Source organism: Ovis aries, chromosome 7 (genome assembly GCF_016772045.2).
Source record: "Ovis aries strain OAR_USU_Benz2616 breed Rambouillet chromosome 7, ARS-UI_Ramb_v3.0, whole genome shotgun sequence".
Lineage (NCBI taxonomy): Eukaryota > Metazoa > Chordata > Mammalia > Artiodactyla > Bovidae > Ovis > Ovis aries.
This window is the reverse complement of record NC_056060.1, coordinates 10,868,453-10,929,400: the sequence shown is the minus strand read 5'-3', so window position 1 is coordinate 10,929,400 and position 60,948 is coordinate 10,868,453. Positions and strand designations below refer to the sequence as shown.

At 43.8% G+C, this 60,948-nt stretch overlaps 1 protein-coding gene across 9 annotated transcripts; it reads left to right on the top strand.

Moving 5' to 3' along the window:
* The first annotated feature begins 325 nt into the window (after positions 1-325).
* MTX3 (metaxin 3) lies at positions 326-25,530 on the top strand. 9 transcript variants are annotated; one of them, XM_012180714.5, is made up of 10 exons: positions 326-428; positions 940-1,009; positions 1,397-1,473; positions 2,619-2,711; positions 3,230-3,412; positions 3,644-3,720; positions 4,227-4,384; positions 4,919-5,015; positions 5,833-5,921; positions 9,210-9,322. In XM_012180714.5, the coding sequence occupies exons 1-9, from the start codon at positions 348-350 to the stop codon at positions 5,897-5,899; spliced, it is 903 nt and encodes a 300-aa protein (XP_012036104.2). In that variant the 5' UTR covers positions 326-347; the 3' UTR covers positions 5,900-5,921; positions 9,210-9,322. The 9 variants fall into 9 exon arrangements, 8 of the variants coding, with proteins under 8 accessions (XP_012036104.2, XP_004010261.2, XP_060274511.1 ...); XR_006060292.2 differs by lacking the exons at positions 4,919-5,015; positions 5,833-5,921; positions 9,210-9,322 and adding exons at positions 20,271-20,362; positions 22,710-25,530; XM_004010212.6 differs by lacking the exon at positions 4,919-5,015 and having other exon boundaries at positions 9,210-15,916.
* Positions 25,531-60,948: the final 35,418 nt, after the last annotated feature.

Sequence of the window (60,948 nt, the reverse complement as noted above, 5' to 3'; positions counted from 1 at the left end):
TCTGAACCCCATGGGCTGTATAGCCTGCCAGACTCCTCTGTCCATGGGATTCTCCAGGCAAGAATACTGGATTAGGTTGCCATTTCCTTCTCCAGGGGACACATTAGGCGTGCAATAAGCATCTGGGGACTTACTACTGGCAGGCTATCTGACTTACTGCCCAGGACTTTCAACCCCTAAGCCAAGCCGATTCTAAGCATGCGATTAACCCCTCCAGGGGTCCTTCCCGCACCTCTCCGGGTCCCCAGAGATCTCTTCTCTCTTTCTCGCCCCGCCCCCGTGATTCCACCTGCCGGAAAGTAGGTGGCAAAAGCACTTCCGGGATAACAAAGGTCGGCCCCGGCAAGATGGCGGCCCCCTTGGAACTCAGTTGCTGGGGAGGCGGCTGGGGGCTCCCGTCGGTGCACAGCGACTCCCTGGTGGTGATGGTGAGGCCTTCTCCCTGGCGCGGGCGCGGGCAAGAAGGGGCGGGGCCAGAGGCGCGAGGCTGGCTGGCCGGGTCCCGGCGCCTAAAGGTGGTTCCCGCGCGGCGCACCGGCCCGGGCCGGCCGGGACTCTGCTTGCTGCAGCAATCTGGGCTCCCTCGCGTCCGAGAAGTTACAGCCTAGCCTGTGTCCCCGCCGACGGGGAAGTCATGGCTTCACCGCTTGGCTCCGAGTGTTTTCAATCATGCAAAGCTGTCTGGGCGGTGGAATGAAAGCCCAAAGCAGGGGGCGCGCGCTCCCTGCTCTGTATCCCTTGAATGTTGGGGTGGGGGTGAAATAAACCCCCAAAGCCCTGGTAGCTGGCGTGCGCAACGGCGGCTAGAAGTCTGGGGAGGGATGCAGCCCCGGAGTCTGATGTTTCTACCTTTCGGGGGACCCAGATTTGAAGTCAAGCTGCTCTGCAGGTTTCCTTTAGTACTCAGTCTAAAATGTTCTATTGCAAACTCTCTTTCAGGCTTACGCCAAATTTTCTGGTGCACCCCTGAAAGTCAATGTCATAGATAACACCTGGAGAGGTTCAAGAGGTACACTGTAAACTTTTAAACGCTCCTTTCTGCCCCTTCCCCCCTCTCATTTAAAGCTAGGAGGCATGTAGCCATGGAGTACCTTGGGGTTTTAGTTCTCACCATGACCTTGATTGTATGTTGCTTATGTTTTGATCATTCTGAGTAATACTTAAAAGGACAAGACAAATAAATGGAAATTATGAGAAATGAAATGCTCTCCAAAACTCTGTGTGTGTGTGTGTGTGTGTGTGTGTGTGTGTGTGTGTGTGTAAAACTGCAAAAACCTAAAATATCTTACTCATTTTTTCCTCCTCCAAATGTGATTGGTATAGTTTTAAGGGTACTGGGATCTCGTCAAAGGATATTGAAATGCTTCCTTGTGTGTAAAATGTGTTTTGATTATAGGAGATGTACCAGTTTTGACAACTGAAGACAATACTATTTCTCAGCCAGCAAAAATACTAAACTTTTTAAGAAAACAGGTGGGTGTCCTTTTTGAATAAGTAGATTCTCTATCCCTGCATGTTACTTAAAAAAAAGAAAAACATTAAAAATATTTGTTTAGAATTCTTTTTTGGAGACACATGCATGCATGCATGCTTCAGTTGAGTCCAACTCTTTGTGACCCCGTGGACTGTAGCCCACCAGGTTCCTCTGTCCATGGGGATTCTCCAGGCAAGAATATCAGAGTGGGTTGCCATTCCCTTGTCCAGAGGATCTTCCCTGCCCAGGGATTGAACCCCGGGTCTCCTGCATTGCAGGCAGATTCTTTACCACCTAACCACCTTGGAGATACATAGGGTTTGATTAAAAATAAATAACTGAGAGTCACCACTCTAAATTATGAGTTGTACTGTGACTCAAAAGCCATATAGTGAGTTACAGTCAACTTACATGATCATGCACTTTGCTTGGCTTTTATTGAAGTTTAGGTATAAGTAGATTCAATTTAGCTGTCTTCATTATTACACTTATTGATATGATTATAAATTTAGTTCCGTAACTGCTACACATTTTGTTCTTGGTATGAGGTCTGAGTTCCTATCAACTAGCAACTAGTTTTTAAAAGTACTTAAACTAATAGTTGCAGTGAAATGTTTCATGAAATAATGCATCCAAAATATCTGAACATGCCAAGGTTTATATATTTAAAATGTTTAAACATGTAGCAATTTATATAAACGTGAAAGTTATCATCAGTTTTGCCAATAGATAAGGAAGTGCTATGTCAACAAAATTTAGAACTTTTCTAAATGGGGAAGTTTTCTCTTTTCATGGGGAACACAACTAATTAGAACTTTTCCTTGTTATAAATTAACAAAAATAATAATAGCTTCTATTAAGTTTGTACTACATGCCACGCACTAAACTAAGGTCATTAACAATCATTGAAATAATAGTTAATTAAAAAAAAAAAAACTAACATTTATGGACCTTACTGTGTACATGAGGCTATGCTCAGAACTTTATTTGCATTAAGTAGAAATTGTTACTGAATTTGTATCTCTCTTTTCCTTTTTAATATGTTTGCCATTTTTGAAGAAGAATAGGAGTCCTAGTTTATTTAGCTTCACTGTTTTGGGATGTTCTTGACTTATGAGGTTTTGGGTTTTATATTTTTTAACAGAAATACAATGCTGATTATGAACTTTCAGCAAAACAAGGGGCAGATACGCTAGCTTACATTGCTCTCCTTGAAGAGAAGCTTCTTCCTGCAGTGGTGAGCATTGGTGAATATTACAGTATTTTAGTGACTTACTGAGAATGTACTTAGTCTGTTCAGAAGAACAATAATGGAAGAGGCTTAAGAGAAGAAATTTCATTTATGTATTATTTTCGATTGTTTCACGTAACTGTGAAACTGGGTTGAATCTGTTAGACATTCAACTAGTATAGCAACCAACAAAGTGAAAGACAGTGTCATTTTGGAAATAAAAATTCTCTGTGAAAGACAGAGTTTGTTGCTCCATGTATAGATTTGGGCCAACTGTAATTCATTTAGAAAATATTCATTAAGCGCCTAGTATGTTCCAGGCCTTATTCTGGATGCTTGGAATAGAGCAAAACAAAACTCACATGTTTAAAAATCTTGGTTTATCCTTGAATCATCCTAGCTGGAAAATGGGTATGAAGTTAACTTCACTCAGAAATATTAATGAAAAAGTTTTACATCTACTGAATGATCTTCTTTTAATAAAAGAATATCCTTGTAGTGTTTTTTTTCTCCTCCTTTTGCAGCTTCACACATTCTGGGTTGAGAGTGACAATTACTTTACTGTGACAAAGCCATGGTTTGCTTCACGAATGCCTTTTCCGTTGAGTTTGATCCTGCCTGGAAGAATGTCTAAAGGAGCACTGACTAGGATTCTCCTAACCAGGGGAGAGCCTCCCCTCTACCACCTTCGAGAAGTAGAAGCTCAGGTATGGTTGGAATTACCTTCAGAGCAAGGGCTCTCTGGAGGAGGGACAAGAGAGAGCAGGGATGAAACTATTGGGTTGGTCAAAAAATTTGTTCAGGTTTTTCTGTAAGATAAGATGGTACAGAAAAACCTAAGCAAACTTTTTGGCCTGCCCAGTACTTATCAATGCCAGCCTGAAAAGGAGTTCTTGAGCATCTTTCCTACTTTTGAGATGTAATTTCATCCTTATTAGATATACAGAGATGCGAAGGAGTGCCTAAATCTTCTGTCAAACAGATTGGGAACATCTCAGTTTTTCTTTGGAGATATGTGAGTACATTCCCTTATAAAACCATTTTAATGTTTTGTTTGCGTATATCCATTGAGCAGTTACTTAAAGCAAGTTCCCTTGCCTGGTCCTTTTACCCCATCCCCAATGAGTTTGCCACTTAAAAAAATACTTAGTGGATTTTTTTACTATAGGAAACTTTCTGCTGGGGTGATCTAACATTGAGTTCATATGTTGCATATGTGACTTTGAAACTTTTAAGACTGTTCGTACCCAGTCTCTAGTCTCTATATGATGCCTGTGAGTAAATCTTTTAATTTACAACTTAAATTTTCTTCTAAATAAAGTGGGTAAGAGTATTTTAAAAAACTACTAATGAGTAAAACCCTAGTTGCTTCATTTTTATAAGCCCAAATGGGTAGTAAACCTTTTTGAAGACTATATTGTATACTGCAGAATTGATAAATGTATTTGAGGAAAAGTTTTTAGCATAATCCCAGATTAATATTTTCTTAGTGCTTTTTAAAAATCCTTAATTTATTTTCAGGCCTTCCACTTTGGATGCCTATGTGTTTGGCTTTCTCGCACCTCTTTATAAAGTACGTTTTCCTAAAGTTCAGTTACAAGAACATTTGAAGCAGCTCTCCAACCTGTGTCGCTTTTGTGATGACATCCTAAACAGTTATTTTAGGGTTAGTCTTGGAGGTAAGTTTGTTCTTCTTCAGCTAATCTTTGTTTGCATAGAATGTTTGCATATTCTCCTAAGGATGTATACACCAAATCCATTACTTATTTAAAACGTGTGTATATTATCTTTAAACCTTGGTTTGCTGCTGCTGCTGCTGCTAAGTCACTTCAGTAGTGTCCGACTCTGTGCGACCCCATAGATGGCAGCCCACCAGGCGCCCCCATCCCTGGGATTCTCCAGGCAAGAACACTGGAGTGGGTTGCCATTTCCTTCTCCAAAATCCTGGTTTATAAAACTTCAGAAAGTGGCACTTTTTCCAACTTTATTTTTTTCCCCATGTGTTAGTTCTTCTTTCAATAGAGAAATATCTATTTGCCTTTTGTCTGTTCTCCTGGATTTTATACAGTTCTCACTTCTTGTTCTTTAAATATTGCCCCTTTGAAGTGGGTACTTTTCTTCTAAAAGTTAACCACAGGTATTTATTATGTCCCTACTGAACGATAGCCTTTATCCTAATGCAAATGGGCAATTACTTTAAATGTTGCTTCTAGCATTTTCCTGCGTGAACAGAAATGAGCAGCAGATTGATTTTGGTGAGGTACACTCCCATGATTCCACTACTTGCAAACTGATTGCACCAGACTGGAGGTATAGTAAATAGAGGGCACCTGTCACTTAGGCGCTGCTTCTTTGGGAGCATGGGGCCTTGTGCTTAAGTGATTGGGACACTAAGTTTGTGTGGGGAGAGTTGGCAGAAATTGTCCTTTTAAGAAACAGAAGTCATCAGGACCATCGGCTTAGGAACAGTTTACTTTTTTATATAGTGGGTTATGTGTTTTGTATATAATACACTTGTATGTAACAAGGGAGGGGTTAGTAGTTTGGAAGTCATGAAACTGAGTAATTTTCAACGTTGTTACTTGGGAGCAGTGGTTAGCAAACCTGACCACAGAACAAATACAAAATCTTAAGTCCTGTACCAGATTCACTGAATTAGAATGGAATCCATTCCTGGAATAGATCCCAGAAAACTGTATTTTCTTAAAGTCCGTTCAAGGACTTTGGAGGTGTGGATACTTGTTTGGCCCTTAGAAAGCTCTTCAAATGCAGTAGTTGTAACTAACGGCCTATTTGAAATGGGTGGGGAAAAGGTACAAGTCAAATTTGAGAAGGCAGTGAGGACTGCTGTGCTCTTATTAACGACCTTGGCTGTCTGCCTAACACTTGGCTAACTGGCTCTCCTTAAGGACACATTTAGTCCTTTGGCTTAGGGTTTGGTTTTGGAGTATTACCGTATGTCTTAAGTTTGCCTTTGAACCGAGAATGGTTTTTCCCTTTGCCTTTTTGGGGAGGTGGGTGGGGGATGGAGCACTTAGCGGGTGGATGGACTCAGTATTCTTTGAATCTAAACAGCTTGTAAGGCTTTCAAAATTTCCTCTTTCTGATTTCTGTCCTGGCTTCTTAGGCATCTCTCCTGCTGGACAAGAAACGGTAGATGCAAATCTGCAGAAACTGACACAACTTGTAAATAAGGAATCCAACTTGATTGAAAAGGTCAAGTTTACTTCAGTCGTTACTTTGTACTAGTTCAGCATTTTCCTTTCTGCAGTTAATATTGTAATTTGGGTTATGCATTACCTTTACCCTTTTCCTTATTTTTTTTAAGTTTATTTTTTTCAGAAAGTTGTTTAAATATACATTTACTAAAGCAATACAAAATACAGTGTTTTGAAGCCAGTAATGGACTGATTGTTTGGGGGAAAGATCTGATAATAGCACTGGGTTTACTTTTGCCACACAATTAGCAGTGCTTTTCAAGTTAGGAGACTTTGGCTTTAAAAAAAAGGGGGGGCGGCTGGGGAGAGAGAAAGAAACAGAAAAACACTTCTTGCTTGCTTGTCTGCTCCTTTCTGTCTCTCAGGGTTAATGTTTCTTGATCATAAGCTCCTGTGCTTATTCTTTCTTACTAATAGCACTATGGTGCTTTTTCTTTCTTTCACATAAATGTTTTTATTTTTTTCTCCTTCCTATCCTCTGTTCTAAATGTTGTTTACAGTTTTTGGCTAGTGTGGATATTTGCCACTTAGGGACTATGCATTTGTTGAGAGAAATATTGAGGAATTGGGCAGGGGAGGGAACCAACAATGGAAATTACAAGGGTGATTCTAGGTGGAAAAAAAGAGAGTTATACAGTTTTTTCCTCAAGTGTTTGATAAACTTGCTTTTTTTCGTATACAAATGGGTAATGCTTCATTCTTTCACAAACTAAGGGGTCATTATGGCCTAATAACACTGGCTAGAGGTTTGCGGGATTGAGTAACAGGCACTGTATCATATGGGCTGTATATGAGTTATCTCATTTAATCTCAAACAGCAACCCTGTGTATGCAGACTCTCTGTTATCCCCATTTTACAGATGAGATAACTGAAGCTTCAAGGGTAGCTTATAACATCATCTGCCTGAGGTCATTCAGCTGGCAAGAAGTAGAGAGAGAATCTGAACCCTAGTAATTGGATTCCAGCATGGGCTTTGTAGTTAGTCAGCTACGTAACTCATGAATGAAATTATGTAACCATTACTGCTGGTGGTAATAGCCAGGTTTACAACTGCCACTCTCTGGAATGACCATTTTATTTCTTTTTATGGTATATTCTTGGGCTTCCCTTGTGGCTCAGCTGGTAAAGAATCCACCTGCAATGTGGGAGACATAGGTTCAATCCCTTTGTTGGGAAGGTCCCCTGGAGAAGGGAAAGGCTACCCACTCTAGTATTCTGGCCTGGAGAATTCCATGGACTGTGTAGTCCATGGGGTCGTGAAGAGTCGGACACAACTGAGAGACTTTCACTTCACTTCACTTCATGATCCCCTGAAGAAGAGAATAGCTACCCAAGGATAGCTTGGATTCTTGCCTGGAGGATCCCATGAACAGAGAAGCCTGATGGGCTACAGTCCACACCGCTGCAAAGAATTAGACACAACTGAGCAACTAGCACTTAACTCCTTACTTATGTACCTCTTGTTAAAGTTTGGGTAAGCTGAATGAAAGCCAAGTTTGTCTTAATTCTTAGCCCAGTGCAGTAAATCTCATGAGAGGAAATACCCCAAGAGTTAAGTGTGGATAATGGAAAAATTATTCAGACTATTGTAGGTACTTTTCTGCTGGATGAAGACTATCCAGTGTAGTTTTCATTTCCATCTGTGGCAAATTCATTTCAGACCCACATTTGCAGAAAGTGAAACCAAGGGGCCCCGCCACCACTTCTGTGCCGTTCACTTCAGCATCATCACTATATGAGAGTCTCCTAACCCTGTGTCAGCGCCTCTCCCCATGCCACTTCCCATCTGCCCTTCAGTACGGATCACCGTGTGCTACAAGACAGTAGAACAGCAGATTCTCTTGACCACCACTGTTCACCATTTAGACAAAAAATCTAGAGCTTTAAAAAAAGAAAGAGCTATGTTTGAGGAACTTAGTTCTTGCAAGGAAAAAAAGAACTGATTCAAATAGTTCACTGGGAATACTCTTATCCATTGGAAAACTGAGTTAATCTTCTCTTCTTTTCCTTTGATTATAAACCCCATGTACCTCTGCTGAAACATTTCCTCTGTGCTTTATAAAAGCATCTTGAAAGGAGAGAGTTTTGCGCTACGCATGTTAAAACTCTAAAAAAAGCCTGTCTACCAGCTAGGTGGTAAGACGCTGTATTCTGTTGGTTTTGGGTCATCGATGGCAGCTGCTTTCAATACTTTTATGAAGTATCTTAACACCAGGACCTTGCACTATGGTTTTGGGGTGCCCTGGTTAAAGGTAGTTTTCTAGGGTCTGACTCAGATCTAAATAACCCCTCTTCTGATGTTTTCAGGGATGCGAATGTACTCCTGAAACTCTTGGACATTTTCTAAATGTGCTCCATGTTACTTTGTTTCTCTGGAGCAGACTTAGAACTGATCCATTGTTTGCAGTGCCTCTGGATGAGGTCTAAAGTATTTATCCTTCTGTCTCTTTTCCTAGCCTTCCTTGGTCTAAATACTCAGAGCCTAAAAGAGGTGATCTTTTTGAGTGGAGTACAGGTCATTTTTATTGCGACATTGAGGTATAGTTGAAAGAACAACAGTGTTAGAATAAGACCAGGGTTCACATTTCAGCTCTAATGCTAGCTTTGCTAATGCAAATCTGATAACCTTTCTGAGCTTCCTTTTGCTAATCTGTAAAATAGAGAATGATTGTCTTTTTTTCTTTATAATTGTCTTGGGAAGCTCAAATGAGAACATGCTTTGTAACGTGGAAAGTAGTCTAACAGAAATGTTGCTTTTACACTTAATATTAGAAGGTTTCTTAAACCAAGTTGTACTGTGGTTGAATTCAATAAACTGTTCATTTTGTGGCATTATTGTAATTTTGTGAAGACATCAGGATGAGCCATACTGCTTTTATACATATACTAAGTGAAAGTGAAAGTCACTCAGTCGTGTCTGATTCTTTGCAACCCCATGGACTATACAGTCCATGGAATTCTCCAGGCCAGAATACTGGAGTGGGTAGCCTTTCCCTGCTCCAGGGATCGTCCCAACCCAGGGATCAAACCCAGGTCTCCCACATTGCAGGCGGATTATTTACCAGCTGAGCCACAAGGGAAACTCCATACATGTACTAAGTCAGGTAGTATTTAGGTATGTTGTTTAGAATTCTTTAGAGATTATTTGCAAGAAAAGATTTCTCTAGCAGTGCTCGAAACATAAGGTTCTGTCCTCTTCTAGGCTATAGTTCGGATGGGGACGCCACAGTCCATATTAGTGTTACCATAGCTATTAGTCAGATGTACCTTTTGTACTTTACACAGATGGATGACAATCTTCGCCAAAGCCCTCAGCTTCCTCCTCGGAAACTGCCAACACTTAAATTGACTCCAGCAGAAGAAGAAAGTAATTCCTTACAACGGCTATCACCCTGACAGTCATCATGCTTTGTGTCCAGAGTCATGTAATTGTTGCAGCAGTCTCTTACACTAAGTGTGTGAAGGGCAAAAAGAAAATGCTAAAAATAGATAGAAGGAAGACTCTAAACCAAAAGAAACTGTCTATGACAGCAATTTTTTTTCGTTAGGAAGCTTCTGTTTTAGCTTGGCAATGCACTTTAAATAACATCAGCGTGAATGCTAAATGAACTTGGGTGGGGGGGGAGAGAAAATACATTGTACTGTATATAAAAACCAGCCTTAACCTTGGCAGATTTTTGCCTTTGGTTCACATGTTGCTGGCCCAAAGCTCCACTTCTGTTCTGAATGTGCACACTTAATTTATTCAAGTTAATTTATTAATTTAGTATCCTTAGACCAGTCTGAATATTTAATATGTGGCTCTTTGTCTAAGGCCTTTTCTCTTCTGTTTAGAAATCTGATGCCTATTTTAGACACCAGGAAAAATATATTATTCTAGTATTCTGTTTAATAGAAAACCTGTATTTAGTGTTAAAAAACAACATGGAATGTGTTTCTTAATTATCTCACAAGTCTAACCTTTGGGGGAGTTAGTACCATATATATAAATATTAAAGGTGGTAACATAATATTTGTCTGACTATATGCACTTCAATATAACAGTATTTGCTGATGTGTTCAGTATAGGTTAGCAAGGGCTGTTTTAATTTATTGAAGCTTTACTGCTGCTGCTGCTGCTGCTAAGTTGCATCAGTCGTGTCCGACTCTGTGCAGCCCCATAGACGGCAGCCCACCAGGCTCCCCCGTCCCTGGGATTCTCCAGGCAAGAACACTGGAGTGGGTTGCCATTTCCTTCTCCAATGCATGAAAGTGAAAAGTGGAAGTGAAGTCACTCAGTGGTGTCTGACTCTTTGCAACCCCATGGACTGTAGCCCACCAGGCTCCTCCATCAGTGGGATTTTCCAGGCAAGAGTAATTGAAGCTTTAGGCCTGTGTATTTGTAGTACATCTTTAACACTAGTCATCTCTTTCTTGGATTGATTTCAGGAGAGCTGAATGTTAGCACCACTTTTATGTTAGGCTGTAAAGTCTTACGACACTTGCTCAGTTGTTAGACCCTACTCAGGAGGAGCCCGCCGCCACAGAACTGGAAGCACCTACTATGCATCTGGTCCAAGTTCACCATGCTTGGCTCAGACCAGCGTTCTTTCCTGAGAAACATACCACGTAGTCAGAAGCTTTATGACAACTAATTATTTTCCATAGAGCTTAACTACAGTTGAAGAATTCTTTGGAATAATCGGAAATAGCATATTTTAAGGAACATTTTCCATTTATTGGTTGCTGAACTGTTAAAAGATTTGCTGTGTGGGTAATTTTACTTAGAATCTTGCTTATTTTAGTGGCTGAGGTGCTTCTGCCGTCTTAAAACCACTTCTGGGTTTTTTTAAAATATAGGACCATGTTTTTGATTAGTGTCTTAAAAGATTACTATGGTGCTCAGCAAATCTTATCTCATCCTGCTGAAACCCCCATGTTAGGAAAACAGCTTTGGAGTCAGTAGACTCGTCTAATTTGAGCTGAGTGGAGCTCAGCAGTGCTTGACCTGCATCCTCTCAATTTGATATGTATTAGGTAGCTATTTATATAGTAGTCTTTAAGTCATCATAAATATTTTTTCTTGAAAGTGTTAATGAGAAACAAGGTAATCTTCAAGGTCTTGGTTGTCTGTTTGGCTACACTGAGAGAAAGTCACTCCTCTGTTTCACATTACTTCTGCAACAGGTGCGAGAGTGGGGGCGTGGGGGTGGGGGTGTCTGGGGGTGTGTGCGTGTTTTATATTATTAGTCTTCTGTTAGATTCCAGCAGTCGGAAATCTGTAGAGAGGGGGTGTGTGTGTGTGTGTGTGTGTGGTGTTCTGTGTTAGTCTTCTGTTGGATTCCAGCAGTCGGAAATCTGTATGAATATTCTATGTTGGAAATCATGACTGTAGGACTTTACTATCCTCTGGGATTAATGTATACTGGAGAAGGGTGGTTAGCATACTAATCAGACATCTGTTTGTGCTTTAGTGGTTAGTCATTTTCAATTACGATTTCTATTAAAGCTTTCAAAAAGCATTTGAAGGGACTTACAATTGTTAAACATGTGTAAAATAGGTCAGTTAAAATTGGGTTTTGGAAAAATAAAAAATTTGTAGGAGATAGAACTATACTAACCCAACCCTAACTATACTAACTCTAAAATTGAATGGTAAATTTAATTCCCAAGTTTCCCTGTGGACAAAATCAAAGAATAATACGGGGTTATGTAAAGTTTTCTGTCAATACAGTGACTAATGTCCATGAGTAAGAAAAATATGTTTACATTTTTATAAGAATGTGGGGTATTGTGTTATGACACAAAGATGCAGCCAGTACGCATACTGTAGTGTTTGATGTGTTGAAAGTTGAATCAAAAGGTGTCATTCTGGAATAGCAAGTTTTGTCCTTTTTTTAGTAGAAAAGATGACTGTAAATATGATTTTATTTCCTTTCAGTCATTCCTGCTTTGAACTGCCTTTAGCTGTGTGCCGTATAGGCCATGATACTTCCAGACTATCTTTGCTAAGAGGCGAAGTATGAGTTAGATAAGTGAGAATTTATGTGCTGGGTTACTTAGTTTTGCTTTTTTGGTAAAAGCTAATGAGATGCTAGGAAGCTATCACTGAGCACAAACCACTCCAGGCATCAGCTGCACACATAGGAAACTCTTGGAAAGGAACAGCTTTCAGGACTCGACAGAGAGCTTATGATCAACCTGTCAGAATATGCTTTGGATAAAGTTTGAGTTTGCTGAGATAAATGATCCACAATCTTAAACACTGTGGTAGAGGATAATATGGTAAAAAGGATGGTGTTGGTGTTTATGGCACTATAGAATGAGAATATTGGTCAGATAATTCCCATAAGATAAAAATCTTTCATCCGCAAACCGTCATCAGTTGTCCATAAGGCTGACCGTTCTTATAACACCAAAGAAACTGCAAAAGACCTTTAAGGATAGTCATTCCTACACAATATTTTTTTCCCCTAAAAGTTTGGCACTGGCAAAGGAATCAAATTTCAATCTAGATATGTTTATTTTTTGAGTGCTAGAGATTTTACATTAAATCCAAAGAATTTTGATTTCCATTTGTAATTTCTGTTCATTTAATATGGCAAGATACATTAACTTAGAAGAATGGGAAGGCTTATTTCAGTCAGAGCTGACTTACAGTTCTCAGAAGTCTACAAAAATGGAAAAAAGTAGACATCAAAAGAGGCAGAAATTGGTAACAGTGATAGCATCTCATAAAACCAATTTTTAAAGGTAGTATCATGTGATAAAAGTGGCATTTAAAGTCAGTAGTGTGTTTTCTTAGAGCCTCTTCCAGGAATAGTCATTTACCAGGTTATTAGAGTTTTTCATCAACTGTTTATTTTTCATAAGCTGTCAAAAATTGTATCCCTCTAAAACCAAAATACAAATGCTTACATGTGAAGACAAGAAGCTGAGGGATGGCTCTCTCTGTACTATTTTTGCAACTTCTTTTTGTGAGTCTGTAATTATTTCAGAATAAAAGGGTTTTAAAAGTAAATTCAATAGAGTGAATTTATCTTTAGATAAACTGATTTACAATTTAATGCTTCAGACATAGTATTCAGGATTCAGTTCCAGATGAATAAATGCATAATATAAATCTATTTCATTCCAAGTTTAAAGACAAAAACAAACTCAACTTTATAACATGATTATCTAAAGATTTGGTTTGCCTTATCAGCAAAGGAAAAAAAGCTAAAACCAAGAACCCCTTTTCCTAAGATATAAAAAATTCTATGATCTTTATGTTTATAATTATATCTTTTCTCCCTATGGTACCTGGGTTTACCTGGGTTTAAAATATTTTGAAAAAAGCTCCTCCATGTCTCCATGTGGTAATCCTTCTTTATTTTGCAGGTGTCCTCTCACTAACAGTAGGACCATGCTTTGATGGACAAAGTGTACTGTGTGTCTGTGTTTTTTGTATTAGGCTTACAGGGGTTTAGTGATTGACTTTGTCTTGGTTTAGTTATTTATCTAATCGAAATCCTGAGCAGAGCCACATAGCATATTTGAGTTGTAATGATGGTATTCTGTATATGTTGTTGGTACTTGAGTTATTTTTTGCCTTTTCTCTAGTTCAGCTCTGTGTAATTTGTATTTACTTTTCAATGTTTTCATATTTCCTAAGAAAGTACTAGATTATTAAGAAATTTGTTAATTACATGAACCAAAGTTCAGTAATCCTAGTCTCAAAGGTTTAACTGAAGCATAATTAAATCTTCAAAATGTTGATTTTCATAGAGACATAGAGTGATTTGCTTTTTTTTTTTAAGCGTTTGTAAAATTATTTATCCCAAAATTCATGTTGGGATATAGTTTCTTTAAAGCCCAGATTACCTGCCCTAGACTTAAAATTATTGTGATTGAGGTGGAGAGGTATTCTCAGAATCAGAAAGCATACAAAAATTTTTTGTCCTGATAAAGAGGCCAATGATTACTGATGAGAACTAACATTCTTGAACAGTGATATAAGAAATGGTTACTTTGAATTGGATGTTTATAAATAGAGAGTGAAATGTTATAACAAAAGACTGTTCAAAGCAAAACAAAATAGTTCCTTTAAAAAATTGCAGGAAAATAAGTGTTTTTATATCCTCATTATTCTTAATTTGAAATTATATTGTAAGATTAAAAAAAAAACACTATATTTTAGTTCTTTGGAAAAGCAGTTCAAGATATATTTTGGCAGAATATATGGTTATTATATGAATCGAGAGGTCTTTGGCCAAATAGGTTTGGGAAATTCTGGGTTAGACAAAGTGAAGTTACTGTAGGCGTCTCAGAATCTTTGATATGTTATTGGTGGTTTCAAACTCCAATGAGGACCTGTATTTTACACACCATTTTCCTATTTTTATGTGGAATTGTTTTTTAAAGTAAGTGTCATGTGGGACTTGTGTTCTGAGAAATACACTTAGGGAAATGCTGCCCTGCGAGTGTTTCTGCTTGTTTGTACTCATTACAAAGGCTTCCAGCTGTTGGCTGCCCCTCTAGTGAGTGCTGGGGAAATGGGAAGAGAAGGTTAGTACTCCCTTGGACTATAGAGTTGACTGGGAAGTGGCTTTGGGTTTCAATAGGTTGCTGTTTAGGCACCTGTGAGGCCTGTGGTCAGTCCAGTCACTTTCTCTGGAATCCCAGTTAGCTTGGAACAGCTGCACAGGGGTGTGAACTGGTGGTTTCAGAGAACCAGCCACTTCTTAGGCATCTAAAAGACAGAGGGAACCAACTTGGGAATCCAGAACAAATTTCCAAACTGATTTTGGCTGTGCTTTAAAAGCACCAAAAAGGCAGTGAGTATTTATAGCGTTAAAGTCACATATGAGCTGGTTATTTTATGCATATATATATGCATACACGCATAGTGTCATAGAAAGTTTTCATTTGCTTCAGTGACAGAAGCAAAGAAAGTTTAATATTTTCAAGTTCTGTTACTGAAGACATTGTCTAGACAAAGATTGCATGTTTGTGTATGCTTTTTCTAGGATGAGTGTTTACAGCTTTTATTCTGAGCAGTTTCTATATCTTTCCCCTCCCCCCAGTTTAAGCCTCACGAGACCTTCTTAGAGGACCAAATATGTTTGATTTCATCTCAGAGTACAAAGTCCTTCTCCGCATTGTAAGGAGGCTCTTTGTTTTCTGCAGTGTATATGGTTGCATATTTGGAACTCCATGCTTTGGATATGAATTTGATGGAAAGCCTGCCATTGGATTTGAGTTGTGGTGTAATGGTGAACATCGATTCATGTGCAAAGCAGTTGGATCTTTGTTCTGATTCTTTAGATTTCCTCATGCAAATTCAGAAAAATGCCTTTTAATCATTGAGTTTACATATCCAAGATCCTTGGAAGTCTAGAAAAAATGACTTGCCAGAGTTTGCATCAGTCCTGAGTAAGTCATGCAGAGTAGAGAAGGCTGTGTGCCGGCCATCCACTCTTTGGCCTGTTGGCTGCCTGTCTTGCAGGGCTGGCGTCTCTATTTCTTGGAGAAGGATCGGTGTACTCAAGCTTTTATGTTAACTGCGTAAAGATGAGCTTTATTCTTCTTCTGACTTGGTGTTTTATTTTGTAAAATAGGAAATAATGTCTTCTCATTTTTCTGCTCACTCTGAAGTGGAAATTTGAAGTGTTTGTAATATAACTTCAGCTTTCTGAAAGACTGATAGCAAAGAAGACAAGAAATTTATGTATACTTATATTGGTTTTGTTCCACCAAGCTTATCTTTGAATGGCAAACATTTGAAACATCTGTTCTAGTGTACAACTACTATAGTTTTGTTATTAACAAACTTAAGCATTGTTTGTCATAGTTTCAATATTCTAGCCTTGCCTAGTGTGACTATATTTTACTCAGAGATTATGTACAAATACCCAGAAGAGGTGATGATGATCAATGTTGTAAAGAATTTATTCTGATACACGAGAAACTGGATATTATGTCAAAATAGCTATTTTCAAAATAAAGTCTCAAGTTGCTTGAATGTTTATTAACTCTTGGTTTAATGTTATTTATTCTTTGAGGTGAGTATTTCATTGGGAAGAATTTTGGGGTGCTTGAACATAGTTCTGTGCTGGGACTGAGCTACATAGAGGGTTGCTCTTTTTAAAATGCCCATTCTTTCCATGATGCATTGAGGTCATTTGTGCTTTTCCCAGCCTGTGCTCAAGGAGAGTAGGCGCCTGCTCCTAGGCCATGCTTTGTGTGTGGCCTCAGAGAACTCAACTTCTCAGGGCTATAGTTAGCTCATCCCTTCAGCCCCGTAAGTTGCTTTAAAAATTTCTCTTTTGCTCACCTGGGAAGTCCAGTGATATTCCACATAATTGGATGGAAGACATACACTGAGAAAAATAATTGTAGTTAAAAGGGAAGATATTCATATTTTTTTGCTGCTTTTTGGAAAAAAAAAAAAATTGGGGCAGGATATGGAGGTATAGAAAACCCTGTGAGAGCTGCTAGTTTAGTATCAGCAGGCTCCCTCCCTGAGGGGGTGAGTCTGTTAGTAGAGTTTTTTTTTTTTTTTTTTTTTTTTTTAATTAAGGTATAATTTATGTGTAGTAAAATGCATCAGCCTTCCAAGTAGAGCTGTTAGTTATGTATTTCTCACATGGAAAGCCAGCTACATCTTTGTTGATACTTCTGTTCCAAAGAACACAAGTCTTAATTGCATATGAACTTTGGGTTTCAATTCACCCGTGGGTGGATTGAGGTGGTTAGTAACAATCACCTGCTTTCCACAAGAGAGCAGGAAAGAAGAGTTGGTATTGGTGGGATTATAGAATTCTTTGGGGGAAAGACAACTCTGAGTCACAAAGCTGAGAACCTTTCACCAAAGACCTGCAGAAATTTTGGGTTTTAATTGCTAAGCTCGTAGCCTTGACTTTGGCCTGGGACGGTTCTGGGTGATCAGATCTCCTGGATGCCTATTGCAATGCAATGCCCCTTGGTGGACAGAAGGCTACAGTGTAAACAGTGCTGTTTTTCTTTTGGCACTAATAGCAGCTATTGATGTTAAGTTTTGCCACACTGGAATATTGTCCTAAGGAGACTGAGATAAAGGGAAAAGCGCTAGGATCACTGAGTACTGCCCACATGTTTGAGACAAGTGTATATGAGAACAGGAAGGAAATGGCGGTAGAAAATGTAAGGGCTTGTCTTACTCAAGATCATCGTACATTCCTAGTTGTAAAGCAAAGGGGATACTCATCCCTTCTTAATCTGACAAGAATTTCAGGGGAAAGGATGAGAAAACAGTACATTTCTCCAGGTACATTAGTCAGCTTCCTGGAATGCTTTAGACATCTGTGATTAAGAAATGAAGACAGCTGTGCATCATCAAAGACATTTCTAATTTCTAACACAGCCAACTCAAGGCCCCAAATGTTGTGCTTTACCAAATAAGAGAGAGGCTGTGATATTTATCCTGCTTTTTGAGTAAGTGAGTGAAAATAGGGAAATCTTGACATTTATAAATAAAATTAGGGATTGGTGTTTCAGATCTGAGTTTGGGGCAGGTGGTCTTTTCAAGAATTTACATTTTGGAAAAGTTAAGAAATCTTTCGGTATAGAAGGAAGCATGACGCTTTCCAAATATCACAGTTAAGACCAAACAGATTTCAGTTTTATTTTAAATGCAAGAAGCAAGCTGACTTATTTGAGGGCTGTCAGACTGTGTCTGTTCTGATATGTGTTGTCCCAGTTCTCTCCATGAGTGAGGATTTGCCTTTTTCACCAATGAACATGGTTTGGGTTTTATATGACACATAATATCCAGTTCACAGCATGACTACTGATAAAATAGCTTAGAAAAAGGTGGGAAGGGTTACAGTAGATGTAGAAAGTAAGAGGAAAGAGAACCAAAGAGAAAGAAACTCTAAATATGATGTAACCGGCTGTAGGGAGGAAGGGGAATGCAACGCAGAAAGACAGTGGATTTTAGAGTTAGAAAGCCTGGCTTAACAGCACACCAAACTAGTGATTTTAAGCATGTCACTTAATTTTTTATTTATACTATTCATTACAATGCAATGGAATAACTGAATCTGGATATATGAATGTTTTTATAAGTTTGTGTTTTTTAAAATATATATATATTAAAATTTAGAAGGTACTGATAAAAAGAGTCCCATGCCGCCTCTTATGAATAACCTGTTTCCATATTGGTATCTAGTCTTTCAGTCTTTCATTTTCTACACAGACACATGTACACACATAATTCTGTATGCTATAACTCTGTAATACATATTTATACTGTTCAGAGTGTGCTTTTTCACTTAATGTTCAGAAAATCTCGTAGGTTATTACATATTCTATATAATTTTTAAAGGGTGTGTGCAATTTCAATGTAAGATGTTACGTTGTTTATTTCTCACCCTTGTGATGAACATTAGGGTAAACTCTTCTTGTAACGGTCCATTTGTATTTGCAGTCCGTTTGTATTTCTTCTGTAAGTGGTCTATTCATACTCTGCCTAAAAGGAAAATCACTTCACTTCTCTGAAACCCTGGCTTCTCCACTGGAAGCTGGGGTTTCCATGTGGTTTCAATGCAGTAACACAAGGCAGATCCAGGATACAGCAGGTGTGCAGCCATAGTCTTTGCTTCCATGTGATTTCCTGGATTAAGAGCTCCCAGAGGATAGAGACTTCTTTCTTTATCCCAGCACCTAGTACAGTGCTTGGCGCAGAGAAGGAGCTCAAAAAGTTCTTGAGGAAGGAGGAATAGCTGGGATTTGAAAACGTTTTGAGTATATCAGGAAAAAGAGTGAGAAAAGTCGAAGCCAAGAGCCGATGAATCAGCAGTGAGAAAACTTACTCAAAAGCTTACTATTAAAATGGAAGAATTTAGGTTTTATTCTCAAAGCTATATAAGAAATAATTGCTTATAAAGACATGAAATACCTATAAGTATGTAGTCTTGAAAAACTGAGGTGTTTTTGTGTGTGTGTGAGCTAATGGGTACATACTTTAAGTACACTAAGAAAAGTGCCTAGTTAAAGAGTCACCTTAATTATAATGAATTATATCATTATACTTTATATTATAAAGATAATTTTATAATTTATTATATTTACTTATAAAGATAATATAAATATTTATATAATACAAAGCAATATTAGTTGTTATATTACTCATAATTATTTACAATAATATTGAAGTTTTGAAAAGTGAAAAACTTCATTTTAAAACATGATTAATTCTGGTTTTCGTGTATCCGATTTGCCTCAACTAGGAGTAAATATGCAGTAACATATGCATATTGTATAATGGTAATAAGGTAAAGTGACCCCGAGCTCTGGTGCCTCAAAAGGAAGGAGGTGAATTGATGTCAGGTTTTGTTTTATCCAGCTCGCCCTGGGATCAAGGGGGAGAGAGCCAGTGGCCCGCTAATGACATCTGCAGACGGCTTTAAATTGAGAGGTATTGTAAACATTAGGGATGACTGAGAAATGATACAAGAGGAGCTGGAAAGGTTAGGAACATGGACAGGAAATCAAATGATTCAGTCTGGAGTAACGCAATCCAATCTGACATCTGGGGCCAAATAAGAAATACAGATATGCCATGAAAGTAACAAACACGGAAAACAGTCATCTCAAAGGAGGCTGGAGGGGGGCAGTGCAGAGAGGCTAGAGGAAAACCAGAGCAGTAGGAAGCAGGAACTACGCTCAGTGCTATGGTGTGGCTCCTTACACACTGATTTCTTTTTGACTAAGGTTCAGCAACTTAGTGCTAGGTAAGAAACAGGGATTTGAAGGTTAACTCAGCACCTAATCACACGAAAGCGCCACCTCTCTTCTAGTTGGTCCTAACGACTGTTAGAGTATCGTCAGTATAGAGAGGACCGTGGAAGTGGTCTGGAATCTGAAGAAAAGTCCTAATTGGAAAGACCACTTGCCATACGCCTACCTGGGCATTGCTCATTCAGTGGGTGTTGCCAAGAATTCTTGGAACAGCTCCCTCCAGGCTATCCAGTTGCCTGCAGCATGAGGGGGCCCTATAAAACCTTTGTGAGTTAGTACAGGATCCAGTCTATGCAAAAATAAGATGTGAGTCCATGAGGCCGTCTGTTCCTTCCAGCCATGCCCCTCTCTCTCTTGCAGTTGCTGCTGTGTTTGCGTCTGCTTGCCCGTATCATGGCCTCAACATGTTAACCCTTAGCAGCACAGAGTCCCCTGCCTGTGTTGCCTACTATCCCTTATCCTTCTCTCTTGCTATAAACGTCTAGTGATGATTTGTATTTTCTCTAGATGTCGATAAACTGAATCAGATATATTGGTGATATTGGCCCCCTTCTGGAATTTCCAACTTTTTTTTTTTAATGGAACCACCACATTTAATTTTTTCAGTTACAAGAACTTGAGGAATTGGGCCACAATGAGAACTTCGTGGAGATGAGAAAGAAGACCAAATAATTCTAAGGAGGACAAACCCTGAGCAGGTAATGCTTAATGTATCCATTCCCCACTCTGAAGAGAAGAGCAGAACATTGGTGCAGAGAATCTCCTGAAGGAGTGAGCTGGAAAGGAGAGGTGTCAAAGGCATATTTCTTGTAGTTGCAGGTATGCTAATGGCTCATATTGGAAGCTTGAGGCTGAATGTGTTACCTATCCCCAGTCATAGTTGCTTTGGAACAGAAGGCCCTTAGGCTAAGAAAACTCATCCACTTATTCAACAGGTATTTACTGAGTATCTCCTATGTTCCAGGCACTGTTACTAGAACCGAGGATACAGTGAACAAAACACAGGTCTCTGCTGTTGTGGTTCTACGTTCTAGAAGGGGGGACAATTAACAATGAACCGGATAGAGCAGGATAAGGGGGTTGGGAGTGCTGGGACTGAGGGCAAGTGACAGTACTAAAGGGTGGCATAGGCCCACTGTGAAGATGAGCCACACCTTGAATGAAGCATGAGGTGGCCTGGATATCTGATGAGAGCATGCCAGGCAGAGGGCACAGGCGGAGCAGTGGTCCTAAGGGAAGTTTTGTCGAGCTTGTCTGAGAATCAGCAAGGAGGCCAGCGTCTCTGGAGGAGCATGAGCAAGGTAGAGAGTGACAGAGACGAAGTCAGTAAGATATGGGGTGGGGGCAGACCAGGTAAGAGCCTACGGGTATTTGTAAGCCTTTGTTTGACCTTGACTCTGAGCAGAGAAGTGATGTCGCTGATTGCTTTTTAAAAGGACTCCTTGAATTGTGGTCCTGAGGACTGACAAGAGTGTGAGCAGAAGGACCGTGGGGAGCATTGTATAGTCATCTAGCCAAGGGACGGTAGTGGCTCAGATGGGTTAGAATGGCATCAGGGGAAGTGGTGAGAAGAGTTTGGATTCTGAATGTATTTTGTGGGTACCACCACCAAGATTTCTCGACTGATTAGATGTGGGTTGTAAGAAAGAGAAAAGTGACTTAAGGAATTTTGGCATGAGCACCAGATGGATCGAGTTGCCATCAACTGAGATGGGAAAGACTCTGAGAAGAACAGATTTTGAGAAGACTGGGGGTTTCATTTTTGACATGTTGAATTTGTGATATCTGTTACACATCCAAGTAGAGATGGTGAGTGAGCACTTTTGTAGACGCAAGTTTGGAGTTCAGGAGATACAACTGAAGAGTCATGAGGATGATGTTATTTAAAACCATGAGACTAAATGAGATCATCAAGGGCTTAAGTTGTAGAGAAGAGAAGAAGTCCAAGAACTAAGACCAGGATGCTGACCATCAAGAGACCATGGACAGAAGCAGTGAGGAAGCCTGAGACCAATCAAGCTGGAGGAAAATCAAAAGAAGGTGATGTCCTTGAAGCCACATGAAGAAGGAAGAGGGAGAGATTAAACACAATGACTAGAGTGATAGCCTGTGTAGGAGAGGGACCACGTGACTGCTGGATGTAGCAAAATGACCCTGAGGAGCAGTTTCCATGGACTGGGGGATAGGAATTAGTTCAAGAGGGACTAGGAAGAGAGAAGTGAGAAGAAAATGACTGTGAAATGATGACTGTGAAAATTGTAAACAGCACAACAGAGCTGGGAAAGATATCTAGAGGTAAAACTGCCTTCCCTTGGGTCCTTGAGCTACCACCAGGGAGGCAGCCACCTATTTATTTATGTATGTTTATGTATAACTGCAAATCAAGTCAGCATGCAGCCAGCAGTGTTGAGCTAGGTCATTAGGAAACTGTCCCCAGTAACAGAGATTCAAATGGGGTTTAATAGAGTTTGTCAAGGGACTTTTTATTTATTATAAAAATATTGCTACTTAAAACATGAGCTTTTTCTCAAAATGATGAGTGAAATTCTTTTGTGAATAAGATCTAGCATATGAGTATGTTTATACTTAGTTAAGCCAGAGGAAGCAGAGACCAAGTCAATCCCTGGAGTATTCTTTGTCTAGAGGATTTCAGCTTCTGTGGTTTAGGTAATAGAGTTGGTTTCCTCTGTCTAGGCCTGGGGCCCAGAGAACTGAGCCCACATGAAGTAAATCTGCATCTTTATTTTCTGTTTGAGCTACTTAATGACTGTGCATTCATCAGGGGACAGGATGAGAACACATTTGAAAATTAAAGGGTTATTGCTATAGAAAGCATTGAGAATGCCGTGTGAAGCCTAAGTATGTTTCAGGAAAAGCATAGTGTTTTAAAGGCACAGACTAGTCTGTAAACAAACCAGAAACCCTGGTGTTAATGCTTTCCCTGTCTAGTCACTCACTGAGTCCTGTCTGTTTCTCACTGTGGTTATCGCTGGAATCTGAACGGTGCCTACCATGGTTCACTGCCATCCTGGGTCACTGCTGCAGAAACACCATCAGCCTCCCACCTTCTGGTTTGATCCTTTCCAAACTGTTCTCCACAGTGTTCAAGAGCGATCTTTCTAAAATGCAGAAAGAACATGCTTCACCCTTGCTTAATACCTTTTAATGGTGCCTTGTGGTGTTGAAGAAGACTTGAGAGTCCCTTGGACTGCAAGATCAAACCAGTCAATCCTAAAGGAAATCAGTCCTGAATATTCATTGGAAGGGCTGATGCTAAAGCTGAAGCTTCAGTACTTGGCCACCTGATGCAAAGAACTGACTCACTGGAAAAGACCTTGATGATGGGAAAGATTGAGGGCAGGAGGAGAAAGCAATGACAAAGGATGAGATGGTTGGATGGCATCACCGACTTGATGGACATGAGTATGAGCAAGCTCAGGGAGGTGGTGAAGGACAGGGAAGCCTGGCGTGCTGCAGTGCATGGGGTCACGAAGAGTTGGACATGACTGAGCGACTGAACTGAACTGTCATGTTTAAGCTCCTCAACACAGCTTATAATGCATTTCATTGTCTGGTTCACGTTCAGTTGTGTTCCACCTTCTGTCTTCACCATGGAAAATCCAGCCACCGAACCACCTAAATCTCCAAATAACCCCATACTTTATTTTAAATCTTCAGATGAAGAGGCTCCAGTGAGTCACAGAGAAGCCACAAAATCAACCTAACAAGACTCAACAGAGAATTCTATTTTTAGGCTCCATTAAAATAGAAATGGAAGGGAGGGTGCATGATCAGGACACTCAAAATGACTGTTTTTTCGCTTTTTGTTACCTGCTCGACCAGACCCTGCTTCACCTACTCCTTTCTCACCTGAACCTGCTCACCCCCTGCCCCTGCTAGTAACTGTTCTAACCTTTGGGCCAGAACAGCTCCACCTGCTGGTTTATTAAAGGGGAACATCTGCCCTTGTGACGGTGGGTAACCTGAGGGGCGGTGAGGGATGTGCCTAGCTGCCGGTTGCCCTGGTAACTGATGAGCCAGCCGAGGACAATTCCTCCTGCAAATAGAAGCCCTTTGCTTCTCCCCCAAGGAGTTAAGATTACTGCCACATCCTGTCTGCTGGGGTAGGGTGCCTATTTTTCAGACGTGTAAGATCCCCTCTCCATTAAACCACTGGTGTCTCTGTGCTGGCTCTGGCCTCCTTCTTCAGGCTGGAGGAAGGGCAGCTACAAGGCTTGCAGGCTAGTGGGGTGCATCCCAGCAGAGGTCCTTTGTTTCCATATTCCTCATATTCACATTTTGCCAGCGGCTTCTCTTTCTGCTTGGCTCGTGCACATGCATAGCAGCACTGCACCTAAGTCATGTTTGACTTCTGTACTCAGCTCGGGCTTCCCTGGTGGCTCAGACGGGAAGGAACCCACCTGCAATGCGGGAGACCTGGATTCGATCCCTGGAGTGGGAAGACCCCCTGGAGGAGGGCATGGCAACCCACTCCAGCATTCTTGCTTTGGAGAATCCCTCATGGACAGAGGAGCCCGGCGGGCGATAGTCCATGGGGTTACAAAGGGTCAGACACGACTGGCCACTGCTCAGCTTTGAGAACTCTGGTGGCTTAGTTCTTGGCTATGCTTTCGCATTTCACTTCATACATCCACTTTAACACTTTCCCTTGTTTGTCTTTTCCATCTCTGGTCTTCAAATCCTGCCTATAATCTGAAGTCTCACAGACTGATGTCTCCAGCTTGGGCATCTCCTGTGAGACCAGACTCCTATTCAAAGGGGATCTAAGAGGTGTGCAGCAATCTCAAACTGGTATCTAAACCCGAACTCTGATCTTCACTCTGCCATAGCCTCTTTCTCTGCTAGTCTTTCCCATCTCAATAAACATCGCCCGTACTACCCCACTGCTTAAAAATCAGAGACCTGAAAAGTTACCTCTTTCTTAGTTTGTAAGAAAACCTAATCACATGCCAGGCAATGTCCAAAATAGTTTTATATGTAATAACTCTTTCTTTTCACGAATCTGCAAGGTAGCTTTTATTATCACTTACATCATTGATGAGGAAACTAAGGGACAGAGAGGTTAAGTGATTTTCCCAAGGCCACACAGCTTACTGAATAGTGGAGCTGCGATTTAAACTCAGATGATACGGCATCAGAGTCCATGTGCTTACATCAATTTCTACACAAACTATTATTCTTGGAATCTCTTTGTGATTCACTCCTGATCAATTCACATCCAGCTTATCAGAAGTACAAACAGTTCAACCTCCAAAAATGCCTTGAATCCATCTTTGCATCACAGTTGCCATCACCCAGCCTTTTGCCAAGACTTTCATAATATTGCCTTGGAGATTTCTAATTCTGCTCTTGTCCTTCCCACCTCCCTCAGCTCAGCATCCCCAGCCATTCTTTCCAAAGAAGTCAGATCTTAGCTTGAATGTTTGTTTGTTTGTTTTTCTGAGAAGCATACCTTGACTCCAATAAATGAACTAATCCTCCCAATTATTCTTTCTCTCATCACCCTACTCATTCTTTCATGGTAAATTTCATAATTGATAATTATAAATGTGTCTTTATTTTTACACACCCCCTGAAAACAAGGGCTTTGTTTTATTTTCCACTATCTCTCTAGTACCTAGCAGAGAGCTTGGCCCATAGTGGGCTCTTAGTAATATTTGTGAATGATTGGATGGATGAGTGGCTAGTATTGAGTAAGACGTGACTATAATTTTTATTTTATGTGTTATCATGAAAATAACAGTTTCACTTCTTTATAGTGGACCAATGGGAAGAAGCTGTATGATTTACTGAAAAATATACAAAGTATGATTTTTTAAAATAAAATGTAGTTTTATTATTTCGATGAAGGACTTTGTATAGTTCTAGTAAGCACTGCTTTCACCCCAACACTCCTTTCTAAGAGATTCCACCCCTGTCCTCACACCCCTAACTCAGCTCACTGGACCAGGGACAGAAACTGACCCAAGCTGAGCTAATGACGGGATTCTCCTTGTTCAGACTTCAGAGTCAAAAAACTAAGAAACAGGTTTTTGAGGCAACTGCATTTCATTCAGGCTTCAAATATTTGTCAAGCATCTGGAATAAATGATCATTGGGGATATAATGAACAAGATACTTCTCTCCTTGAAGGCATTTACAGTTCAGAGGGAAAAAACGTGCCACTGCAATCCAGTGAGTTACACGCCATGACTGGGGATTACACAGGAGTGCCTGGGAGAGGTACCTTAGGCAGTACTGAAAAGGCAGAGAAAGCTTCCCGGCAGAGGTGATGTCTCAGCCAAAAGAAGGCGTCATAGATCCAGAAGAGAGCTGGCATGAGGGGAAAGGGTATTTATTCTAAGCAGAGGGAACAGAAAATGCCCACTTAGTACATTCAGTCTGGTGTGCAACGACAGGGGAGATTTTCCTGAGGGGGGAAAGCGGTCTCCATCATGAAGGCCCTTGTTCACCTGTGCAAAGTCTGGACTCTATGCTGAGGGCCGTGAGTGTCTGAACAAGGGTTTTTAGCAGAGGAGTGTCACATTCAGATGTGTGCTCTAGAAAAGTCCCTGTGGCCTCAGTCAGAGGGAGCATGCTGGAAGGAGATATCCCAGTTAGGACGTTGCGAAAGAAATCCAGACACAAAATGATGTTGGCAAGAATAAACCGGGGACAGTGGGAAGAGACAGAGTGGACGGCTAAAGTGTGTTTAGGGTGATGATAGATGGGCAGAGAGGAATTAAGGACAATGTCCAGGCTTGCAACTTGGGCTCGAAGGAGACTGTGAGGTCATGAGACAGGAGACACGTGAGGGACCTCAGTGGAAAGGTCACGGCTGGAGCCGTAAATGGGAGTGTTGTCTCTGAAGAATTATTGAAGCCTTTGGATTGGCTTTACCCAGTGAGTTTGTGAAGAAGAACGAAAGAGCCTAGGGGTGGAATCCCATGTACCTCCAACATTTAAGAAAGTGAATGAGGAAGAAGAGCCTATAGACGAGTTGGAGAAGATATATTCTGAGAGCCAGTTGGAAACCCAAGGAAGAGTGATACTGGGGAAACCAATGGGTAGACCCTCTCCAGAAGGGTGTGATGAATGTCAGCATTCTAACGAAAACAAGGACAGGCTTCCTAGTAACTAAATGCTTAGTGATCTCTAACAGACACGCTTCTCTTGATTACATAGATGTCATTCTTAACAATCAAGGGCAGTATTCATCTCTTTGTCCCTAAGAAGATTCCCGATAGTCCCCTTACCTTCACTCTCTGCAGATTCTCTAAGAGCAGAGAATGCTCTTGGAGAGCATTCATGAGGGTTTTCTGAATTTGGTTTTCAAATGTTATTACATGTCGGTTCATGAAGTACACTTGAATGTCAGAGTTGAGAGTGTGGAAAAAAGGAGACATAAGGAAATTTTATTTAAAAAATGTTTTTCAACTTTCAGCAAAGCATCTAACAGCCCACTAAGTTTAGCATTTCATGTGTGTTTATGACCTGTCAAAAACTGCCAGAACTTGACTTGGGATCAAGAAGAAAAAGATGTTGCCTGTTTGTCATCTCTCAGAGCGTCCAACTTCTGAAGGCCACTCTGCAACCAAAAAAGAACTTTCCTTCATCAGGGGACATTTGTTGAAAGAGAGGAACGTTAGTGATAGGATCCAGGCCGTGTTATGTTCATTAAACAATTAGATGCTGATGCCAGTCAGTAATCGCTTTTTTCCATTTCATTTTCAATAATGTCAGTGTTCCTAAGAGACTTGCATGGGATTGGATCTGGTATTTTAATCAGAATTTTAGTGTATTTTCAGTATTGGTAACATCTCCCTCCCTCCCACTTACACTGAGCAATAGACTCTCCTGGGCCTGGTTTGTGCTCCTTCTTCTGAATGTTTAGTCAATTGAATATACACAGTGGATGTATTCTGGGGGAAAAATGCTAGGCTTCCCAGCAGAGTATTTTAAAGATTAGGTGTTATTTAAAAACAAAGCCATACCATTCATCACAATTATAAGGCAGGAAATACAGCACTCTGCAGTGTTTGATAAGAGCTTTCCTTTAAGGACTCTTGTTTTCCTGGCCTCACAAGCACTCCACTTCTCTGAAGGTGATTTTGTGACATCCCTCTGAAGTTTCATGTTCTGGAAAAACTCAATCCTGTTTACTGAGTGCTTTCCACTTAAAACTGTTTCACCGAATGATTGGTGGAATGGGAAAGAACGCACAATCGGAAAGCAAGGCTACCTATCCTCAGGTCCGCGACGGAAGCTCTGAATCTCACCAAAGGCCTGGGCCTGACCATGAGCATTGTCTTTTTCTCTCCTGGGTTCACACAAGAGGTGTAAACACAGGTGAGAGGGCTCCAATCTCAGCCCACTGACTCTAGGTTTAAGAATAACTTGCTTCACTTTCTCTAACAGCTAAATTCCCAACGCCAAGCTCTTACTTCTCCCAGCTAGCAGAAAAAAAAAAAAAAAAAAACAAAGAAAAAAAAAAACCAAACAAACAGAAAATGCACAACCCCAGTCTTTCCTGTGGAGCCCTCCCTACAGCTACTTGTGCCAGTCTTTCTGTTAGGCGGCGCCAAGGCCTCTAGGGTGGGGCCCACCTGCCCTCCCCTATACAGTCCACCTCTGAGCCAGCCCCCTGCCCCTGCCCACCTGCACTGGTCCTCAGGCCAAGCCCCTCTGTGCCTCTGGCTGCATGTGACTCCCTCCCCGCCTAACTCTGCCCCCAAGCACCTCTGTACCCAGCTGACGGCACTTGCCCAGGAAGCAGGGCTTACCCATCCTTCTCCCTGTCACCTCCCTCCTCACCTCCTCCTAGGCGAACAGAATATCATCCTAGTCTGGGGAAATCGCTTCTTCTTTCCCTGTTCAGTACAATCTGCCTCCCACTCCCACCCCTTTTCTCTTTCAATTGAGTCTTCTTCTGCCAAGGGCTTTGGCTTTTGTTCCCAAAGCTTGGAAGCAATGTCTTTTCTTTATGCCCTGCCACAAACCTCCTGTGAAGCAGGAACACAGAGTCAGCTGTTATCTGCTTGAACAGGAAGGAAGGGAAGGAGGGAAAACAGGACTACCATCTTGGTAGATAGATGGCTCAGCATCGTATCCCACCTGAACACACATCTCCCCTGACCACTGCTCCAGACACCTGGACGCCCAGTGTTTGTAAGAGGGTACCACTGGTGGCTCAGATGGTAAAGCATCTGCCTGCAATGCAGGAGACCCGGGTTCAATCCCTGGGTCGGGAAGATCCCCTGGAGAAGGAAATGGCAACCCACTCCAGTATTCTTGCCTGGAGAATCCCATGGACAGAGGAGGCTGGTGGGCTGCAGTCCACGGGGTCGCAGACAGTCCAAGATTGAGCGACTAACTTTCACTTTCACTGCAGCCCTGCTGGCCACATTTCCTGACATCCAACGGCCCAGGAGACTAGGGGACTCGTATACAGACATGTGCGCTGAATAGCAGGGAAGAATAGCCTGGCAGAAACTCTTCCCTTTGGCACAGGAGGGAGCGCTGGCCCAGGCCACTGAGCACAGCACCCGCAGCATGAACCACTCGGATCCAGCCCTGGAGGCCACCATGCCTTGAAGGGGAGGACCATGTGGAGAGACAGAAAGAACTGTAACCCAGGTAAGGATCCAGATAAGGCTGAGACTGGTCTGCATCTTCCTGCCCCTGCCACATAGATGCCAAGTGAAACACAGACAGGTGAGACACAGAAGGCAGAGTCCTTTCGCTGCCGACCAGAGGCCGGGAGGTAAGCAGAGACACCAAGGAGGCCAGGAGCAGCTGGAGGAGGAGGGTAGACGGCGCAAGATGTCCTAGAGGTCCCGGGTGGTTCCGCACCACTGGGCACTTGGCAGGTGGTTGGAAGTCACAGAGTGACCACCATGCAGCTGATCAGAAGGCTGCAGAGAGAAAGAAGAGTAATGCAGGCAGCGGCCTCAGTTCTGGGGCCAAAACTCCCTGTGCCATAACTCGCATGTCCTCAGAGACACAGGAGAGATTACGAGGAGTTCTGTCACTGTGCAGGTGGGAACAGGCCTGGGAGGCGCTGCTGCTTTAGCAGAACTAAGGACAAGCTGTTAAGGAACCTTAACGAGGATCTGTAAGCTGAAAGGAGTCAGGAGTTACCCAAAGCCACCACCCCCATGTCTATATATCAGGATTTTAATCTGAGCACCAGAGTGGAATGGCATGAACCTTTCTTCCGGGAGGGACCTGAGTTTAAATTCCAGGCTTGTTTCTTAGCTATCAAGTTCTTTGGCATATTGCAGGATCTCTTTCCCTCAGCTGTAAGTGGGCACAATAGTCTTATAAGGTACACCTAGCATATTATCTGCTGTATAATGAGGACCAAATAAATGAGAGTTGCTACTGTTGTTGTTATTATTACTATCACTGTTTTCATCTGATCCCTTGATGTCACTCGTGAAAACCCAGAGCAAGCACCTACAAGGTTTTAGAGTGTCTTTGGATTTTTGCATTTAGGTCAGGTAAGAGACCAGAGCATGTAATCAAATGTCCAATGGGTGACATCTGAGAGACCTTAGACTCACTCTATTCACTCATTAAGATCACACACTTGGATTGCCATAATTCTCTGGGGGTTTGGGGACTGAGTCTGCAAAAAAAAGATGGCATTTGCTGAACCTAAGCTGTGAACAGCTGTGCTGGGCTAGAAATAGCTTCCCAAGCAATGGCTTTCTTTGCCAAGTCAAAGGCACCGCTTACAGTGGACTTGGAACCACAGAACCTCTAACAGGAGAGGCCCCTTTCTCAGGGTGACACCCAGCAATCTTGCACCTTGAGGACAAGGCAATGACCAATTTCTAGAGCACATTCTTTGGCCTGATTTGGGACAAAGACACAAGAAAAGACTCAGAGGCAAGAGAAGCCTCAGTGATTTATTATAGGGAAGTAGGTTCATTAAATCAAAACCCCAGCAGGAACTGTGAGTTAGAGAACTTCCAAAGCTTCTGACTCCCACATCTTCTGTTGCCTGTTGTCAAGCGCATTTGTGGATGTCATAGCCAAGTCTGTGTCCCCAAAATCCAAGCCAGCTGAAGAAAGCAATGCATTTGGTGCAAAAGTCATAAAAAAATAAAGACATCCTAATAAAGCAGTTGGACTGTTCCCACTGCATTTTGACCAGAAAGGGGAGCTATGGAAAGATTCTGTCACCATCTGTGCTCTACTTGCCATAAAATCATAAATCAGAGAAGGCTGGCAATGGAAGGACTTCAGAGGTATAACCCAGCCACTCATCCATGCCCAGAGTCTTACAGCTAATGTGAGGCAGCTTCGGGACTAGAACCCAGGGCTTCGAGTCCCAGCCAGGGCCTTTTCTACCCTTCAGGCAGCTGTCCCAGAGGTGGCAAGAGCTCACGTTTTTGGAAAGTACTCCAAGCTCATCAACGAAAAGTTGCCAGTTAATCACCAGTTCGTACTTGCATCTGGGGATCAGGGACAAGAACAACACTGCATGTTGAATCCAAAGGGACCAGGAGGCCAACAGGAACACAGGCTGCCTTCTGCTCAGACTGTGCTCCAAGTTCATTTCCAAGCCGTTTGTTTGGACAGCACAGCGTACAATAGAAACAACTGTATAGGTGGTTAACTTCCCAGGTCAGTCTAGAGAAGCTTATTTAATACATAACTTTATTGTGATACCTGACTTCTCCTGATATTCCAACTCTAACAAGCCACCAATTTATGTCTGTTTCATAAATAGAAAAGACAAATTCCAGGCTTCCGCTTGGAAGGCAGCAATATCGTGCCCATTTTTCCCTCCAGTGGGAGTGGTTTCCCTTGCAGTTTCTGGGACTCGGGTCTGGGGGACAAGGGAAGAAGCAGAAACTCTTCCCTAGGCTCTGGGAACTTGCTCTTACACTGACCCTTAGGAGATGCTGGTCACCAGCAAAGGTCTCAATGGTCTAAGGTAAAATATAAGAATAAAGTTCCAGGGCAGAAAGTTTTTCACAAGGCAAAGTGTGTTCAATTTAAAGAACCACCCTTGTATTCTTGAGATGACTCTGATCAATTCTGTGTGTTGAATTATCTTTTTGGAAATGACTGTAGTTAATGGTACTTGTGTTCTTAATATTCTTTCTATGTTGACAGTCTCCAGAACTGCATTCCAAAATTCGGAGAACCCCAATTCTGAGAACCACTGTTCAACATGTCCCCATTTCTCGGGTGAGCTGGGGAAGGTTTTTGCTGTACTGTCCATCCCTCAGGGCTCTGGGAGAGGTGAGCCAAGCCAAAGCGAGCTGATGAAGCTGGGATATCCCTCATCTTTTACCATTAGTGTGTGGAGCCATATGGCTCTCTCATGAATTTAATGTCCCAAAAGAAGGTCTGGTTGGGATTAACTTTCTCTAATGATTTAGAAGACAAATTCCGCATGGGCCAGGGGTACCTCTCTTAAACTTTTAATTGAGACTGTGACAGGAGATAGATGGGCCTCAGACTGAGCAGCTGGAGTCTGTCCCCACGTGGACAGATACTCCAAGATAAAGACAATGGCAGGAACGAGGAGGAGCTGAGTCCTGCCTAGATAAGAGACAGAGACCACATATTTCTCATTCTTGAGGTCAGGGAGACCTTCCCGACTACACCAGCACAGAAAGGCCCCTTGGGGGTCAAAAAGAGAGGGGGTGCCACCCTATAGTAGGTGATATCAACCTACTCACAGGCCTCTTCGCTAGAACCCATCTTGGCTAAGAAATGCAGGCACATACATGGGAGGACCCTGATTTAAACCAAATACAGACTCAGCGGCAGGCAAAGCAAGACGGCCAGAGGAAGTGTGGAAGAAATGCCTGTGTGAGTGAGCAGACGGCCACGAGGGCGCTGCTCTTTTTCTGGGCCTGCCTGTGTGCGTCTGTTCACACGAACTCTTTTCTCCCCTAAGAAACACTTTGCCTGTCTCACTACTTTCTATCTCTTTGTGAAAATTCATTTTCTACAAAGCCACACAGGCCAGGGTCTGTCACTGGTCTAGCGTTTAGGATTCAGCGCTGTCACTGCCGCAGCTTGACTTCAGTCCTGGCCGGGAACTGAGGTCCTGTTTCAAGTTGCTGCAGGCCGAGGCCACCTGCGGTCGAGACCAATTAGAAACCTGTGATATTTCAGGTGGAGACTAGTCATTTAGTTAGGAGCTAGCTACCACATCATGAGGCGTGTGTGAGGAGATGACCAAGCAAATCAAACCACACGTTTTCAGGGAAACATTTAATGTACCCAGGAGTGGGGCCCTCAAAATAATGTTAAAACATCAATCTGATTAAAATATTAATTAAAAAACTTACTATCAGATATTTTTGAGACAGATTCGGTAGGCCTTGTTAAGTAAGCACTTTTTATTTGTGTGCTCTGTTCTTGAAAGCAAAGCAAAACCAAATAAAAGCAAAAGCCATATTCACATCCTGTTGTTCTCCTTTCTGTGCTCATGGAAATCGTGCCTCAGCAGCCCTTTACTTCTTTCCTCTCTCAGATGCTGCCTTAATCCAGGCTCTCATCACTTCCTGCCCCAAACCTGGTTTTCAGATTTCCATTTTAAAATCACAGCATACTTTCCTCAAAGTCTATATGGAAATCCAGTTCATAAACAGAAAACTGCTTTACCTGGACCAGGGTGAGGGCTGGTTCCCAGTGGCCTCACCCCTTGCCTCCGTCACTCATTCATTCAATATATTAATTGAAAACCACTGGTCTAGTCTATCAGCTTAACTTCCTAATTGGGCCTCCTGCTTGGAGTCACTTGTCTCTATCATATTCTGCCCATCCTGTTAGTAGGACTACATTTCTAAAACTCAGATCTGATCTTGTCACTGCCCTTTTCAGAAACTTTCAATTCTGTCCTTACTGTGTGTGATGTCTTGACTCTATGGTGTCAGCCACATCGGAGCCTTTACCAAGGAAAAGGATCTAGATAGAAGCTATAAGAGTTGATTTTATATTTGCAAATGATGCAACCATCAGGGCTTAATTTTCAAAATAAACAGCTCATACAACTCAATAACAAAATAACAAACAACACAATTTAAAAATGGGCAGACGACCTAAATAGATATTTCTCCAAAAAAAGACATACAGATGGCCAACAGGCACATGATAAGATGCTTATCATCACTAATTTTAGAGAAATGCAAATCAAAACTACAGTGAGGTACCACCTCACACTGGTTAGAATGGCCATCACAAAAAAAGTCTACAAACAATAAATGCTCTGGAGAGGGTGTGGAGAAAGAGAACCCTCCTACACTGTTGATGGGGATGTAAGTTGGTGCAGTTACTATGGAGAAGAGTGTGGAGGTTCCTTAAAAGAACTAAAAGTAGAGCTCCCCTATCACCCAGCAATGCCACTCCTGGGCACACACCTAGACAAAACCATAACTAGAAAAGATACGAGCACCCCTGGGTTTATGGCAGCACTATTCACAGTAGCCAAGATATGGAAGCAACCTAAATGTCCATCGACAGAAAATGCGGTACATATTTACCAGTAATAGAATATTACTCAGCCATAAAGAAGAATGAAATAAAGCCATGCCATTTACAGCAACATGCATAGACCTAGAGATCTTCTTACTAAGTGAAGTCAGAAAGAGAAAGGCAAATGCCATGTGCTATCACTCATATGTGGAATCTAAAATACAACACAAGTGGACTTATCCATGAAACAGACTCGGACATAGAGAGATTTGTGGTTGCCAAAGGAGAGGGGAGGGTCAGGGAGGGAAGGACTGGGAGTTTGGGACTGGCAGATGCAAACTGTGATACAGAGAAGGGATAAACAGCAAGGTCCTACTGTAAGCACGGGGAGCTATATTCAATATCCTGTGATAAACCGTAATGGAAAAAAATATAAAAGAAGAATATATGTGTGTATATATATATATGAAAAATTAAATCATTTTGCTGTATAGCACGGAGAAGGCAATGGCACCCCACTCTAGTACTCCTGCCTGGAAAATCCCATGGAGGAGGAGCCTGGTAGGCTGCAGTCCATGGGGTCACTAAGAGTCTGACACGACTGAGTGACTTCCCTTTCACTTTTCCCTTTCATGCATTGGAGAAGAAATGGCAACCCACTCCAGTGTGCTTGCCTGGAGAATCCCAGGGACGGGGGAGCCTGGTGGGCTGCCGTCTATGGGGTCGCACAGAGTCAGACACGACTGAAGTGACTTAGCAGCAGCAGCGGCAGCTGTATAGCAGAAATTAACACAACACTGTAGATCAACTCTACTGCAGGAAAATTTTTTTAAATGACTTTATTTTATTAAAGGCTCAGTGAGACATGGGGGGACCATGGGAGATACTTCAGTGCAGGTAGTAAAGTGAGGGGCATGGCCTCCACAGCAGCTCCAGAGAGGAACCAGCACTGCTGCGTCCTGGTTGGAGGTACTGGAGTGTGTACCCCTGGTGGATTTAGCAGGGGACCACTAATGCCCGGGGTCCCGGCGTCCAAGGAGGATGTGTGTGGGGTGAGGGGTGGGCCCATGGCAGAGTGGGGGCCGTTGCACCAGCAGTGGCAGGGGTCTTTTTTGGGAGCATGAGCGAGCCTCTGGGGAATGCCAGCACTGTTTATAGGACACTCATCCACTCCAGTGTTCTTGCCTGGAGAATCCCAGGGATGGGGGAGCCTGGTGGGCTGCTGTCTATGGGGTCGCACAGAGTCGGACACGACTGCAGTGACTTAGAAGCAGCAGCAGCATTTGGAGCAGGTCAGCAATGAATAAGAGCCTGTGTAATCCCGGTTAGTACCATCACTTTGCCACCTTTATTCCTATGTTCTGATGAGAGCTGAGGTTGTCTTGGGTCATAGAGACTTTAAGAAAACAGTTCCTGAGAAAGTTAATGAGAAATAGTTGTCAGGGTTAAAACATATCCTTCCATCACCCTTTCTCAAAGAACTGAGTTCATATCATACGGAAGATGTTCTGTAGTGGGGACATTCTGACTGAAGTAGCTAATTATGGGCTGACACGGAGACCTGGAGTCCTGGGCCTGTCACAAATCTCCCCAAGGCCTTGGCTGTGGTGTCAGCAGATTTATGCTTTGTAGGCAGTTTGCTCCCTTACCTGGTTTGCAGCAACGGGATGGGGTGAAGGTGAACAAGACGAGTCATCTTACAGCGGTGACTTCTGAAGTGGAATATGGCTTGGGGTTCCTTAGGGGATTAGAGGCGACCTGTATTTAAATCTCATGTGTCTGAGTGGGGTGTAGCCCCAACTAAGAGCTATTTGACATATGAGGCAAGGATGCCTTCAAAGTGTCCTGGATGGGTCAGAGCAGGACTAGCATTGTCTTAACCAAGAGACAGGCCCACATTTTAACCTGCTGTTCCTTGGGGTCCTTCCCTGACTTCAGCACCAACGTGATCAGGACTTCCCAGCTGCCCAGGGGGCGTGCACAGGCTTCCCACTTTAGCTGCTGGGAGGCAGAAGTTCAGTTCCTCCCAGGTCTGCTTGTTTAAACCCCGATCACGAACCATCTGTTTCCAGTGTTTTCCCAGGTTGCCCGCTGAATGCAGGGAGGATGGAGTGTTTTGCAAACTCTGCAGCTATTAGCTTCCCTGCTGATCACACTTCAGGGCAATGGGACACTTTTCTAATGGTAAACTCTCCTTAAGCTTGAGTCATTTAAAATGTTCGCAATCAGCAATGTTCAGTTCAGTTCAGTTCAGAGGAAGCATATTACAGCTGACCAAGCAGAAAGGCCTCTGTAAGTCTCTGCCTCTGCTCTGTGATCCCATGGTCCAATTCTCCTTTCTCAAATAAAGAATTTAACCTTCAGGAAGGATGGGCTGGAAAGTTTTTCTGTATCTCATCAGTGATTTCAGCAAATGTGGTCTGGCCTCCCTTGCTTGCTAAATGGCAGAGGATACATTTGTAACCCGTATCTGAAGGCTCCGAGGAGGTCTTGGATACTCGCTGTGTAAATAAAAGACAGGGATTGCCCCTCGTTCTGAGTGGGCAGGGCTGCCCCAAGGTGCTCTCATCACGAGTCTCATTTGTATGGCTGGCTCCTGCCCTCTTGGGAGAGGTACCTGAAGACCTCCTGGGCTGTGTCAGGAGGGAATTTGATCACTAGCTCTCTGGTGAATTGTTTGTGTATTTATCAGCTAATGGCACATTATCTTCTATATATTGCTTGTTCAGATCTTGTTTATTTTTTTTTGACTCGCTTAATGTCTGACTCTTTGTGACTCTGTGGACTGTAGCCCACCAGGCTCCTCTGTCCATGGGGATTCTCCAGGCAAGAATACTGGAGTGGGTTGCCATGCCCTCTTCCAGGGGATCTTTCCAATCCAGGGATCGAACACAGGTCTCCTGCATTGCAGGCGGATCCTTACCAGCTAAGCCACCAGGGAAGCCCAAGAATACTGGAGTAGGTAGCCTATCCCTTCTCCAGCGGATCTTCCTGACCCAGGAATTGAACTGGGGTCTCCTGCATTACAGGTGGATTCTTTATCAGCTGACTGGTTTGTGTTTTCTAGACAGTGTCTCTTGTGAAAAGGAAATACCTCCTGCCATATTAATAAATAAGACATGTCACAGCCATCAGCGATTTCTGGCCTCCAAATGTGAACGAGAGCTCCCAAAACTGTGATCCAACGGATGCTGCCCACCCCCCAGGGTGATTGCTGAGGAGCTGGGGGAATGCAAGAAGCAAGGTGAACTGGGAAACAAACAGGATTGGCCCAGATAGCTCAGGTGCAGATGAAAAGAATGAATGAAGTGAGCCCAGAGGCTTGCCTCTTCCCATACACTGAATGCTAAATTCCTTAACTTGACACCTGATATTTGATGTTCAGACTGCCTGCTCCCTTTGTTGAAAACTTGTATATAGCCTGACTCCCCTTCCTGCCTCCTTGAAGCAGTTTTCTCAGAGCTACTGAGATGCTGTCTCCTGGGCTCCGAGTCCTAAACATTCCCACCAAATAAAATAACTTTCTACTTTCAAGTTGTGACTGTAGTTTTTACACAACACTCTTGAACAAGGATCAGAAAACTATAGCCTACTGGTTGGCTGCTTATTTTTGTAAATAATATTGAATCAAAAGATGTGCATTAAGAACCTTCCTACTGTTGGTAGGAGTGTAAACTGGTGCAGCCACTATGGAACACAGTGTGGAGGCTCCTCAGAAAACTAAAAAGAGAGTTCCCATATGATCCAGCAATCCCATTCCTGGGCATATATCCAGATAAAACTATAATTCAAAAAGATACATGCACTCCAATGTTCATAGTGGCGTCGTTTACAATAGCCAAGACATGGAAACAACATAAATGTACTTTAACAGAGGGAAGAATAAGGAAGATGTGATATATATACACAATGGAATACTACTCGACCATAAAAAAGAATGAAATACTGCCATTTACAGCAACACGACGGACCGAGGGATTTTCACACTAAGTGAAATAAGCCAGATAAATACCCTATGAGATCACTTATATGTGGAATCTAAAATATAACATAAATAAACTTATCTAGGAACCTGAAACAGAATCGTGGACACAGAGAATGGACTTGTGATTACCAAGGGGGAGGGGACATGGAGAAGGGGTGGACTGGGAGTTTGGGATTAGCAGATGCAAACTATTATATACACAGTGGGTAAACCCGTCCCTGTAGTGCACAGGGACTATATTCAATAGCCTGTAAGAAAGTACAATGGGAACAATATGGAAAAGAATGTGTGTGTATATGTGAGCTCAGTTGCTTCAGTCGTGTCCGACTCTTTGCAGCCCTAAGAACTGTACCCTGCCAGGCTCCTCTGTCCATGGGATTCTCTAGGCAAGAATACTGGAGTGGGTTGCTGTATCCTCCTCCAGGGGATCTTCCCCATCCAGGGATTGAACCAGGGATTGAACCAGGGTCTCCTGCATTGCAGGTGGATTCTTTACCCCTGAGCCACCAGGGAAGCCTGTGTGTGTGTGTATGTGTGATGTGTGTGTGTGTAACTGAATCAGTTTGCTGTACAACAGAAATTAACACAACACTGTAAATCAACTATACTTCAGCTGGAATACATTTTTTTAAAAAGAGGCTTGATAACATTTGAATGAGTGTCTGTACTTCTAGGGCAGGGTCACATAGGAAACAGAGGATGATTCATCTAAAATATTTACTCTCTAGCCCTTCATAGCAGAAGTTTGCCGAGTCCTGCCTCCATGGTGTACCTCCTTCTAGTAATAAAACAGTACAAACTGTAACCACAAGGAGATACCAGTTCACATACTCATCAGAGTATCAGAAATCCTGAAGTGAGAAATAAAACGCACATATTAACAAAGAGACATGTGTGAGTATGTTTGCTGTGGCCTGTTGGCCAGAATTCTTAAACTGGGTAATTTTTCACCAGGAAAAAAAGATTTTGCTATATGCATATAGTGGAATACGTTTTTGAGATTTTAACTTGGCTATAAAACTTCAAAACACCAAGCTGAGTGAAAAAAAAAAAAAAAACAAAAAACAAAACAATAAGCAGAATGATGCAAAGCTCCAATACTTTGGTCACCTGATGCAAAGAGCCAACTCATTGGAAAAGACTCGGATGCTGGGAAAGATTGAGGGCAAGAGAAGAGGGGGGTGACAGAGGATGAGGTGGTTGGATGGTATCACCAACTCAATGGACATGAGCTTAAGCAAAATCCAGGAGATAGTGAAGGACAGGGAGGCCTGGCGTGTTGCAGTCCTTGGGGTTGGAAAGAATTGGACATGACTGAACAGCAATTTACATAAAATTTGTAGATATGCAAATGTAATCTGCTCCTGTGGGTGAAGGATACATAATGAGCTAGATGAGTCTACAAAGGTGGTCTAGGCCCATGGGTGGAGGGCTAGGCCCATGGGTGGAGGGGCTAGGCTGAGATCCAGGTTGTGTGGAGGGGAGATGGGACTCTTCCCCAGGCTTGAAGCTCCAGGTTTCAACAGCTTTCTTGCAGTGAAGAAAGCCTGGGCGAGAGACCTCTTAACTGTGGATTCACTAACTGTCATGCCCTTTTAGTCTGGAAGTCAATGTACTCTCATATGTGAATTTCTTGCCCAGTTATAAATGCCCACATTTTATTTGCTGAATCATCAACCTCTTCAAGGTTCTAGTTAAATGGACTGATCATATATAGGATAAATCCATATGAAATACATAAATATCAAATTCAAGAAAAGAGTACCCCTGAGAGGAAGGTGGAGGACAGAAGAGAAGGGGTTAAGAAGACATCCCAGTGGCTATAAGATATCTATAGTGATTTGTCTCTTTATAGCATAGGAATCAGTATGACAAAATGTTATGATCTGATTAAGCTGAGAGAGGGCATGTGAATGGGATCTACAGGGTGAATGGAAGTTGGCGGATAGAGGCGGATAGAGGATTGAGCTTCTTGGTAGAAAATGAGAAACATCTATTTTTATGAGAAGAGGATGGTCAGAACTGGTACCCAGTCTAGGCCAATATGCTAACTGTTCTATACTCTACAAACATTTGTTGAATGGAGGAATTTAGCACATTCTTAATAAGCAGCATGTGCTAGGCCCAGTAGGTGGCAGGGGTCCAACGCTAGGATGAGACACAGCTCCTGTCTTGAAGGCAGGCACAGTCAGTGAGGGGAGTCCACCACGCGCCAGGACTGAAGCTCCTGTGGAGAGGGATGGGAACACAGCACACCCGCCTGAGCACACGACTGTGGGGGCAGGGGGACCACCGATGTGGGGAGAGGAGGGGGTGAAGAGGATTCTTCAAGCAGGGAGTGGGAACTCAGCTGCTGAGACACAAAAGCACCTCCTAAGGAGGAGAAAGGGCACAACATGCTGAGGGAGGGGGGGACGCTCAGCTGGATGTGTGTGCCAAGTGTGTGTGCGCACGCGTGTGTAGCACCACTGAGTAAAAGCTAAGGCCAGATAGAAGGGGTTGGGAAGGCTCTGACTGCCTTTCTAGCTTGTACTTCCTTCCCAGGCATGAGAGCTACTGAGGCTGGAAAGCTTGGAGTGTTTGAAAGGGTGGTGTGACAAGACCTGTCCTCAGAAGTATTTCCCAAAACTGGAGGGAGAAGTAAGTGAGAACAGCAGGCCAGAGGCGCGGTGGAAGGTGCTGAAACATGCCCAGGCAAGAGATGACAGCAGCCTGTGTTCAAAGAGTGGCTGTGGGGATGGAGAGGCAGGGAGCGAGCGATGGCCCTGTGGAGGCCAGGCCGGGGGGTGTCATAGTCACCTGTCATAGTCACTGACCCTCCAACCCTCACGGGAGCTGCGTCTCCACAGGAGATGCCCTTGGACAGAGGCAGATGGCCACGAGCTGCTCTGGGGTCTCTGGGGCCGGGATTGCATTTCCCCTCAACACAGCTCCCCACTTCCCCACAGAGGCTGGTACAGAGCTGTTTGCTTAGTAGGCGCTCAGTTACTCAGGGGAGCAGAAGGAAGCGATAGGCTGTGTCAGAAACCCTGGCGGGTTTTCTTAGCTCTGGGCACTTGAGATGGAAGGAGGCAAGCTTCCAAAGCCTCGGGGTCACCATCACCCAGTCATAGAGGGGCAGCGCTGTGACCCTGATCACCCAAGATGCGCAGGCAGCCCCGAGGAGCAGAGGGAGCCCACAGCGGGCCTGAGGGAGCCTGAGCTCCCTGTCTTGCTCTGCTTCCTCCTGACAAGACCCACTCTGGCCCTCAGCTTCCTCACGAATTGAAGGGGGCAGGGATCAGAGGATCTTGGCAGATCCTCTGTCAAGATGATTTGGCTGCAGGCAACAAAAATTCACTTCAGCAAACTGAGGCACGAAAGGAAATCTGTTACAAGGATACGTAATAGCTCTCAGAATTGAAGGGCAGAGTGGAGAACAAGGTTTGGAAGAGGACGGGAAGAGGACAGCCGCAGAGTCCCGCTGGAAGGGCCAAATCCCTGGTCTGTCAGGTGGAGGAAGTGGGTCGTGCGGGCCTCTCAAACGCTGGAGCTCAGACAGCCTCCCCATCCTTATTTCACTCAGACCGATATTCATGTCTAATTGGCCTCCCCAGATCACAAGTCCATCCCCACTTGGCGAAGGTAAGTGAGGGCGTATGGATTGACACGTCTTCTAAGCCACACGCTGCAAGGAAAGGATAATTCCCTAAAGAAAATGTGATTGTTGTAACCCTAAGAAAGTAAAATGGATACTGACCGCCAACAGTGCTTTACAAGTTCAGGGTTTCCATGGGGCTCTAAAGTTCAATGACCCATAGCATGTGGTGGGACATGGGTTGTAGATGGAACCACAGAATAGAGGGGCCAGAGACCCCTTGCTCTCTCCAGTGGGGTAAAGGGGTGGTGGGGGGGGTGAAGGGTAAGTAGGGGTGGGGAGAGGGGCCTCAAAAGGAGGGGCCGCAGCTTGGGGATTCTGGGAACTCTTTCCCCTCCTGAGGGCACTTTTCTTTAATTGAGAGCTACAGCTTCCCTGGGGGCATTGTGAAATTGCTGGCTGGATCCTTCTGGAGTCAGAGGATTAGAGGTAATTCCAAAAAGTCTCCTTGGAGTCCCTGCCTCAAACAGCCCAGACTAGGCCTAATGAGGAAAAGGGGCCAAGGAGCTAATATTTTCAGAGGACTCTGGGGAGGATCCCCCAGAAAATGTTCTCAAATTCTGGGGAAAAACGTTTTTAAAAAATAACTAAAACTGGAACCTATGACACATCGGCCAAAGGGAGATGAGTTCTCGTGAGGACAACCATGAAATCAGGAATTATTCACAGTGAAAGGAAGAGTATTTGTGGGTTTTCAGAGAGCTTCAAGCAGGACTGAAATGCAGGTTCTGGTGCCAGGCGTGTCTAGGGACATGGAGAGGGTCACTTTAATCATCACATGTCACTCAACCCAGGGCTGCAGTTCCAAGGTCTGGAGGCAGGGCAGCATCATAACCTGAGTCCCACAGACTCCGTTTCTGAGGAGGCTCTGAAGGCTACAAATGGTCCAGCACAACCCAGACCTAAAAACAGGCTCAAGTGAAGGCATGAGTTGGGAAGTGTGGGGAAGAGAGAGCCTAGGAGGCGGTGACTCCAAGCGGAGTCACTTGAAGGAGGGGGCAAGGATTGAACTGAAGAGTTCCAGGGCATCCAGCCTGGGCTACCCCTGCTTGCCAAGGAGCTAAATGTGGGGTGGCCTAAATGTGATGTCACCACAGCAGACGGGCTCCGTTTGCACATTCTTTTCATCCAGGAAGAAGGAGATCTTCTCTGCCCTCAATTGCTAAATCTTACCCACATCTTCATCCAACAAGTGATCCAACTTGGTCTACAGACACTTCAACTTGACCCAACACCTAAGAATGGTCTTTGGGTGCCTGAGATCAGTCAGGATGAAAAGAGAGAATAAAACAGGTGGGGCTCGAAACCTCATTCAGAGGAGAGAAGTGGAAGGAAGCTGAAAGGCTGGTTCATGTTGTGGAAGCAGGGAACACGCCTTGCACATGTAAGAGCTTGGGTGGCTGAGAGCAAGAACTCTGGGCTGCTCATGGTACTCCTCCAGGAACTCTAAGTCAGTATATGCCTGGGAGAGCATTTCACAAAGGGGTAGGCTCCCTGCAAGGCTTTTTGCTTGATTTTTTCTGTTTGTGTCTGTGTAGTTATTGTTTACTTAGGTCATTCCCTCTGTGTTAGAGTCTGTTTCACATCTGTCTGACAGTTCTTTGAGGTCAAGAATGGTGTCTCAGTGATCTTGGCATCTCAGAATCTGGCACCATCCTTCACATGTCATCAGACCTGTCACTGTGGTTGTGTTGAATGGGAAGCACCATGGACACAGGGTTGCTTGCAAAAGATACCATGGCATCCACTTGTGCTGATTTAGACTCTAAAAAAAAAAAATCCATAATGACCACCTGGAGTTAATTATAGCCAGCTCCTTACTGGAGAAAGCAATGGCACCCCACTCCAGTCCTCTTGCCTGGAAAATCCCATGGACAGAGGAGCCTGGTGGGCTGTAGTCCATGGGATCGCTAAGAGTCGGACACAACTGAGTGACTTCACTTTCACTTTTCACTTTTATGCATTGGAGAAGGAAATGGCAACCCACTCCAGTGTTCTTGCCTGGAGGATCCCAGGGACAGGGGAGCCTGGTGGGCTGCCGTCTCTGGGGTCGCACAGGGTCGGACACGACTGAAGCGACTTAGCAGCAGCAGCAGCAGAAGCAGCAGCAGCCGCAGCAGCAGCTCCTTACTGCGTTTCCCCATCCTATATGTCCTCAGAAATGCAGCTCTATCTGCACACACTGACTCAGAGTTGAGATCATTTGGGTGGCCCTCTGTTTTCCTGAAGAGGAGGGAGAGGCACCTGCCCTAAGTGGAGGCTACTTGGGCAGCCCCAGTGCCTGCCTCTGAACATTCCAGGTCCTCCCATCCTCCTCGTAAGCTATTGCACACATTTATCGTTTGTTGACAAGCATCTGGCCAAAAGAAAAAAAAAAGGGATAGGAATTATTAATGAGAATGAAGAAAATGCTTTCCCATCCAAGCATTTCAAACTCAGCTGCCTTTGCTCTATTGGTCCAGGACTTTAGGGACGATTTTGAGGATAAGGAGCCCAGGACTCTTACCCTCCTGGGAAACAGTGCCAACAGGGGATTTTTTGGGTAGTCTCTTGCTAACTGGCAATATGAGCTGGACATTGTAATGGGGGGTAAACTATAGTTTTGAGGAATAGACATTTTTTCTACTTTTCAAAAAAAAACTAATAACATTTATCTTTATCTAGAAGGTTGTTGTTTTTCAGTAGCTCAGCATGTCCAACTCTTTGCGACCCCATGGACTGCAGCATGCCAGGCTTCCCTATCCTTCACCATCCCCCACAGCCTGCTCAAACTCATGTACATTGAGTCTGTGATGCCATCAAACCATCTCATCCTCTGTGGCCCCCTTCACCTCCTCCCTTCAATCTTTCCCAGCCTCAGGATCTTTCCTAATGAGTCAGCTCTTCACATCAGGTGGCCAAAGAAGATATTTGTACCATCTCATTTTCCTCACTAGGCCTGTGAATATTCAGGTAAGCCCTTCATCAATGGGGCTAGTCAGGGGTGTGGACAAAGACACACTTAGCTGGGTGAGCCTGGGCTGCGGAGGGCGAGAGGCATCGGCTGACGGGCACTGTCTGTGCGTGGGAACCAAGGAGCAGTCAAGAGAAATGTGCACACCTATGTATTTCTGGTGCATATCTCTGGAAGGGGAAATAGCTGCTGATACTTATTTATTCTTTGTTTTTTTTCCAGTGGTCATGTATGGATGTGAGAGTTGGACTATAAAGAAAGCTGAGTGCTGAAGAATTGATGCTTTTGAACTGTGGTGTTGGAGAAGACTCTTGAGAGTCCCTTGGACTGCAAGGAGATCCAAGCAGTCCATTCTAAAGGAGACCAGTCCTGGGTGTTCATTGGAAGGACTGATGTTGAAGCTGAAACTCCAATACTTCGGCCACCTGATGTGAAGAGCTGACTCATCTGAAAAGACCCTGATGCTGGGAAAGACTGAAGGAGAAGAAGAGGATGACAGAGGATGAGATGGTTGGATGGCATCACCGACTCAATGAACATGGATTTGGGTGCACTCTGGGAGTTGGTGATGGACAGGGAGGCCTGGCGTGCTGCGGTTCATGGGGTGGGTCACAAAGGGTTGGACACAACTGAGCAACTGAACTGAACTGAATGTTTTTCTGTATCAGTTGGATTTGGGGGTAACAAGCATGGAATACTTAACAATCAGAAAAATTAAATAATCATTTTTGAAAGGGATATTGTGTGTTCTCCAAACACATCCTGCTCAAGGCAGCCCCCTCTTCAACCTGTTCCTTCTTGCCCTGCTGGGGCTACTCGTGTGTGCGCTTGTTCTCAGGGGCTCCCCAGCTCCATATCTCAAGACCTGTTCCTTTGCAGAGCACTCCTGACAAGACCCCAAAGATATCTCTCCCTCACACCAAGCTCAGCAACGCCTTCAGGCTGAGACTTTCTCATGTCCTTATATTGATCTCTTCCCAATTTTTATAATTGATTTCAGTATATTTATACTTGGTTTTTAAATGCTCAAGTAATGTGGACTAATTCTCCTTGTAAAAATAAAATTACCCCTGGTTTCCTCCCTCCAGAGCATTTAAAAGGGTTAAATAACTGTTATCAATTCATGTGTTTCCTTCCAGTTTTCTCTGTTATGTACTTACTTAAATGCACTCATAGATACTATATCATCTGTTTTTTTTCTATTTTCATAAATAGTATAATTTCAGGTATTCTAATTTCCTTTTTTTTGCTCAACAATATGTCTTGAATATTTACCCATTCAATATTTCTTTCAGTGCTACATAGTATTCTAAGGTATATTTAGTAATTCTCCTTTGTTGTGTATGTAGATTGATCCCAGATTTTCATTGTTAAGAGCACTGAATGTCCTAGGAATGCCTCTTTGTGCATAAGGATAAGTGTTGCTTGAGGAGAGTTACTGAGAACTTTTCACTTCTGAATAAGATGGTATGCAATTTTTAAAAAATGTTTGTTGCTGTTGTTCAGCCACTCAACAGTGCCCAACTCTTTGCAGCCTCACGAACTGCAGCACCCCAGGCTTCCCTGTCCTTCACCATCTCCTTGAACTTGCCCAAAATCACGTCCATTGAGTCAGTGACGCCATCCAGTCTTCTTGTCTTCTGTCGTCCCCTTCTCTTGCTGCCTTCAGTCTTTCCCAGCATCTGAGGCTTTCCTAGGGAGTCAGCTCTTCGCATCAGGTGGCCAAAGTACTGGAGCTTCAGCTTCAGCATCAGTCCTCCCAATGAATATTCAGGACTGATCTCCTTTAGAATGGACTGGTTGGATCTCCTTGCAGTCCAAGGGACTTTCAAGAGTCTTCTTCAACACCACAGTTCAAAAGCATCAGTTCTTCGGCACTCAGCTCTCTTTATGGTCCAACTATCACATCAATACATGGCTACTTTAAAAACCATAGCTTAGACTATACAGACCTTTGTTGGCGAAGTAATGTCTCTGCTTTTTAAACACTGTCTAGGTTGGTCGTAGCTTTTCTTACAAGAAGCAAGCATCTTTTAATTTCATGGCTGCAGTCACCATCTGCAGTGACTTTTGGAGCCCAAGAAAACAAAGTCTCTCACTGTTTCCACTGTTTCCCCATCTATTTCCCATGAAGTGATGGGACTGATGCCATGATCTTAATTTTCTGAATGCTGAGCTTTAAGCCAACTTTTTACTCTCCTCTTTCACTTTCATCAAGAGGCTTTTAGTTCCTCTTCACTTTCTGCCATAAGGGTGGTGTCATCTGCATATCTGAGGTTATTGATATTTCTCCAAGTAATCTTGATTCCTGCTTGTCCTTCTTCCAGCCCAGTGTTTCTCATGATGTACTCCGCATATAAGTTAAATGAGCAGGGTGACAATATACAGTCTTGACGTACTCCTTTCCCAATTTGGAACCAGTTTTTTGCTCCACGTCTGGTTCTAACTGTTGCTTCCTGACCTGCATACAGGTTTCTCAGGAGGCAAGTAAGGTGGTCTGGTATTCCCATCTCTTTAAGAATTTTCCAGTTTGTTGCGATCCACACAGTCAAAGGCTTGAGCATAGTCGATGAGGCAGAAGTAGATGTTTTTCTGGAATTCTCTTGCTGTTTTGATGATCCAACAGATGTTGGCAATTGGACCTCTGGTTCCTCTGCCTTTTCCAAAAACCAGCTTGAACATCTGGAAGTTCCCAGTTCACGTACTCTTGAAGCCTGGCTTGGAGAATTTTGAGCATTACTTTGCTAGTGTGTGAAATGAGAACAACTGTGCGGTAGTTTGAACATTCTTTGCTATTGCCTTTCTTTGGGATTGTACTATTATTAATAATTCACTTTCCGAAGTGTTGTGCTAATTTTATTTCCACTAGAATCGTGTGAGTATACCTGCTGCCCCACACCCTTGCCAAGTCTGAACAGAATCAAATATTTGAATTATTTCCAATCTGATAGTTATAGTATTTCCCCAATTATCAGAGAGACTGAGCATATTTTATTCAGTTTATTTGTACTTTATTTTATATAAACTGCTTGATCATATTTTTTCATTTTCCTTCTCTTAGGTGGAGGAAAATCTTTTTGGAAGAAGAAATTTGTGTGGGCTGTTTCTATGTTCTAGATAATAATCCTTTGTCATTTACATGCATTGCAGACATTTCCCTCAGACTTCATCTTTTTTCTTTCTTTTTTTTTTAAATTCTGTGAATGGGGCCTTTTGGACAGAAGGTTTTTATGTTTTTGTTTGTTTTTTTAATAGGGTCATGTTTATCCATCGTTTCTCTATGTTTTACTTTCTATTGGTTCAAAAGCACTCCTGGGTTTGCATTATATATTTTATTTTTCTTTTTTTCAACTTCCTGTGCTTACTCCACCTTGCTAATCTTGGCACGCATGTGCAGGGAAGATTGTCTGAGCCCATCACTGCCACAATACATACTGCTGAAGTATTCTGAAACCAGCTCCAGTGACCTGCACCAATTCGTCCCTTGCTAGAGTATTATGAAAAATCAACTTGTTGGAAAGACATAAGCCTTTGGCTGCAGTTTGGAATTATTCATGGTTGTAGACATTTGTCTGTGTGAGGTCTTAGTTATCTTTAACTCCCCACTCCAGAAAAATACATATTATTATTAGACAATCAAGTACACATGGGGTCCAGAAGGTAGAAGGAACGTAGAAGGAAAATAAAAAGTTTTAATCCTGCTGGTGCTTGGCTTCACTTACTTGAAACCAAGGAGTCCCAGACCCTGAGTCAGCAAGTCACAGAAGTGACAGAACCAGAGATCAAACCCGAATCACCTCCCGGTAAGCCAGCCACTCCCCTCTAGGTCCTGTGCCCTCCACCACTGCAGCAATATCTCCATTTATAGATGCTGTCTCTAAATCTCAAGGATTCTCCTGCGGGTGGTGTGGAAACAGGAGAGGAAAACTGTTTTGCTACAATAGCACAGCTGCGGAAGATGGGTGACAGATGTGCTGCGTGAATCAGATTTATTTGCCTGTAAGCACTTCACAACGTTGTGTGTCTGGGTATGGGAAATACACCTTCGTTTCAACAAACAGTAACACCAGGCTGCATCCCCTTCTCCATAGCTTGAGGGATTCTAGAGAGGTATTGGATTATAACAAACTGGAAAATTCTTAAACGAGACAGGACTACCAGACCATGCTACCTGTCTCCTGAGAAACCTGATGTCAAGAAGCAACAATTAGAACTGGACATGGAACAACAGACAGATTCAAAATTGGGAAAGGAGTACGTCAAGGTGACATATTTTGTCACCCTGTTTATTTAACTTCTAGGCAGAGTACATCACATGAAATGCCAGGCTGGATGATTAACAAGCTGGAATCAAGATTGCTGGAGGAAATATCAACAACCTCAGATATGCACATGATACCACCCTTATGGCCGAAATCGAAGAGGAACTAAAGTGAAAGGAGAGTGAAAAAGCTGGCTTGAAACTCAACATTAAAATAATAAGATCATGGCATCCAAACCCATCACTTCCTGGCAAACAGAAGGGGGGAAAGTGGAAACAGTGACAGATTTTGTTTTCTTGGGCTCCAATATCACTATGGATGGTGACTGCAGCCATGAAATTAAACGATGCTTGCTCCTTGAAAGGAAAGCTATGTCAAACCTAGACAGCATATTAAAAAGCAGAGACATCACTCTGCTGACAAAGGTCTGTATAATCAAAGCTATGGCTTTTCCAGTAGTCATGTATGGATGTGAGAGTTGGACCATAAAGAAGACTGAGCATCGAAGAACTGATGCTTTTGAACTGTGGTACTGGAGAATTCTTTTGAGAGTCCCTTTAATTGCAAGGAGATCAAGCCTGTCATTCCTAAAGGAAATCAACCCTGAATATTCACTGGAAGGACTGATGCTGAAGCTGAAGCTCCAATACTTCGGCCACTTGATGCAAACAGCTGACTCATTTGAAAAGACCCTGAAGCCAAGAGAGAAGACAGAAGGAGAAGGGGACAACAGAGAATGAGATGGTTGGATGGCATCACTGACCCAATGAATACAAGTTTGAGTAAACTCCAGGAGAGAGTTAAGGACAGGGAAGCCTGGTGTGACTTAGTGACAACAAATTAATAATTATCTGCAAGCACATCCATTGCATTTCGCAAGTTTCATGGGCGTGTCTTTTGGGGGTCATAGGTGTGTGGTTGGGAAATGAAAGGAAGAAAAGGTGTTGGTTTTAAGACACATCTGCTGTCCCTTCTCTACTTTCTCCAAATTCAGATTCACTCTTAAGAGAAACCTGAAAGTGTGGTAGACTGGCTGCTTTAAGAGTCCCAAAACCCTTCACCCCTCCCTGTATCCAGATCGTTCACCAGGTAATTTTGCAAAACTGTCCCCACCCCACAAACACACACATACACTCTGAGTCTGAGCCAGGTTGTATATTTTGATTTAGCGAATGGAATATTGGCAAATGAAATGCGAGGTCAGCTGAGGCTTGAAAAAACGTTTTGCCTTTCCACCCTCTTGCTTCTCTGCAGTCACCATGAGAACATGGCTACACTAGCCTAGTTGGGAGATGAGTAAGGGCTGCAGAGCTGAGTGACCTCAGTCAAAGCCATCCTGGACCAGCCAGCATCCGTCTCCACCCCAGACACGTGCACAAGCTCAGCAAGGACCACAGTAGTCGACAGTTGTTGTTTAGTCCTTTAGACATGTCCAACTCTGTGCGAAGCCACTGGCTACCAGGCTCCTCTGTCCATGGGATTTCCCAGGCAATAATCCTGGAGCGGGTTGCCATTTCCTTCTTCAGGGGATCTTCCTGACCCAGGGATCAAACTGTGTCTCTTGCATTAGCAGGCACATTCTTTACCACTGAGCCTTCTGGGAAGCCCATAGTTGACAGAGCCCAGGCTGAATCAGCTACCTGCAGACTTCAAGCTAAATAAATGCTTACTAGTATACGCTCATCAAAGTTTTGTGTTGGTTTTTTTTTTTTTTTTTTGCAGTATTATTGCAGCAAGTGATAATGGAATCATCTGACAAGACGTATCTGCATAGACCACCGTGGTACAGTCCTTGGGCACTCACTCATCTGGTTAAATTTTCAAACGTTTTAGATCGTCCCAAAGCAACTCACTATAAACCTGTCCTCATCACCAGTGCTTACTAAAGAGAAATTGCCGTATCTCCACTTTCCTCTGCTATTGTGTGTGAAGCAGAAGCGTTTAACTGTGGCTTTGTGGGTGAAGTCTGTCCACTTCCCTAGAGCTCAATTAGTCTTTCCATAAACTCCACTTTCAAAGGAGGTCTAACGGCTCCCCTCTCGCAGAAGAAACATAAAGCCCGCTTGGTCTCCTGAGGAGGGCGTTTACAGCCACGTGGTGGGAACAGCAGCAGGCACTGGGGCTGACACGGGTGCTCCTGAGGCAGGAGCACGGGGGGCAGTTCTCAGGGCCGCCCCACAGTGAGGCCAGGCCAGGCCCACCAGGTGTGCAGAGTGGACAGGACTGCTTCCTGCGGGCGGGAGAGCTACGGAGAAAAACGGGGAGACAAGGGGGTCCAGAAGAACTGCTCTCCCAATAGGCATACCACCAGGTCCCTAGAGCAGGGATGCCTCACCCTGACTAGACACCATGTCAGTCCTGAGGCGGGAGGTCTGGACCATGGAAACTGATCTCCCCGACTCTGCAATGCTCTGTTCAACTCGGGAGGGGCCCCGGAAGAGTTAGAAAGGACCGAGAAGAAAAGGCTGATAGAAAATGAGAAAGGCAAAGAGGAGAAGGTGCCTTAGATTCCGCCCAACACTAGCCTGACCCTGCTCTTGAACTCAAGGACCAAAGACAGAGGCTGTGGGGACACTTAGAGAGGTGTCAACTTTTAATTTTGCCAAATGACAGATTTGTTGTAGGAAAGGGGACCCCTTCCAGGGCCTGAAACTGGGCTCTTGTCTAACACTTGGAAATGAATTGTCTGAGGAGACACCATGTGCTGACAAAAAAAGAGATTTTATTGGGAAAGGGCACCCGGGTGGAGAGCAGTAGGGTAAGGGAACCCAGAAGAACAGCTCTGCCACATGGCTTACAGTCTTGGGTTTTATGGTGATGGGATTAGTTTCCGGGTTGTCCTTAGCCAATCATTCTGACTCAGAGTCCTTCCTGGTGGTGCGTGCCTTGTTCAGCCAAGATGGATGCCAGAGAGAAGGATTCTGGGAGGTGGTCAGACATGTGGTATCTCCTTTTGACCTTTCCTGAATTCTTCCAGTTGGTGGTGGCTTATTAGTTCCGTGTTCCTTAGCAGGACCTCCTGTCGAAAAACAACTCATGCAAATGGTTACTATGGTGCCTGGCCAGGGTGGGCGGTTTCAATCAGTATGCTTCCCCTAACAGATTAATCAAAAACACACCTCCAAATCTACCATCTTTTGTCATACCTGTATTAGAACAGGACTTCTTGACCCCGAATAAATGATAAACGTATAATCTCAGTATAGAATGGCCTTTACCCCAAAATGAGTTACTAATCTTACACCATCTCATATATAGATATGATAGTATATATATATATATATATATATGTTAATATTAAGATAATATAGTGAGTGAGTGAATCAGTCATGTCCAACTCTTTGCAACCCCATGGACTATAGCCTACCAGGCTCTTCCCTCCATGGGATTCTCCAGGCAAGGGTACTGGAGTGGGTTGCCACTTCCTTCTCCAGGAGATCTTCCCAACCCAGGGATTGAACCCGGGTCTCCCACATTGCAGGCAGACACTTTAACCTCTGACCCACCAGGGAAGCCCATTATGATAATATATATGTGTTATGCTCTGAGCCCGTATCTCTGAACCAACCGAGAGAGCAAGTCCACCACAGTAATGCAAAAGCAAGAAGGGAGTTTGTTTATTTCTAGCACGCTAGGACCCAAGTCTCATCCCACACAAGGGAATCCGACAAGAGCCCCGAACAAAGGAGTATGGCGGCTTATATACAGGCAGTTCTTTGTCTCAGTTACAGGAGTAGCTGGCGTTACATGATTGGCCAGGCAGGATGAGCGCATATCCTGTCTCTTTCTGGTAAACATGACTCAGGTCCTAGAGCCCGTCGTTTGGTCCCTAACAATATGACTATAATTGTATATTTAATTATTCTTGTTTTTCTCATTTCATGTTAGACTTGTGAAGATTTCATCACCGCTCCTGGATTCTCTGTTTGCTGGGTGCACGTTCCTGCAGGACTAGTGGTGAAAGGCAAATTATTTCATGGGCCTTTAGAAGATTCAAAAGATGGAAGACGCCCCCTATCCCAAAGGAAGTCTGAACTCTGGTGGGTAAGGTGGTGAGGGGCGTGGTCAGAGGCACAGGCTATAAACTGCACTCACTGTGCTAAACAATCAGGCTGGATGGAGAGGCTCCACCCCCGGCGCTTGCCTGTAACAGTCTAAAACCACCCACATCTTCCTCTTTTTCTCCCACCTACTTCCCAGTTTTCTCCTATCCATCTCCCCACTTCTTCCTGCTCCCACCAGCACAGTGATTCATAGTGTGGTACTTATACTTAATGTATAATGTGTTAAAGTGAAAGTGAAAGTCCCTCAGTTGTGTCCGACTCTTTGTGACCCCATTGACTATACATTTCATGGAATTCTCAGGCCAGAATACTGCAATGGGTAGCCTTTCCTTTCTCCAGGGGATCTTCCCGATCCAGGAATTGAACCAGGGTCTCCCACACTGCAGGTGGATTCTCTACCAGCTGAGCCACAAGGGAAGCCCAAGAATACTGGAGTGGTTACCCTATCCCTTCTCCTGTGGATCTTCCCAACCCAGAAACTGAATCGGGGTTTCCTGCATTGCAGGAGGATTCTTTACCAACTGAGCTACCAGGGAAGACCACTTAATGTATTAAGTCATTAAAAAAAAAAATCCTCTACCATCTCGGTTTTTGCTTTTAAAAATTCAAAATTTAAGCAATGTATGACCTGCTTAGAGAGAAGGATAAGCTGAAATCATTTTCTGTAGTTGCACAGCAGGCAACTTCTATTCATGGGCTTTATGCTCCTGGTGTGTCTGTGGAGGGGGCCATCATTCCAGGATGGCAACTGTGAGCACAAAACCGTTTAGCATTACCTCGACCCAGGGCTCTGATTAGCAGATGGGAGAAGTTGAAAATGCTAATTATGAGATAATTGGAATAGATAGGGACTCTCTCTCAGGGGCTTTGCAGGTGTTGCAACATGAACAATGTAACCATTTAAATGGAAAGAAACCATGAAATAACTTCCACCCCAAATTACTGAGAAAAGATGGATAAGGCTGGGGAAGGCAGCTGGAAGGGAAGGGGCAGCGGAAGGAAGTCTGCAGTCCCTGCCCCTTCGGTGTGCCTATGGAAAGTGACGAACCAACCTGGGCTTGGCAGCCAGGGAGCAGCTCGGAATCCGACTCGAATCAGAAAACATCCTCCCATCCCAGTACCTTTGAGGTCTTGATTTAACACAAGGCTTGGGATGGAAGTCATCATAGGAAAATATTACTTTTCTTTCTTTCCCTTTTTCCTTTTTTTTTTTTTTGTTTTTTAGAGACCATAATTAACATTAAAGATTCAGTTTGTTCAAAAATAGAAACAGATTAAGTCTTTTTACTAGCAACTTTGCGTTAAGACTGCTTGAATTGGCAGCCTTCCTACTCCTACTCAAGCCTAGTTTGTCTTATTTTAAAGCCCTCATTTGCTTCTTTGGAGGTCAAGAGGCATGCAACGCTGGAGACTTGCTGATGCACAGCCTCCCGTCTTGTATCTCAAGTTAGCACACGCTGGGAGGCCGGCAAGGGCAAGCACAGGCCTGGTGCTCGGAATGCCTGAGACAGAGGTCTGTGGCTGGGCTGGGCTGGTGGGAGGGGCCGCATCTCCAGGCAGGGTGAGCTGAGCTGAGCTGAGAACCGGGTGGAGGGTGGAGGCAGCTAAATCATAAGGAATGCTAGCACATTAATCGGAATGGAACAGGATGGAAGAAGTGTGTTGACTGGAGCTATTTTCAGGAAGAGGACTGGAAAGACTCGTTTGATAAGCTGCTTTAGGGTAAAGGGGAGACGTGGGGACTCCGAAACAAATAAAAGTTATGTGGGGCTTTGTTTGCCTGGGCAGAGGATGCAGGCTGGGGTCAGAGCTGAACTGCCTAACCCAACAGAAGCAAGCAGAGTGATGCCACCAGGACGCCCGCATATTAATCCTCAGCATTAATTTCTGAATTATCAGGAAGCTGACAATTCAGCCTGTTCTCTAAGTAGTTGCTAAATAAACCTTTCACAGTTTTGAAGAGATTTCAGACTACTCAGGATGCCCACAGGCCTGAGGTTCTGCAGTGGGGAAAGGAACACAGAGGCTGCTGAACGCCTAGAATGGCTGCCAGGAGCTCCAGGACACGCTGTTCCAGGGGACAGACTAGGAGATCAGTCACACACCAGGGGCCAGACCACACGGGCCTGAGAACTGCCCCCTTTCTGAAGGAGATGAAACAGGAGGGAAGAGGGCAGGGCACAACCTTTAAAAGAATGACATGGTCGTAGGACTTGACAGAAACTGGTTAGAACCAGTCAGGTTCAAGATGGCAGAAGATTCGACGTCCAGTAGACTTTGAGCCTCATTATACGCTCTTTGTAACACATCAGCAAGCTAAATATCACACCTGCCAGCACCATGACAGTTCCAAGGCCAACCATAAAAGGTCAAAAAGTGGGTAGTGGCGCAATTGCCAGAAATCTTCACCCATTCCCTGAAATAGTTGGAATAATCTTCCCACTCATTAGCCTATGAAATGATGCAGCCCATAAAAACTAACCAAGCCATATTCTGAAGCTCTCTCATCTTCTAAGATGGCCCACACTCTGCCTGTGGAGTGTTTCTCTCTAAACATACCCACTTCTTACCTATCACTTCATCTTCAAATTCTTTCGGCACCAAGCAAGGACCTCAAATTAACCAGCCAGAGGGAGCAGCTTTGCTATGGATGGGCAGCCCAGCAGCTTCTTTGAGGTTGTGGTATGTATGGTAGCTCAATCAGATTATGATCGTATTAGACAGGGTTCTTACGAGAAACAAAACCTACAGGATGTTAGCTATCGATAGCTATGGCTATGAAAAGTGAAAGCATTAGTCACTCAGTCATGTCTGACTCTTTGTGACCCCATGGACTGTAGCCCTCTAGGCTCCTCTGTCCATGGGATTCTCCAGGCAAGAATACTGGAGTGGGTTCCCCTTTCATTCTCCAGGCTATGGCTATAGACATATAGGTATAGATGAGGAGATTTATTCTAGGAATTGACTGCAACCTGGAGAACTAGGAAAGCCAGTGGTGTATTCAGTCTGAGTCTGAAGCCTGAGAACCAAGAGCACCCACGTCCAAGGGCAACAGAAGATGGATGTCCCAGCTCAAGCAAGGGAAGAAAAGTTGCCCTTCACCTGCCTTTTTGTTTGATTCAGGCCCTCAGTAAATTGGATGACGTTCATGCATTGGTAAAGGTGATCTTTTTAGCTCAGTCTGCTGATTCAAATGCTAATCTTCTCCAGAAGCATCCTTACAGACAGACCCAGAAATAATGTTTTACCAGCTATCTGGACCTCTCTTAGGCCAGTCAAGTTGGCACATAAAATTAACCATCGTAGTGATAATGTGAACTGAAAACTCTCTTAGTTATTCCTCCAACGCTCTTACCTGGGTTCTCAGAAGCAACCCTGAGTATAGGAGGGCCAGGAAAGGGAGTCTATGTCTGATGGACAAGGGGAGCTTTCCGCAGATGATGAGTCCCAAGAAATAAGGGCTGTGACTCGGTCGGCTTAGTTCAACCCAAACTCTGTGTGCTGGGGCCTGGTTGGGTGCTGAGGATATGCGATAGAGAAGACAGATTGGTCCCTGACTGAATTCACAAGTGAGCAACAGAGCAAAGTGAAGGGCGACACAGTGGAGACAGTGCCATGGGGGGAAGACACTCTGCCAACAGCGGGTGGCTGGGCCCTGCTCTCCCACATCTTCACCAGGACTCAGGGACCTGATTTCAAAACTCTTTAAACAATTTGATGGAGTAAATGTTTAAAGGAACTTGTCTGAATCCTGAAGTGATTCTTATGGCAGAGCATGGCATAGCTCCATTTGGCAGAAGCAAGGGAAGGAAGGAACGGGGGATTTTTTTGGCAAATGAAGTAAAAGCAGAGTATGGCAGGTCTTAAACGCCTGGCTAGAAGAGCCATCTTCACTCTATACACTATCGGTTAGCCTTGCAGATGAAAGCTGTGTGTACTGGCTCCCTTAATATCCAGCATGCTGAGGTGAGACTGTCTGGCATCCTCTAATGCCCATTTCTCCCACTCTACAGGTTCTGGATGCCTGCAGAGACTCCATCTCCCAGCCTCCTTCACAGCTCAGTGTGGCCATGTGGCTAAGCTCTGGCCAGTTAAGATAAAGTGACATGTACAACTTTCAGACCAGATCCTTGAAAGCTTAAAAGGGAAGCTTTCCCTTCTTCCTGTGATGAGGACACAGACAGGACACAGCTGAGCCAGCTTGTTCCTGGTACACCTCAGGGAACAGAAGAGCAACAAAGAATAGGGAGTCTGGGTCCCTGCATGGTCTCAAGGAACAGAGATTCCTGCCCGTTCTCAACCACCCCTACCTACAGGCGGGTATTGCTAAATCATGTCTGACTCTCTGCAACTCCATAACTGCAGCATGTCAGGCTTCCTGACCTTCACTGTCTCCCGGAGTTTGCTCAAGCTTATGTCCATCGAGTCAGCGAAGCCATCCAACCATCTCATCCTCTGCCCCTTCTCTTCCTACCTTCGATCTTTCCCAGCATCAGGGTCTTTTCCAATGAATCAGCTCTTCACATCAGGTGGCCAAAGTATTGGAGCTTCAGCTTTAGCATCAGTCCTTCCAATGAATATTCAGGGTTGATCTCCTTTTGGATTGACTGGTTTGATCTCCTTGCTGTCCAAGGGGCTCTCAAGAGTCTTCTCCAACACCACAATTTGAAAGCATTATTTCTTCAGCACTCAGCCTTCCTTATGGTCCCGCCTCTCATATCCATACATGACTACTGGAAAAATCATAGCTTTGAGTATATGGACCCTTGTCAGCAAAGTGACGTCTCTGATTTTTAATATGAGAAATGAACATCTGTTACATTTGGACCCTAGTATTTTGGGGGTCTCTTGGTTAAGTTAATTTGTACCCTAACTATTACACTGGGTATGGTTGAGCTCTATTAAATTATTTTTGGAAATTCATAAAGAAAAAGGCAATAAATGGCTATGGAAATAAACAAAGACCAACCGAATGGAAAAGCGAAAATTGTCTATCCAAAGCTTGCTCTACAGCAGGGAGTCAGCCACTGTCTTTGTATTTGGCAGAGACTCAAAGGCAGGCAGAGAAGTGGGAAAGCTTTACAGTGGGAAAAAGGGAAGGCTTCAGATATGCCCTGATTAGAGGCTGGTGGCTGGGGGAAGCTGGAGGCAGGCTAACTAGAAGCCAGCATCCTATGTGATGGTTAGGGGGACATATTTGGTTTTTTTTCCCCGACAACAATTAGGGAGGCTGGAAGTTATTATTTAAGTCCTGGCCATTTGGGGCTGACTGTGAGAGAAGTTACTGTATGGCTTCCTGGTTGTCATCAGAGACAGCGATCTGGCTTGCTACAAGTCTGACTTAGAGCAGACTGGCTGCCTGGGCTGTTTATTGCAGACGAAGAGGTGGGTTTTCTGGGCAGGCTGCTTCAGGTTGTGGGTTAGCGCTGTCTTTGTACGTAGGTTTGGTCCTTGTCTGTTTGCATATTCAGTTTCTCGTGGCTGATGAGAAGAGCCCTATCACAGAGGAGAAATGGCGTTGACAGGGTGTTTTCAAATAATCTCCCTGGCACAGAACAGTGGAAGGAAGGAGATTTCATTTATTCCTGATAGACAGACAGAGGGCTGTGCTGGGAACTGGCCAAATCACAGAGACAAAAAAAGAGGCCTCAGGGCTGAGGAACAGGAGTGCTACGACCCAGCAAGGCAACGGGATTTCACTGGTGCGCACAGCCAAAGGGCGTTAGGAATTGAATTGCTCCTGACACTTGCCTGGGGGAAAAAAAAAAGCAGCCTGTGGGCTCAGTGCTGTTGCGTTCCCCCAGGGCTTGGGCTGGAGGACAAGGCTCCGGGCCACCCTCCTCATCCATTATGACCCCCAGAAGCCCAGCGGGTCCCAAAGCATGCTTGGCGGATGTGACAGACCCGTGGTCACAGGAGAGGTTTGCTTTTCTTAGCGTGAAGCCAGGCGTGAGCAGGCCGGCACCGAGGAGGCCCCTGATTGCCCGCAGATGTCTGAGCGACGCCCAGCTGGCAGGCCTGCTCGCTTTCAGGTCTGGTTTCCATTCCAGTGGCGAGTGGGATGAGGGGACCCGTCTCATGGAACCGAAGGCAGCATGCTGGGAGCCCGCCGCAGGCCGTGTCCCTGACTGGGGACACCTCTCCTTCTAGTCACGAGTTGCACACGTTCAAATCAGTGCACTTTTGGGTCCAAGAAGACTGAGTGTTGACGTTTGCTGGAGACAAACGCTGCTTTATGCTTCGTTCTCTCCATGGTTACTCAGCCTCAGCCTTGCCGGCTGCTTTCTCTGCAGGCTCTTCAGGGACCCCAGGAACCTCAGGCAATCCCCAGGGAGGAGGCTGGGCTCTGTCCTCGTATGGAGCAGGCCTAGGGAGGCCGCTGGCCATCCCGAGGCAGGCTCCCGAGTTTCCAAACTTAGCATTTGTTAAAGGAAACCCTTGATTCTCTCCTACAATCCTGCCCTCTTCTCTCAGTCTTCCTCGTGTCTGTAACTGGCATCACCATCTGCTCAGTGGATCAAGCCCCGGCCTAAGAGCCCTGCCTGACGCTTTTCTGTCCCTCGCCTCCCATTCGGGTCAGTCCCAGCATGGCCCCCTTCAAAGTGCATCTGGAAGAGCCTGTTTCCCTTTCCTCCCACCATCCATTCTCTTGCCAACAAGAATGATTCTCCCACTCATGGAACGGCATCTGGACAAACCATAATTCAGAAAGACACACGCACCGCGGTGCTCGTAGCAGCTCTAGATTCACAGCAGCCCAGACATGGAGACAACCTGAACATCAACAGAGAGCAGATGAAGGGGAGGCGGTGCACACATTTGCTGGAACGCTGCTCAGCCTAAACAAGGAAGGGGCAATGCCGTCTGCAGCAATGTGGATGGACCTAGAGATGATCATCCTAAGTGAAGGAAGTCAGACCGAGAAAGACGATACCATATGCACAATTGAAAAAATAATACAAGTAAATCTCTGTATGAAACAGAAAGAGACTCACACACATAAAAACAAGTTTATGGTTACCAAAGGGGAAAGGAAAGGGGAGGGATAAATCAGGAGTTTGGGATTAACAAACTCCTAGAATTAATATAGACAACCAACAAAGGTTTATTGTATAGCACAAAATACTATAGTCAACATCTTGGAATAAACCACACTGGAAAGAATTTTTAAAAAGATTGTATATGTGTGTATAATGGAGTCACTTTGCTGTATAACAGAAATTAAACACAGCATTGTCAATCAACTATACATCAATAAAATTTAAAATGAATAAATAAAAAATAAAAACAAACAAAAAGATTCTCTCAAACTGGGCAGTGCTCTGCAGGAAGCGCTTCCATCCTCTTCGCTCTGCCCTCTTCACAGGGGTTTTCTTTCCTTTCTTCTGCGTATTGAACTCTTTCCCCCTTTTAGGACCTTTCTTGGTCTGAAGTATTCCCACCATTCCCACAACTGACATCTGCTGCTGCTGCTGCTGCTGCTAAGTCGCTTCAGTCGTGTCCGACTCTGTGCGACCCCACAGACAGCAGCCCGCCAGGCTCCGCCACCCCTGGGATTCTCCAGGCAGGAACACTGGAGTGGGTTACCATTTCCTTCTCTACAACTGACATCTACTCATTAATAATTTTTGAGTTAAGCCATACGACCCAGCAATCCCACTGCTGGTCATACACACCGAGGAAACCAGAATTGAAAGAGACACGTGTACCCCAATGTTCATCACAGCACTGTTTACAATAGCCAGGATATGGAAGCAACCTAGATGTCCATCGGCAGACGAATGGATAAGAAAGCTGTGGTATATATACACAATGGAATATTACTCAGCCATTAAAAAGAATGCATTTGAATCAGTTCTAATGAGGTAGATAAAACTGGAGCCTATTATACAGAGTGAAGTAAGCCAGAAAGAAAAACACCAATACAGTATATTAACA

Excerpts from the sequence above, each read along its gene's own strand:
- MTX3 (XM_004010212.6), top strand. The coding sequence starts at position 348 with ATGGCGGCCCCCTTGGAACTCAGTTGCTGGGGAGGCGGCTGGGGGCTC. Across the intron at positions 1,010-1,396 it reads CACCTGGAGAGGTTCAAGAG|GAGATGTACCAGTTTTGACA; the intron begins GTACACTGTAAA and ends TTTTGATTATAG. Across the intron at positions 3,721-4,226 it reads CAGTTTTTCTTTGGAGATAT|GCCTTCCACTTTGGATGCCT; the intron begins GTGAGTACATTC and ends ATTTATTTTCAG.